Raw genomic sequence first — 71,044 nt, 5'->3', positions numbered from 1 at the left:
AATCAATCAAACTAATCAAACAAGATTAGATCATTACTGATTTTGTTTCAGTAAGTAACAATTTCAAACCAACAAGTACAGCTTTCGAAATTCCAATTGAAACGCAAATCACTACTGATTTTGTTTCAATTCAGTCCACTAACAAACGAGTCGCCTTCTCGATTTTTTTTTTGTTCGGCTTTTCTTTTTTCTGTCGAATCTACTTTTTTTTTCTTTTGCGCACTTTTCTTTTGTGTGCATTTTCTTTCTCTTCTTTTGTTTTTGACAAACTTGTTTTTTTTACGAACTCAGATACAATTTAAGATATTAGAAAAAAAATTAAAACTAACAGCAAACAACTACGTATGGAAGGACAAAAACAATCAGATCCCTAAATTAGCTAGAACCAAAACCCTAGCTCAATAAATCTCAAATTGTTGAATATAAATAGAAAATTAAAGATAAATAGACCTTGTAGAAGCAAGCTTTAATGCCAAATGATGTGAATCGTTGTGGAAAGATAGTTCTACAAAGGCCCGGATGGTGCGAATTGCAAACCTCGACCTCCAATCAAACCTGTGATTGACAATCTTGGTATGAAGGTGACCTGTTGACGAACACGTGTCAACCAATCAACCTTATAGATGCCACGAACGAGAGAATTCGCTATCTCGCTCGATAAGTCAAATCGACCGTCACAAGAGAATCTTGATAAGGTCAAGTCCTCAAAAGAACAGTAGAAGATAACCTCTCAATTCTTTTTCTCAAAAATAAAATATATCTGTCTCCCAAAGAAAGTCGACCAGTCCTTAATATAGGCCATCTAGTTGCTACACAAACCCTAAAACCAATCCCAGAAATCTAATGCGTCATATTCTAGAAAATATCTAAATAAGAAGATAATTTTTTTTTACTTGGTCAAATTTTTGGTGACTAGATAATCAAATTGTGCCAAAATTTCCAACATTCTTCAAGATTTGATTTTCGGTCATCTCCACGCCAAATATTACGCCAAGATTTGCAAGATTCTTCAAGATTTGATCCAAGGTCATCTCCACGCCAAAGATCACAAACCATGACGCCAACAGCTTGCCTAAATTGCTTGGCCCGCGCTCGAGTGATCGAACCAATCAGAATAAACAATGGGTTCCTAGCACCTCCTCCTCAATATGGCTCGATGTCCACATCAGAACCCCCACCACCCCCTTCCAAATTGAAAGGGTGGCCACTGGGGTAAATCCCAGTGGTTCTTTTCATGCTTTGTTTGGTTCTCCTTAATTGTGGAAAATAGTCCATGTGATAATGATGATAATGATAATATCTCCCATCGGAAAATAATAACTATATCTAACGTATGTGTCGCGACCTCCCGAAAACGGGTGCATCACCTATAGATTTGGCTAATAAATTATTAAGCTTAAAGTTAACTCAAGCTCTATCAAACCCATATTAATTTGCGGCTTAGGGTTTAAGTTCTTAACAAGTAAATAATTTATAATTAGAAGTTGCTATTAATCTATTTTCGGTTGATTGATTAGAAACCCAAATAAAGTAACAGGAGAATTACTTTACTTCTATGAACTAGAAATTGTGGGTACGAGTATTTGATTAGCCTAGATTTATGTAATGCCCTTTCAATACATTTTCTCTTTTATTTCAGAAAAATGTATCGTAGGTAGTCTGTATTGATTTTATGATCAAGCTAGTGTGCAACCATTATTTAACACTCAACAATCAAAGCATTTAATAAATTGCAAGGAAATGGAAGAATTACTCACCTCGAAGCTACAAAAGCATATGTAGTTAGATGAACCTCCGCATAAAATTTCTAAAATAAAAAAACTTAACATGCAAAAATTTATGACGGGTGATTTTTTAATTAAATGACCTAAACATATAGATCAATACATGACATGCAAGCAATGATGTGACATATATGATGATATGACATATGATGTGGCGCAATGACACTGCATACAATGATGTAGCAATGACATCGCATACGATGAATGACATGGCAAGATGACACACAGCACGATGCATGTGACACATAGTAATGACATAGTAGTGATGATGTAGGCATGATGCAATTAATCTACATGATATGCACGTGACTTTTTTTTTATTTAAATTTGAAATTATAAAATAATCAAAATAAACATGCAATCGACCCTAAAAAATAATCTACCTTAATTGTATCTAATCTCTTTGGATTTTTTAGATAAAAATAAAAATTAAATCAAATAAAATCAAGCAATGGAAAACATCTATCACCCAAGATATCATCCATACCCATCTAAATTTGGAAATAAATAAAAATCAACCAATTGTATATTGGGCATGAGATTAGATTGGCTAGTTTTTCACGTGATAGCGAGTCGTATTTCGACCATAAATTCAGACTGTTGATCATTGCATATTGTAACATTAAGAAATTATCCTAATTCACGAATACTTGAAAAATCTTTTGTTTATGGCATATCTTCAAGACGTCTAATTAAGATCACAATATATTCAAATTAGGTAATTAATAATTCAAATTTGGATAGGATTTGTCACCTAATTTGAAGATATGGTTTCCAACTTGAACAGCGGCGGGTTTGAACGGTGGTTGCGTGGCTGTTCACAACGATAGACGGTGTGACCAGCGGCGGGTGTCTCGGGTGGCGGCGGGGGTCTCGGGTCACGGCTTTGGACAACCGCGGTGATGCTTACTGGTGGTGATTCGCAATGATGGAGATGCACAAGGCCAGCAATCTGCAAGAAGAATAATAGCACAGCAACCTGGATAACAATGACACTCAGAACTCGCCGAGCATGAGGACATCAAAATCTCCTTTTTTATTATCTTTTTCTCGGGCGTATTCTGTACGTGACCAATGTGAGTGGATCTCTCTCTGTTCCCGATTTCCTCCCCCCAGGTGTCGAATGTTGGTCAAGCGTAAGGAATCACGTGAACAGGTAGTGGCTCAAAGCTTAGAGGACCTCGAACACCGCCTTGAAATTCTTCGGAACGGCTCAAAGCTTTGTCGTGGTAAAGGTCGTGGCTTTTCCGTGCACCACGGATCGGGTCTCCGTGGCTCACTGACAACCACAGCAGGCGGTTGATTGGCAATAAAAGCGTCATCGGGACTCCACGGGACAGCAGCAGATCGGTGGTGAGCTTAAGCAGCAGTAGCTCAGGTGCATGGTGTTCGGGCGATGAGGAGCAGCGGCTCGTTGTTGTCATGGAGCGGAAGGTTTGGCATTGTCATGCTCAGCAAAACAGCGAGCAGCAGCACCGACGACGGTGATGACACAGCGGAGAGTGTGGCCGAGACAACTCTCTATACCTTTCCTCTCCCTCTGTTGTCTATTCCTGGCCTGTGTCGGACTGGAAAAAGAGACCCCTCCAAAGGAAGAAACAAAATTTCTTTCCTCCTTCCAATCACGTCTGGTACGGTCAAGACACAATCTTCTTACTTTTATTTTGTTTTTCTTCCTTCCTGCTCACGCCTACTGAGGATTGAAGACCTCTTTTCTTGCGTTGGTGTTTCTTTTATTAACCAAAATATATGTTGCATAAAGAGTGACACCAAACATATCCCCCCACATGCATCATTCCCTTTTATTTTCCAATATTACTCATCTGAAACCTTCACGAGCATGGACGCGTCAAAACGAGACATATCACTCTATATATGTATATGCCCACGTCGGCTGATTCTGCCTTACCACACTTTCCTCTTATTTTCTATCTTTATTTCCCTTAAATTGCATGAATCTACAGAAGAGATAAAATTAGATTAACCACCACTTCATTCTTTTTTTGTTTCTTTTCGTTGGCCAAATTTTCCTCCTATGCTCTTAAATGGATATTGTAAGAATAATATCAATCTTTTTCAAAATAAACCAATCTTCCAACACTCCTCAAAAGTTAATTTTCAGCCATTAAAGAATGACGGGCTTTGCCACATTCTCTTTCACCACGGACTTAGTCCAACTCGTTAAATTCAAGCAAAGAACCATTAATTCAAACCCATCCATAACCGATCTAATGCAAATATAATAATAAAAAATATAAACTAAATAACAAATGCTCCTAAAGTTTATATGCAATTTAACTTAATATTTTTTTAGGGGTCTAGGTCAATTCCTAATTTACTATGCAATATTACTAAATGGGATGTTAAAATTTAGGTATCAACAATATGTACTAAACTGAATTTAAATCATCAAATTTGATGAGTGCAATGGGAGACCTGCAAACATGGAACCGACCATTTTCAATAATATGGCTCAATTTAGTGTTGATGCCACGCTCATTTGATAGTTTCTCCCCTTACAATTTCTTTATCTGCTTTACATCCTTTATCTCTTTTTTTAATTAAGGAAAAATTATGTAAGCCCTCTAAATTTTGGAAGTGACATGCACTTTGTTATGAACTTTTAAACGTCGATCCTAAACTTTCACTTTGTTATGTCCTCAGAACTTTGTCTGATTTTACGTTAACCACTGACTTGAGAACTCAAGAGACAACATAAACAGATTGATAGTTTGGGGACAAAAACATGCCCCTCTATCCCCTTAGTTCGAACAGATTGCATAAATTCTCCTTAAAGCTATGTATGTTTTTTTCATGACTCATGAGGATTTAAAAACCATGAACTTTACGCCTGAAATTTAAGATAACCATAACGATAGATGATGCAAAGAATTGGTTTTTCTCTCCTATACTTATAATTTTACAATGCACTACAACGGTCTGGTAAGATTTTTTTTTTTTTTTTTGGGTCTATTTTCAGATTTGATCATCGGGTGGCGAAAACTCTAGATTTTCACCCAAGCTCCCATTGTGTGAGGCCTAGAGAATACAAAGTACGAACGTGACATGCCTGAAATATTTTGTCACGTATGTTTAACAAGAAGTCCATGCTTGATTCAACCATCCCGAGAGATTGGACCTAATTACGTACACCAATGATGGTAATTATGATGCAATAGCTGCTTGAATAACACGTGAGGTAGTCAGATGTGTACATATGAAACATTAAAGTGTTTCGCATTAATCTTTTTGGTCCATGTCAAACATTTTGCATCTAAAAGTTATCGCATCTAAAAGTTTATTAAACATTTTGCATCTAAAAGTTAGAGCATCATATGAATAATGCTCTAATCACTTGAGCTTTGTCTAAAGTCTCGTCTAGCGGACGAGCATGGTAGGCATATAAAAGAAAACTAGTAATAAGTTGTCTCATTAATTAAGTCGGTTTAATTTGAGCGCGGTCGATTCTGTCTTCTAAAAAAGGAAGGTTATTACATGCATGGCGGGAGGAAGAGGTAGTTCTTGCTCGATCTATGGTATTAGCCTGGGTTGAGGTTGTAAGAGGCTGTCAATTGGAGGGAGGGAGATGATGGTCGTCATAGTGGTAGCCAGTGGTAGACTTCAATTTTTTAGTAGTTATCCACTTAGATAAATAATATGTAGTAGTTTCCTATTAGTTTATCTATATCCTGTCTTAAACTTGGAATTTCATTAGGCCTTTTTAGACATAAATATAAATTATGTTCTCTCGTAATTTACATCAAAAAATTTATCAATTATTTTACACCAAAAAATTTCATTGAAGCAGATTGAATGTAATGTTAAAATACGAAGGACGAAGATGATTATTAATTTTTTAACATGCATGCAGTTCTGCTGATGAACGTAAGAACCATGATTTGCCAATAAAATGAATAAACATTGTCATCTTCCACCAGAATTTGTTAATGGTTCGGACTTGAACTCTTTTTTTTTATTTTTCTATTTTCCAGATGAAAGTTTCAGAGTTGTATTATGCCGTCCCAACAGTCAAGATTTCTAGAGCTTTCGCAATACTTTCCCAAATTATAGGTTAATCATTTTATCCACTTAGTCATATACGACAAACTCATATCGATTCCAACAATTGACTTCACAAGTGTAAAACTTATAAATCAGATTTCATTGACCGCAAATTTTGGCGTGTTCTCGTGTCTTAATTTTTTAAACATCATAATTTGAGACGACATGAAAATTTATCGTAGGTGGTTATATCCAAGTACATAAAATCCTCAGGGATGAATTTTCCAATTGTGACGAGTCTATATCAATAAATAACATAACACTGTCTAATAGGAAACACTTTTAAAGGTTCCATATAAATATGGGACATGTTCCGTCAATTAAACAAAGTGGTTTTCCTCCATCATATCCTATTGACTTCATTAAGCAGTGATGGACTTGTTTAGTCTATTTATACATCGTCAATTATGTGAGGATTAACAAGTCCATAGAGACAAAAGACTCACCATTCTGTCAAATGAGTAATCAATATATACACTCTCCATATGTCCAGCCGCCACGCTATTCTAATAGCTATTAAATAGTATTTCATAATTCATACTTATGTCCCCAATTTTAGTTTAAAGATAAGTCGTTCACAATCATGAGGTTTTGGACGCCACCTACATATAAGCTTAGCCGGGAATAGTTTGTATAATTGGTGGACCCATGGGATGCTCTTAATTTACATGTGGCTCATGACTAATCAATGCATCGATCCACCGCTAAAGAGGCTAGTGCAGCATTCAGTTTGTGTTTCTTGAATTAGATAGAAATGTTGATTGATCGAGTTTATGGATTTTAGTGTCTTAAGTATTTGTAAATTGTATATCATATTCTTCATGTAAATCAGATCTCATGTGCTAATATGCATTCATCATGTGTGAAATGGAATGGCAAGTATGAACTAAGTAGGAGTAAGCACGGATCAAGAGGGCTAGCTTCAATGCTTTTTGGCTCTAAGCCGGTTTAGGCCTAGCTTGATTTTCCTTTAAAAGATTGGTTATTATTTTGGGCCTAAAAAATTACTTTGTTTTATATATTGACTTTGTTGAAGTGCTTTAAGTACAAATAATGTACTTTCTACTATTTCTTTTTATATTTTTATTTAATATATATTTTAATTTTTAATTTAAAGTAATTGTTCGGGCCAATCCAAGCTAGAGATGTTAAAGCCTAAAATGGTCCTTGAAATCACGGCATGAACCTATTTGAGCTTGAAAATTCAGGCTAGCCTAGTCTAGGCGAACTCAAGCTTTCAGTCTTTGTAGCTCACCTATAAAATTAAGTGCCATGTATAACAAGGTGTTACCTCATGGGAGCCATTTTTTGAACCTTGCAAGGGTAATGTGCTACATGGAAGGAACCACATCTTGAATCTATGAGGGTCAGCTCTAGAATCTTTTATGTTTGACCGCTTGGTTATATCAGTGGAACTAATTCTATAATATGTTTGATGTACTATTATAGCATTTATGATCCAGATGGTAGATTACTTGGTTGGTGATTTGCTTATGTAATAGTGAGGCCAACTCACTAACAAGTTTGCTGGCTGGAACTATAATATCCTAATATTTTGACACCTAGTGATATATCAATGTCCATTCAAAATGTTATTCAATTGTGATAAAAGGAATATATATGTTGGGATTTGGCATAAGAAGGCTTGTTTTTCAGGTTGCACCATGTAGATATAATGTTTAGTGAACATTTGGAAAGTACCTCATATTCACATAAATTATGTAAATGCCGAAGAAATAAAAGTGTATCTATAAATTAAATAATATATGTCGCGATCTAATTTTTGGGTGCACCACCTAAAACTAGGTTAATAGACTACTAAGTCTTTAAACTTAGCTCGGGCTCTCCAAAGCCCATACCAATTTGCGACTTAAGATTCAAATATTTAACATGCAAATGATTATTATCTATGAGTCGTCACTAATCGGTTTATAGCAGGTCGATTAGACACCTAAGTAAAATAATGGGAGAATTATTTTACTCCCACGAACTAGAGACTAAGAGTACGGGGACTTGATTACACTAGATTTCTCTAATGCCCTTTCGGTATCATTTCTTTTTTAATTTTCAATTTTTTTTTTTTTTTTTGCAGGCAGCTAAAAAGTGACCACATGGATGCTCAAACATTCAATAAATAAATTGCATCACACAAAGTAAGCAATGTTTTTGGTTTCTTTTTTAATCAGAATTCTTTTATGAAAATGCATTTTTTAACATAATGACTTAATCTTATTAATATGCAATGTCTAATTAAATGGGCCTATTATGCAAACTAATTAACATGCACCTCATGACCTAATTTCACTAATGAACAAATTCTGATTAAATGATTCTATCATGCAAACTAGTTAACATGCACCTAGTATTTTTGCATTTTTTTTTATTGAAGTTTAGAATTTATGAAGACCCTAATTAATCTATCTAAAAAGGGATAATTTTCTAATTTATTCTAGGGATTAATTTGACTTAAACCCTATCCTATCTTAGAAAACTTTTTTTTTTGAAAAATGAGGTAATTAAATGTGCAAACATTATCTAAAACCCTAAAAAAATCAATTAGGTTCAACTCTAACTTATTTTTAAAAATGCAATCCTAAAAATGTAATCCTAAAAAAAATCTAATTTACTGAACCTACATGTCTGATTCACTAAATGTCACGACCCAATTTTTCAGGGTGAGCCACCTATGGTTTGGCTAATGGATTGCTAAGTCTTTAAGCTTAGCTCGGGCTCTCCCAAGCCCATACCAATTCGCGACTTAGGTTTTAATTCTTAACATGCAAATTTTTTAATTAGGAGTCGCCACTAATCTATTTTTGGTGGGTCGATTAGAAACCCAAGTAAAGTAATGGGAGATTCACCTTACTCCTACAAACCAGAGACTAGGGGTACGGGGACTTGGTTACGTTAGATTTCTCTAACGCCCTTTCGGTACCTTTCTTTTTATTTTGAAAAATGTTTGGCAAGCAGCTTGAATTGATTTTAAACTATCTCCCTAACATGTGAGGTGTTCATGCAGGTGCGCAAACCACCAATTTAACACCCAAGAAAGCAATTAAATAATGCAGGACTTACCTCCAAAGCTACGAAAGCATCTGCAATGTTAAATTAAAATCCATATCAACAACCCTAGATATGGTTTTTAATTAACAAGCAATTACTCAATTTTTGTTTTCACTTATTAAACGAGATTATAATCCATATGCAATGCAATGCTTTTAATCTAATATGAAATGATATGGCATGGCAACATGTCCTAAACCATATGAATAAAAATTTTATGATCTCTTAATGAACATGCAATTGTTAAATATGCAATCTAAATTAACCAAAATGACTTAATTCTAATGACGTGCAATGCAATGCAATGACGTACAAAATTATTTCATCTAAAATGACATGCGACATTGCAATTTAATATGCGAGCTATATGTCACGAGACATTTATTAAATGACCTAATCTAATGACGGACAATTTCTAATTAGAAATGAACCTAACAATAATCACTAAAATGACATGCATTTCATGAACCTAATTCTATATGACATGCAAATGACATTTTTTATTTTAAAAATGCAATCTATCCTAGAAATTGCAACTAATTTATCCTAAGACAAATTTTATGAAATTTGAAATGATCTAGCTAGATTAAGATTCTATCTAATTTAAACTAGGGATTAAGTCATATTAAATCCTAATTTAAACTAAGACATTATCTAAATCTAAAATGCAATTTATCTAAAAAAATGATCTAAATTTAAAATGAAACATGCAATTCTAATCTAATATGCACAATGATTTTTTTGTGTTTTTCTTTAAGAAATTCGAAATTAAAACTAACACATAATTAAACATGCAATTCAAATAAAAAACTAACAACCTAAATGATTGCACTTTCTTTTTTTGGATTTTTTATTTAAAAATTCGAAATAAGATTGCGATTTTAAACCTAAGACTAGGAATATTCTAAAGCAAATCTATTCCTAACTCAAGTATTTTTTGGATTTTTCTTTTACGAAAATAAGATTGACTCAACTAACTTGACGATGACAAATCAAACAAGATAAGATTGATATCCAAAAATTAGCGAACCATATCTCACGCATGAGATCGGATTGGCCAATTTTAAATTAAATCGCGAATCGAATCTCGAGCTTGAGATTGGATTGTCGATTTTTGTAAGGGATTGCGAGTCGGATTTCGGGCGTGAAAATCAGATTGTCAATCCCTAATTCGAGAGCTCCTCGAGTTGCGAATATCACGCTAGGGATTTCAGTCATGTGCATCAACAAATATATCAAATAAGGAAACGGAATTTTTCGGAAATCAAAATAGACAAAAATTTTACCTATTCCGAATATTGGCTCCCAAATTCCGATCCTTGAACAACTACGGCTACTCGCAACGTGATATGGTAATGCTCGGCGAGGCTCACAGCTCGGAGTTGGATGTCGGGACTGGATTTTGGTGGTGTTGCGGCTTGAATGGACAGCAATCTGTTGTTGGGCGTGGCACGGATCGAAGCAGCAATGGCATCACGAAGGACTCAAGTGAGGCAATGGAACTATGTCGGCAAGGGTGGCATCCGACTTGCGGGATTCGTGGGGGTCTTGGACGCGCTGTTGCGGCGGTCACGTGAAGACGATGCAACGAAGATGGAGTCAAGGTTTTACGGGCAGCATCGTGGAGAGAGAATATTTCGTTCTCTCTCTAGTGCGTGTCGTTGATTCTTGCGGATTCTCCTTCAAGGCTTCTTCAATGTATAGACGTCTAACCTGCAGAAGAAGGATTCTCCAGTTTTTATCTCTCACGTGTTTCCCACTCACGTCCCCTCTCTGCACCTCTTCAGAATTTCAAACAATCCCCTTTTGACTTTTTTATGGCTGCTCCTCCGAAGACCCCCGACGAATGAACCCCAAACCAAAAGGAAAAATCTCCTCTTCTTATGTTCAAATTTCTGACCTAAAAAAACAGAGAAGAACCCCTGGGAAAACTTTTCTTTTGATTTTGACCTAAAACTCGAGAAAAGCCCCCGTGTATTCTCTATGTGGCCTCGTACACGGTTGCTTTTATAGGGGGTGAGAGATAAGCTTTCGATTTTCCCTTCAAATCTACATCGCAATACATTTTCACCAACCGATCACTATTGATAAAAATTTAAGATTACGATAAATATTTTCTCGAAATCCAAATCTCGCAAAGATAATATCTCAATATCGCAATATATTTTTTTACCCATTTGCCCTATCTAAAAAGATTCATATCTCGGAAAAATTTTAAAATATTATATTCCAATGAGATAATTTTTAATTATTAAAAAACGCGGGCTTGGGCCAACCTGCTCGCTTCGTGGGCCTGATCCATCTAATTCGAACTCATTCGCCATAGGTCCAAAATATGCAAATAACAAAATAAATGCAATCTAAATCTAGCTATGCAATTAATATTTTTTTTTCAGGGATAAAAATTAACCCCTAATTTTTTATGCAATAAATAACTAAAGAGATCGCCAAAATTTAGGTGTCAACACTAAACCTATATGCTCATGCAGAATTTTGATTTTTTTTTTTAATTTTTTAATATTTTAATTATTAAATAAATATAAAATCTAAACTATCAACAAAAATAAAGGATTAAAATAATCAAAAAAACAACATGTTGTCTCACGGAGTCAAATTAACGATTATCTTAACTCTAATTATCACACAAAGAGATCAAAATAATTAAAAATCTGATCCGAAATCTTATAGATCAAATTAATAACTATAATGATTTAACAATTAAAATTCTACCAAAAACTCAAAAATTAATATAATTAAAAAATAATACGATGTCTCTCGGATTAAATTAATAATTACGATAATTCCAGGCAAAATCCCTGCGGATAATGCCTACAATATTTATTGACATCAAATATTACAACTTAAATAAATAAACTAAAAAAGAACAAAGCAACGAGATAAAATAAATAAAATAAAAAGAAAAAAATTAAACTACCTAAGGGGGGCTCAAGGAAGACTGCAGCGTCGACGGGGAAGCGGATCGCAAGCGGAGGCGGTGCGGTGGCACGGCGTCGGCGAGGTCAAGAGCAGCGGGCTTTGGCCGCCAGGCGAGCAGGGGCAAAGGCGACGTTCAGCGGCGGCGGAGGCGCTCGGGTGCTCGCGGCTGGGGAGACACCGTCGTCGGAATTCAAGAGCGTTCGGTTTCACTGGTGTAGGCGCGGCAGAGGTGGCGCGGCGACGCGGGGCCGGTGTAGGCGCGGGTGAGGAGCGGACGCGCAGTGATGAGCGGCGCGGAGGCAGCGCGGATGGAAGCGGCAGCGTCGGGTTGCAAGCGGCGCGCGGCGAACTGCTCGTGGATTACAGGCGTCAGGGCTCGGGCTTATGCGCAGGTGGAGGCGAGCTGAGACCCGGCGGGGCTGGATGTCGCGGCGAGACCGGTGCGGTAGGGCGAGCTTGCGGGCCGCTTCGGCGTTCGGGGATGAGCTGCGGTGGCGCGAGTGGTGGCTAGCGCAGGTGTTCACGGACAAAGGCCGGCAGCAGGTGGCGCGGGGGGTGCAGGAGCAATGGCGTCCGACGGCTGTAGCTGGCGAAGCGGCAGCGGTGGAGGCGCGGTGGAGGTGCTGGCGGTGGCGCAGCGGCGAGCGGGCTTCGGGGTGAGTGCTATGCGTCGAAGCGGCAGCGGCAGAGACGCGGAGGTGGCTAGCGAGAGGAGCAAGCGGCGGTGCCGCGCGGCGTCCGGCGCCGGGGTGACCGGCGGATTGCTGGTGAAGCGACAGTGGACGGCGAAGAGAGTGCTGCACGAAGGAGAAGAACAGTGCACTGTTTTGTTTTTTTTTCTTTTTTTATTTTTACTCTCTCGCCTCTCACGTCACTTCTCTCTCCCTCTTTTCTCTGTTCTGTAGCTGACTTTTCTCTTTTCTTGTCGGAGAAAGAAAAGAGAAAAGGCTTTGTCTTTGACCAAAACAGACGAGGCCTTCTTGCCAAAAATTCCTTATTTTCCTCGAATTTTCTCTCCCCGAAACTTTTTGCTCTCAGTTTTTCGAAAATCCCCCCCGAACCTTGTGCAGGTTAGCTCCTTTTTATATTGGTTTCAAATGGCCACTTTTTATGGCAAATTTTAAACTTCCTATGTTGCATTAAATCATGGATGTAAATTAGAGCATGATGTCGCAATCAACTCGATTTTATATCGATTCGTTCTATTTTATCAAAATCCTTGCCCTTTGTTCACCTAATTTTTAAATTGCTTTTGCATTTAACAAAATCCGAATATCCATCAAAATTTCAATTTTCCATGCATAATCAATCAAATCAATTTCCCCCATTTTTTATATTTTTTTCCTTTTATGTGTTCCAATGCAATTTTTATTTTCTTTATTTTCCTAGATTTGTAAAAAATTAGGTGTCAACAATATATAACAATTTTATATGGTTTATTTGATTCCTAGAAATTGGCCGACCAAGAGCCATGTATGAAAATATATTAGTCCATCATGTCTTTGATTCCTAGAGAGTGGATACTATGTGTGGATGAAGTTTGGAGGGAAGTCTAATTAATTTCAGGGTGTTTTAAGTGGTTTTTCATGAGATATAGCTGGTGTCCAGATTTTCCAGATTTGAAATTGGACAAATTGTGATTGAGTTTTCTTGAGTTTACTTAGGATTGATCCTCAATACGTTGACGTATAAGTAGTGGGGTTATTCTCATATGTTTTCTCAAGAAAAAACTAGTTTGAATGTCTAAATTAGTATAATAGACATAGAGGTTGTGATATTAAATCTGTTCTTGAAATACTAGATATAAAGCTGGCGTGTTCAGAATAAAATGAAATGGTTGAATCTTAACATGATTTTGATGTTATTGAATCTCAACTTTGGTTTAGACTTTAAAACAGGGGAATGGATGAACCTTAATTGTAAGATTTATTGTTTAGCTCAATATTATGATTGATTAAATACATTGTTTATTTGAATTAGATAGAAATGTTGGTTGATTTGAATTGGGATCAAACTTCAGTGGACGTCCGATTAGCTGAACGGGACGACATAGATTTCAAGTTCCTCAGCGACGTGTCCGGGCAGCTGTACATTCTCCAAACCAATGTATTTGCTGACTAGTTCGACGACCACGAAGAGTGGATTTACGTGCGGGTTAATAAATTCGTGAAAAATCTGATCATCCGTGAAATAATGGATGGAAACCTCTTTGCAGTTTCTTTATGGATTCGATCCCGACTTAGACGTACCGAAACCACGCGGACAAGTAGGTGGCCGTTCCCTAGGTGGCAACCGATGGGCGTCAAAGCCACCCTATGGAACAGCGACAGCTGGGCGACACGGGGCGGGCATGACAAGATCGACTGGTCGAAGAGCCCTTTCGTGGCCTCCTTCGGGGACTACAAGATCGACGCCTACGTCTGGAAGGGCAATGAAGATTTCAAAGCCCCTACTGGTTTTTTTGCAAAGTGTCCAATATATTGATTGTCAAATAAAACAATTAATTTAAATTAAGGAGAAATCGAGAATTAAATAAAAAATGACACATATTTCGGTCGATGAGAAATTACTCAAATCATTTTCCTAATGGACATTTACTCTACTTTACATAGTATTTCACATCCCAAATCTGGACAGTTGAATTTGATAAGATCTAGGTGGGACTTACGTATGATCTAAACATTTTTCACGATTCGGATTCAATTTATTACGTATCTCGAGCTCATTATAATTTCTTTTTTATAAGACTTATTTATGGTGCGATAGACGGATACAAGATGCACGTCTAACCGTTCAATGCTAAGTGGGGATGTGAGGGTGTGCCCTTCGCATCCATGCCAATTGCAGAACCGTAAAAGTAGCTCATAAAATTAAAAACACAAATGATATGGATTTCATGCTTGTATTAACTTAAAAACAAGTGGATGATAACTTAATTGAGACAAAAGAGAAGTACATGTACCTGTTAGATAGCTTAAAATAAGGAAAATGGCAGAGACATTATAGAATGATTCATAAATTTTATCTTTTTTATGGAAGATTGATTTGTTAAGCAATAAATCAAGGGGCAACGGCGACCACCTGCCTGCTGAGGGCGATGGATCCGGATCTTGCTGGAGTGGAGGGGTTGAGTCTCTAGATAAGGAGGATGCACCTCCAGATCTGGACGCTCACCGCAATCTCGACAGGATCAAGGTGTTGAAGGTTGGTTGGAGCTCGTCAATGTCTCGATAGCGGCCATTGTTAGGAGTGGGAGAAGAGACAAGTACATTAAAAGTGCCAAAAGTTATGTACAACGTTCACCTCAATATCAATTTTTTTTTTCTTTAGATCACTTAAATATCACTTAAACAAAAAATAATTATTTAAGTGTCAACTTTGATCTCGAGTGTTGAAAATTTGATAGGGCAAAATTTTGATATTTTTTCCACTATGTGGCTTGCTGGTGGCGGCCTGATTCAGCATAAAAAGCTTAAAACGACGACGTTTAACGAGTTTCACCTGCCTGCATTACCCAAAACGACTTCGTTCAACAAGAAAAATCAATTTCTTGCTAAACGATCGACAGAAAGGGGATGCGGTAGGGAATTTCTCTCTGGTTTCTTGTCTAGGCAATTTATCAAAACCACCTCAAAATCCGCCGTAACAGAGTCGATCCGTTGCAAAGCTGCAAACCGGAGGCTCAGTTGGATCCATTATCGGCGAGTTCGAATCGCGGTTGGTGTTGCCTTCTTCACTGGCCAAGTCCCTCGAGGCGGTTTCTGGAGCCATTTTGTTCTGATCTACCTAGCAATCGCGTCTAGCAACTTTCCTTTCACAAGTTACGACCAAACTTGTTTTCCCCTGTCTTGTTGAATCGACGGAACGAGGCTCACCGGCCCTGGTTTGCATGCGTTTTGGGCCTGCTCCTTCCTTTCTCGGTGTCCTAGTGTTGTTTTCTGGTTATGGTTAGTTCTGGTTATGGAAGGGTAGTGATGTATTGTTATGAGGTGGGGACGCTAGTGACAAATGGTCTGGTTGAAGATGGATGGTGGATCTTAGAACAACGACGATGGATGCGATGACGAGTTGGTGGTGACTTTTGAATGGTTTGGTGGGCGGCATCGGAGGATGGTAAGTGGCGATGGCTGGTATCGTAAATAAATTTGGAGAAATTATCTGCATTCCCTATTGGAGGCTTGGATAAGACTTGTTTGCTCGTTACAACCGGATAAACTTCATTTATGTCCCCTAATAATTTAATCTCACGCACTATTCTCAATGCCTTTAGCATTACTCGACATAAAGTCCAACATCCTTCTTATTATAATGTATCCAATTTGCTGAAATTTCAAACTTCACTTAAATCTTTTACTTTACTTCCATTTGAGGAAAGGAAGAACATGCAAAACTACTTCCTTATGCACCAGTTACTAGTTTATCATTTCAGATCAAACTGGATTTGAACGCAAGGTTGTGCTGTCCAAAGGAGATGTTCCCTAATAAGTTCATTGCACATGGTGAGTTGAAGCCCCGAAAATATTTTTTCTATAAATAGCATAACTGATCACCAAATATATCACCTTGAACCAACATCAACTAATTCCTTGAGCATCATGAATTCTCTAACCATCATCATCTCTCTTGTCTCTATTTCTCTCTTTCAACCTACTCATGCCCAAAACTCACCCCAAGACTATCTCAACTCTCACAATGCCGCTCGGAAGCAAGTTGGCGTGGCGAACATGACATGGGACAACACACTTGCTGCCTACGCCCAAAGCTATGCGAACCAACGGGTCAGCGACTGCGGCCTCGTGCACTCCAATGGACCTTATGGTGAGAACCTTGCCAAGGGCACTGGCACGTTCACTGGCACCTACGCCGTCAGTTTGTGGGTTGCAGAGAAGCAGAACTACAATTACGACACCAACACCTGCGCGAGTGGGTGCAACTGCTTGCACTACACTCAAATGGTTTGGCGTGACTCGGTTCGAGTCGGGTGTGCTAAGGTTCAATGTAACAATGGGTGGTGGTACGTTGTGTGCAACTACGATCCTCCAGGCAACTATGAAGGAGAACTTCCATACTAGGAAAGACTTTTAGAGTGACAAGCTTACCTATGGCCTATTGTTATATGCGTCATGGGTGTGACATAAAGAATAAAGGGAAAATAAAAACGACTAGCTTGATATGATTATGAGCTAGTTTAGAAAAATATGGATGTATAACATGTTGCTCATAAGAGCATCTTAAGTAGATTATTACTAGAAAATTAGCAATATTTTGCGAATGTTTGAAATGGCTTTTTTAGATTTAAGTGTTCTTGATCATCAACTGATTATCTGCTTTTGTAATGAAAGGATGCATGAGAACAAAGTGTTCTTTTGACATTTACGCTTCATGATATAATGGGAAGGGATGGTTTGGAGTTAAACACACCATAATAAATTACTTCCTTGTGTATATTATCCTGGATACAAATATCCCTCCAGTGTAATACATTGTCCAATTGAGCAATACAAAAAGTCAATATTCTTTCACATTGTGACATGATGTTAGCATTAGATTGTTCTTGTTCTGATCTCAATTCATGATGTTTTCAGCGTGCCCCTGATTTTGATCCTAATGCCAAACTTGAGCTGCTTGATGGCATTCTATTGCAGATTGTTACATTATTGATAGTTGACCTGCGGTTTGGTATATATTTCACGGGCACTTGCCCTAATATAGCCTATTCCGTCCATACTGTGAGTCGGTTTTGTTTGCTTAGCATTTTCGTCACTATACCATGGTGTTATGTATTTTGCACCACATCTATGGCATTGGATGCGGATCCATTGTACCATTGGTTTACTTATTTGCTGTCTCCAATGCCAAATCAAGACATGAGTCTCTTGTTAATTGTACACCTTCCCCAATCACTCCTCAAAATCCCAACGCCAATCTTTTCTCTCCATCTAGTCTATCTCCACCCCCTGTCGAGCCCTACAACCACACGCAGCTCATGTCACTAACGTACGTGCCTCCACTGCCAATATAAATCATGACCTTCTTCACTCCACCATTTACTGTTGGTGTTAACAAGGGATCGTGTCATGCTCCGTTCACCCTCTCTCCCATATCGCTTCAATGTTGGTCGATGTCCCTACTTTTGCATAGCTCTTTCTCCCTTTCTCATTTGAGGGCAGCCAAGCTTGCTCGAATGTCAAGTTTATGCCTTTGGTGGGTCTCAAGACCTCGCGTTGAGCTCCTCTCATCATCTACAATCAAGTTGTCGACGATGATGAGATCAAAAGGCAATCTCAAGGTTTGGGGATGCCTCCTACATCTATCCTATCCATTGAGATTTCCATGAGATCTTAAAGGCCATAATGGCTAAATCAGGTCATCAATGGTGGTTTGGAGACCTTAGAAATTTGGCGGTGAGAGAAGAGACAGTGAAGGAGAGAGTGTTTTGGGTCAGCAAATAGAGAAAGCAAAGATGGTCGTAGATGACATGAAGGAGAAAGTAGTGAGATGTGGAGGAGGCGACCGTGATGATGGGTGGCCGCAACGGCCGCAGACGGTGGCTAATGGTGAAGAAAGAGAGAGGGTTGGTTGAGTGGGAAGACTTGAAGAGGATAATTAGACATTGTAATAAGCACACCGACAAGTGCAACAAATATGCATCCATGTTCCCTTTTTGATCATGTTCCATTTATGTCTTTGTTAACTCTCTATCTCTATCGACCAAAACAAAGAAAGAAGAAAAAGTCTATAATTTGATGCCATAGCAAAGAAAAAATATAAAAGAAAAGGAGGTTTGGAGAGGAGGTAAGGGAGTCTCACACGGTGGCTGTTGGTGTGGGCAACATGACCGCAACATAATTTCGTCGGCAACATCGCCTAAATTTGATCAAGCATGGCTTCCAATTGATAGTGAGGTCACTCTCAACAGCAACATCGAGAGTTAGCCTTGACCCCGTGATCTTGTGATAAGGTTGCCTCCCTCTCCTTGCCTTTGGATTTGATCATGCTAGATCTCCAATTGATTGTGGGCTCTCGTTTATGCACGACATTAAGAGTTGGCCTTGAGCTCGTGACCTCACAATGAGGTCACATTCTAATACACAAGCATGCACAGAGAGAGAGGTAAGGGCAATGGCCCAACCATGATAATTAAGCAATGCATCAATCCACATTGGCATCGGAAACGAAGAGAATCGGGCAAATAAGCAAATTCATCAAATTTTACATGATTACTCGGTGGAAATAGGTGGACTTAACTCCATACATCCACTTTATAAAATACAATTATGAAAAAAAACACATAATTGGTATGGGTAGGTAGACTAGTTAGGCAGACATTCATGTAAATTTGCTAGCACTACATTTGCACGATGATTTTCTCTACTAGTGAAAAAGTTCCAAGAGAAAACGAGAAAACTAATTTAGCTACATACCCATCATCCTCTCTTTGGCTTCGTAACTCACCTTGATCAAGTGTAATTTCCTTATTGCCTCGGTCATGCCCATCTGTTCTGGTGGTGATTCCATCGAACATGCGACTCCAACTTCGAATACAGAGATAATGCAATGTCTAATTTTCATCTCTTGTTGTCGATCACCAGCTTCACAACAAACCCTTAAGTCTAAAATGTCCATTGCTCGATCCGGAAGAGCCATTCGAACAAAGTTGTGGAGGTTAAGATGGTGCCCGAAGGCCTCTTCAGTGGGTCTCTTTCCTGTGAACATCTCCAATAATAGAATGCCGTAACTATATGCATCCCCAAGTGTGGAAACCTTGTGTCCCATGCCATACTCTGAAAATTTCATCAAAACATTAATAGGAACGAACATACACTTTTTCTTGAAGTTAATTGTTTAGAAAAAGCTTCTAAGTCACATGGGATCATGGGATTTTGCTTGATGTCCATTTGCAAGAGCTTGCCAAAGAAAATTGTTAGGGATCATGCCTGTCACACCCAACATAGAGAGATGACTTGCAAGCCCTCACTCATTTCACAATCGGGCCCACTATGCATGGAAGAGGCCAAGTGATCCTTTGAGCAAGGCCAAGGGTCCCAAAGCCCCCTACTGGTTTTTTGCTTTCATTTTTCTCTGTTTAATTTTTCGTTTAGTTTACTATATATGGCTGATGTTTGGCGCCTGTTGTATGAACTCTTATAAAGTGCATCAACCATTGAGAAATGCATTAATGGTAGAGAAATAGAATTTTAGAATTCATAAAATGCACCAAAGGTCAGTTAACAATGTATAAACTCTTCTTCTCCAAAACTACTAAGTGCAACAAAAGTTGTCTCATGTTTGCTACACAAATTGCCTAAACTACAAAAGTGGCTTTGTCCTCTAGTAGGATACGGGTGAAAATAGAAAAAGAAGAAAATATGTTGGGTGAAGGCCTTGGCAGAAGTCTAACTAAATTTGAATAGTTGGTATTTTGACTGGAAACATATGGGATCCACGTGAGGCTCGTCATTTTCATGATATAAATTATGTTTAATATCTATACCACACTTTCTTTTATGCAAAGACGAGAAAAAAATGCCTAAAAGAACAGGCAAAAAACGAACACAGTGGGGAGAAAAGAACAGACTTAGGGTGATTTGTTGATGGTGATGGATTTATACTTGTAAATGCGTTAATTTGTCTTAATATGCTCTGACCAATAAGTTTAGGGAAAGTGATAGTTGGGCAGAGCCCATCGTGTTGTCAATTAGTGTATCCTCCAACGGTTTCTGGCATAAATGTCATGTCATCTAATATATTTTTCTAATATTAAATTATTGGACATGAAAGGGTCTGCCATAAATGAAAAATTACTTATTGTGAAGACCTTAAGTCATAACATTCCAAAAGAGATTTGCAATCTCTTTTAATGGCATGAACGTGATATGAGACAAAATATGAATTGTAGAAAGAAAATATAAATATGAGATGATACAATATGCTTAATCTATTTATTCACATGGATTCACAAGTTGTCTAAAAATTTTCCACTCATTGATCAAAATTACAATGGTTTATTATCATCTTAATTTAAAAATACGATTAGGGCAAGCTACTATTAATCTTTTCGTACAAAAATATACGTATTTTCTTTTTCTGTGGAAGCTATTAGTAGTGGAATGAGGAATTGAGTTGTGAGAAAGAGGTGTCAGAGCATACAAATCATAACATAACGTCAAGAATAATTTTTTAGTCAAACTTTTGGCACTCACATATAACTATCGCAATTAAATAAAAACTAATCAAGAAAGTAAGACAGTTTCATACCAGGAGGCACATAGCCGATGGATCCTTTGACTGCGGTTGAAGTTGAACTACCCTGGTCTTGAACTCCTAGGGTTTCGGTAGACACCGTTGAAATGATCTTTGCAAGCCCGAAATCTCCAACTCGAGCCATCATGTCATTGTCTAGAAGCAGATTACTTGGCTTCAGATCTCCATGGACAATGGCTGGATAGCAACCCTTGTGAAGATATTCGATCGCGGTAGCTATGTCAATGGCGATGTTTAGTCTTTGCATTAGTCTCAGATTTCTCGATTCACTACACTCATCTTCTCGTCCTATAGTTCTAGTGTCACGCCCCGAACCCCGAGACACGTGAACAACCCGCCATGGTCATGCAAATGCGACATTCCCAGGTAGTGTCGCCGACCCCAATTTACTTTTTAATGCGCAAGTGGAACGTACTAAGAAACCCCTTACAAGAGCATACGGGATAGGACAGCAGGAACATCAACTCAAAATCAAACAACATACTTACATATATCATCAACAATCCAGGGCTTACATACATCAACCGGATCCAGGGCCTATACACCAAAAATGGGCCAGAGTCTATGCACATCAAAAGAGGGTTAGCCTACACAACAAGGATCAGCCCACCAAAAAGAAGAACGGTCCAGTAACTACTAATTGGACTCGTTCGACGATCCCACATCCTCCACGTCTGACGGCGCAGGGTCCGGAGATGATGGGTTGTCCACCCTACCATCGGGAAGGTCAGCCACACCCTCTCCTAGAAGAGCATCCATCACAACCAGGGGAATGTCAAAACTGTCAAGCGGACCAATCCTAAAACCATTGGCCCCAAAACGGAACCAAGCCCTATACCTATGGGGCACCCTAACATCTTCCGTCTCCTGGATCCACACGGTAGCCCTGATCAGCTCATAGACCCAATGGCTCCCAGGATCAGGGGCGCTGCGTACCTGCTCAATGATCTGCACTGGGAGGCCATTCTTCTCTGGGGGTCCCGCCATCTACGGTCCTGTAATATTTTTCCCCAAACCGGGATGAGACTTTGTCTCAGCAAGTTCACCCCTCCTAAACCCCTATTAGAAAGTAAATACGCCCCGAAGTAGCTTAGCCACAACATCAAGAAGACTTACCTCGGCTTAGCCCTCATCTGCAGGTTAGCACAATTTATATAATTCAACCACGTGAAATTTTAGTAACTCAACAACGAAGGCACAATCACATCATCATAACAATTCAACCACTTGGATCGTCTCAGCAATCAATCGACTCGGCCGATTACATGTCATTCTAGCAAATCAATCATTGCTCTCAATCCCGGCCTTATAGGAAGGTTTAACAATCAGTGGCAATCACGGCCCCACTCGGCACGACCTGTAATCAGGTGGTAATTCACGGCCTCATCAGGCACGACCTCTAATAGGTGGTTAATCACGGCCTCACTGGGCACGACCTCTCGTAGGTGGTTTATCACGGCCTCACTGGGCACGACCTCTCGTAGGTGGTTTATCACGGCCTCACTGGGCACGACCTCTAATAGGTGGTATTTCACGGCCTCATCGGGCACGACCTCTCGTAGGTGGTTTTTTACGGCCTCATCGGGCACAACCTTTCCTAGGTGGTATTTCACGGCCTCATCGGGCACGACCTCTCGTAGGTGGTTTTTTACGGCCTCATCGGGCACAACCTTTCCTAGGTGGTATTTCACGGCCTCACTGGGCACGACCTCTAATAGGTGGTCAATCACAGCCAATCTCCCATCAATTTCTACACTTAGGATTTCATAAAGAATCCCTATAAATCGCAATCACACTCAATTCATCACAACCAATCATCAATTTGAGATTCTACTAGCACAGCAACGATCGGCACGAAATTCTGAGCAACTAGGGTCAAAATAAATTTTCGAGTTTTTTTTTTTTATAAATAATATTTTAATGAATTTCGGAATAAGATATATTATTAAATAATCCAACAATTTCGAAGCATTTATTTAAATCATAAATAAACTCCTTTAAGTCACATCAAGGTTTATTTTAAAAATAAACATACTTAACCATTAAGCTAAACACACTTTACCTTAATTAATCACCTTAATATAATCCACAACTAATTAAGCCAATCTATCCACCTAATCTCAATCAACTTAAGCTAAACATACTTAGGGCATCATTATCTCGCTAATCGCGGATTAGTGAGGTAAACTCACCGGAAGCGCTTTCCGACGGGTCTCCGGCGAAGGTCGAGTCTCCGGCGAAGAGCACGACGACGCCGACGACAAACCTACACGGATCAACACCAAATGAGGACAAATAGGGAGCCAAACCGAGCTTAAAAGGAGCTGGTTCTTGCTGGTTTTTTCCAGCACTAACCGAGCTTCAAAGGGCGGTGGACGGCGGCTGGACGGCGGAGAATGACCGGCGAAGGAAGCTAGGGCTCGGGGCGGTGGCTTACGGCGACGGACGACGGCGACGGAGCTTCGGCGACGACGAGCAGCGGACGGCTTGGAGCTGCGACGGTGCGGGACTCACAGCGGAGACGGAGGCGAGCGGCTCGGCGCGGGAGGGCGTGCGGTCGCGCGCGAGCGAGCGGCGACGGCGACGCGAGCTCCGGCGAACGGCGGGCGAGGCGGCGGCGACGGTCGAGCGGCGAAGGAGCGGACGGAGAGCTTCGGTTCCCGCTGGCTTCTCACACACACTTTCCCTCTCTCTCCTCCAAATTCAAAGGTTGAAGATGATGGGGACAAGAGGGAAGTGACATCCCCACTTTTGGTGAGCCAATTGGCTTGTGACACTTGTCAAGCTCTCCTTGAATTTGGCCTCCACCATGACATCACCTGCTGATGTCATTCTCCACTAATTCAAATCCTCCATAACATCTTCCAATAGGTTCAATTTCCTTTTCCGCCGGGGTCCAAGTTCTTGTACATTCAATTACTTCAATTTCCATCAATTCTCTTCTAATTGAGTCCAAATTAAAGTCCATAAATTAATCCAAGGTTCCTAATAGGGTATGTGACATGACCGGCTTCCAACTTCTAAGTTCAATCCCAATTTTTACGGTTGAATTCAATCCGGTGCGATTTCAGCTCGCCTAATCCATTGAGTAGCTTTTGGGAAATTTTCTTGCATCCAACCCGAGGGTGATCAGTCCCCAAGTCTGACGCGGTAAAATTCCTTAATTACTTCACTCAATAAACTAGTTCCCTCGTGAGTGGCCAACTCTAAGAGACGAACTACATGCACGGATGAATTGCCCGACTCAATTGACTGAAAATAAAATTGAGAAAAATCGGGATGTCACATCTAGGGTGCAACCACTCCTCCAAGCTCTCATTAGCCATGAACTCATATATTAGAGCTTTGAAGTCATTGCCACAAAAGTCCACATTCGAGTAGATACTTAGTATCTTCACGAGGTTTCGGTGTCTAATGGTTCCTAGAGTTCGACATTCGGAGATAAAGCTCCTTGAAGCACCTCTTTGCATTAGATTGAGCACCTTCGTCGCCACCGTGGCACCTCCATCAAGAATCCCCTTATAAACCTTGCCATATCTCCCTTTACCAATCAAATTGGTCTCAGAGAATCTATTAGTCGCTCTCAGGAGTTCTTCATAAGAAATCCTCAAGAATTGGTTCTTGAAAAATAATGAAGAGAAGGCATTGGTTGTCGTCTGCTTCTTTTTGCGATAAAAGATAGACAGACATAGGAGCAACAAAGCTAAACATAACGAACTGCCAGCTACCACATATATTACTCTGGCCTTGGTTGAAGAAGACTTCTTAGAGCTTGGTGATTTACAACGAGGAAGCTTCAGACCGGGAACACCTCCACAGAGTTCCGCATTTCCATAAATCGATACCGAACTTGCATTAAGAAAAACTCCACCCTTTGGAACTTGTCCTTCTAGTTGATTGAAGGACAAATTCAAGTACTACTAGCTCTGCAAGAAAGCTTGGGATTGGACCAGAAAAATTATTATTGGAAAGGTCCAGCACTTGTAGACCCCGTAATGGACGTAAAGCTTCGGGGAGTTGACCTTGAAAAGAATTAGCTTCTAAGTAAAGTCCTTCCAATACCAAGCACTCGCTGATGGATGCTGGAATTAAGCCGGTCAATCTGTTGTAAGATATATCTAATTTGCCAAGATTCTTTAAAGATCCAACTTGCAATGGAAGAGATCCACTTAAATTATTATTTGCTAAATTAAGGAGGACCGATAAGGAAGAAAGACCCATGATTTCGACAGGAACTGAGCCAATAAGGTTATTGTTCGAAAGACCAAGAAAAATTAGTTGCTTGCAGTTGCCGAGACTCTGCGGTATGTAGCCTTATAAAATGTTGGAGGAAAGGTTAAGGACATTTAACAACGTAATGTTACCAATTGAAGACGGTATCTCTCCAGTCAACATGTTCCCGCCTAAACCAAGTTTTTGCAAGTTGGAAAGTGCTCCGATGGAATGAGGAATGCAATCAGTTAAAAAATTATTCCTTAAATCCAAGAAAGACAAGTTGAAAAGATTTCCGAGGGCTAAAGGAATAGATCCTTGGATCCGATTGCTTGACATAGAAATCCACTCAATGCTGGTGGAGAGATTTGAGAAGGATCTCGGCAACGATCCGTGAATCAAGTTCCCTGGCATCCCGAGAGTGTTTAAGTTGGAACAATTAACTAAAGAAGAAATAAAACTCAAGTCATCCTGCAAGTGGTTATGATCCAATTCAATTAGATAAAGGTCCTTTAGCCTTCCTAGATTTTTCGGTATTGGCCCATGAAAACCGTTGTTGATAAGGAAAAGTTGCTCAAGACCTGTGGCATTCGTTAACGTTGATGGAATCATCCCGGTGAACAAGTTATTGCCGGCGCCAAGGAAAGCGAGAGAAGGAGAAGTGGTGCCGACATCATTGAGAAAGCTTCCCCACAACTGGTTATCACCAACACTGAATGTAATAATGTCAGACATGTTTAAAATCCCTGCTGGAATCTCACCGGTTAGTTTGTTGGAAGATAGTTGGAAAAGTATCAATCTCTTGAGTCTGGACAATTCCTCAGGTATTTCTCCGCTTAACGCATTTTCTCCCAGTGAGAGCCGTTGTAGCAGCGAGAGGTTTCCAATCGAACGAGGAATAGGACCTACAAGATTGTTCCTATACAAGCCCAAGCCTTTGAGTCTTGTTAAAGAACCAAGATCGGAATGAATTCCCCCCACAAGTTGGTTGTCTATGAGATTCAGCATCTCAAGGTTCAAGCAGCGAGAAAGATTGGAGGGTATCGGCCCGCCAAATAAGTTGTTACTAAGAACAAGAACACGTAGCCGAAGCAAGTTGCCGATCTGTGGTGGGATTTCGCCATGTAAGCTGTTGTTCTGCAGAAATATGACCCTCAGAAAAGAGAGGTTACCTATGTGAGGAGATAGAAAGCCGTCCAAGCCTTGTGATCTCAGGACCAGAGATGTGACCCTCCCAGGATGTCTTTTGCTGCACAAAACACCTTGCCACTCACAATGATGAGTAGAATCATTCCAAGAGCTCAAGACCCCAAATGGGTCTTTGTGTATTGCGTTTTTTAAGAAGGCTAACTCGAACCGATCCATTTGGTTTTGTGAGTATGCTTTGGAGATTGTGATTGAGCTCCACCACCACAAGAGAATAGAGTTGAGAATAAGAAATAGCTGCTTCCCCATCTCGTCCAGTGATCCACTTTCAGTCTGAGCTGAATTTATAAACCTCCTCCCTCTATGCACAAATCAATTATTGACTAACTCCATCATGGGAAATTTCGTAAACTTTCTCTCTCCTGAAGACCGAAGACTGAAGATTGAATAAATTATTATAAAATAATGTGGAAACTAACCGAATCTTGTAATTAATTAATGTAAAATCGCAGATAAAATAAATGAGAAACAATGAAGAACTCCTGAGATTTCCGTGGTTCAGTCTGGAAATCGATATCTACGCAACTGGAAGAGTAAGCAGCTATAATTCACTAAAAATTGGAGAAAAATAGAATTATAATTACTTGCAAGTTTGAGTGTTTTCCACGCCTTGATTACATCTAAACTCACAGTGTTTATTAATAGAATGACTTATTATGTGACTTGCGTCACGAAATCCACCGATTGTAGAACTCCGTGCGATCAAAGAAAGCGTTACTGGTGCGTCCCCTTTCTTTTCTTCTCTAAAGAGAGAGTCCTCTCGTGCGGGGATATAAAATAGAGACTTCAGCAGTACGTCTTCTTCAGGATATTAGAAAAGGCCTAAAACTGGACGCGTTGAGTGGAGTCCGACTAATGTTTGCTCCTCGGTTAAACTTGGATATTTATCTTCAACAGAACCAAACCTTCAATACATTTAATAGTTAAGTAGCACCGCCCAACAAATCAAAATATGATACTGATTAAAAAGGAACACCATATTTTGAACAAATCAGAATCCTTTAAATGAGTTGGGTCTCGTACCTAGTTCAAACTCAAGCTATACTGTATTAACCGGTGCCTCATATTTCCCATCAATTTAATAGCGATTGGGAAGAGGAATAGGATAGTGTCACGGGCCTAGAAATGGACGACCCGAGAGGTTCCCCAAGGTCGACTCCAACTCGCCCGTGGACTTCCTGCTGTCACTCGGATTCCCACCAAGCCTTCTCCCCGAATTGCAAGGGCGGGCGAATATGTCATTAAGCTAAGATTACGGGAGTCTATTCCCTTTATTTATGTCGGTAGTTGGTAGACGACATTATGTCGTTAGTTGAGGCGGTGCGATCTCGTCCGCCGATAGCATTCTAGATCGATGGTTGTAATCCGAGGCCCTCAACTATAAAAGGGGTGTCCTCCTTCATTTGAAAGCAATCCACTACTTCCGCAATAGAAAGCAAGTCTTCTTTCCAGAGCTCTTCTCTCTAGATACTTTCTCTCTCTACGATCCAGGTAAGGCGAGCGAGTGAGCGTTCGACTGTGTAAGGCTTGGCTTAGGCGCTTTGGCGATCCATTCCGATCCTAGAGTGCCCGAGTCGCCGCGCGGTCACGATCCCAATCGATCGGCCCGTGACAATAGCGCCATGTAACTTATTTCAACAGAAATGGCATGTAATTGACGACAATTACCCCATAGGAAAAATAAAAAAAGAGAAATGGAATAAGCTAACAATGCATATAACCATAGAACAAGAGGTAGACTAATGAAATTTGGGACATGTATGTTATCCTAGCACGCATGCCCTTTTCTCTTTTAGTCCTTAAATGAAACTGCTTGATGGTCTCCAAAATATCATTAGCCTTCATCCAAAGGCTTCATGGCCTTGGAAAAGTTTTCTTAGCCGTAGGATTTGAATAACAAATAGAGAACAGACTTGTTGAACCAACTCATCTTATATGATTAAAATTGCAATTTTATCATTCCAATGTCACTAGACCTAGAAGAGAAAGATTTGTAAGAAATCAAGGAGAACAGAGCGGAGGTTTGGGAATATTTCCCTTCTTCCAACTTTGCTTTTTATTCAAACGTCACCTCGCCTCATATAGCTGATGTTAAGGGTTATACAGGCATTTTCATTGTCAGTATGGCCAAGAAGTACAGCCAAAAAAGCATATTACAGATTGCACGGAATATTAGACGGCTGGCAAAATTTCCTTTAATTTTTTTTCCAGAAAATTTCCTTTAATTGAGCTTGCCCCATTTATCACTTTTCCCCTTTTTACAAACTAACGCCGATTCCACTCTTATTTGACGACATGCTGTACAGCACATAGTGCACCACTTCATTTACCGAGAAACTCTAGTAAAGTCTCAGTACATGTAGTGCTACTCTTATTTTAACGTCTTGCTTGCTTTCAAATTTATGATAAAAATAAGAAAAAGAAATGTCATATACTGAGATTATTTTATGAATTTGATGTGACATATTGTTATTAGTTATCGAATATGACTTATAGTCCACACATAGTATGTTATGCGGTTTAGTGTACTAATATTAATTTATAGCATAGCATCGTCTAATAGGAAACACCATAAAAAAGTTGATAGTAATAACAAAGAAGAAAGGGAGGACAAAGCCAAATAAAGGACAAATTAGTGCTTCATGTTCCCTGTCAACTATGGGAGGATTGAGAAATCCATGGAGACGAAGACTGACAATTCCATCGAATGCATTTTATTATGTTCTTCTTGTTGCTACCCCAGCTCATTATTACATCCATTGTATTCAATTGATCTCATTCAATTGAAAACATGCCCGACTATACTTACAAATCACAAATATTCTCTTCAAGCGACAAGTTCACGAGATTTTATTTATTAGGGGAAAAATTCAAATAGAAAGTGATCCTTACAAGGTGTTATGTACTACCGAAATTCTAGCTACATTCTATCTACAAACATAGTACTATGCCAGAGCCAGAGTTCTAACGAAGGAAGGAAGCCCAAATTTTCAATGTATTCCCACTTCCAATATGCTTAGCATTTAGTGTTATTACATGGAGAAAGATGTCATCCGACAAGGAAAGTATTGTGATTTTTAGTGAGGACATTGGGCATATCTCCCTAGGGTTCTTTTCACCCTTCCCTCATGGTACTAATTCGCAATTGGTCAAAAGTAAATGTGTAAAAGGATGAGATGCCTTTAGGTCTTGAAAGAAGATCTACAAGGATGTTCCCCTCTACTTTAATGAATTTGGTTTCCAAATAGTATTTTGGAAACTATTTTGCCCATTGAACAAATTGAGGATGAGAAACTATTTTGGCTTTAAATTTCACCATCTAGGGAAATGATGAATTTTTGCTTGGACAAAGAAATGATAAACAATAAGATGGAATTCAATTTTCTTGATTTCATTTAACAGCTAAGGTTTCTTTGAGTGAAGAGTGGTAGTGAAGTGATGTAGAACAACATGCAAATGCCTTTATGGTAACATTGGAGCATCAGAAGAGCGGACGGTCCCACAAATCAAAGAAGACTGTGTGATCTTCGAGATTACAAATGGGTTCCGTTGATTTCCGAGATCTCGCAGATTTTAGACACGGTTTGCAAATTTTCTAGTTGTGTTTTGATTAGTTTCCCTTTTATCAATATCTTTTCCTTAATTTTGTTATTTGATTTCAGTTATTTGGTTATTCTCTAGATGACGACCTCCCTATAAATAGCCGCCTAAAATATTGTAATCTGCACTTCATTATTCAAAATAAACACTATCTTTTGGAATTCTTTCCAAGCATTACTTCCTCCGCGTCATGAAGTTTGATAGGTGAAAACCGTCCTCTCTTATGTTCATAGATGTATCTCTTTCCATCAATTTCTTCAAGCAAAATTGATGTCCAATACTTTTCATTATCATCAGTTCGCTAAATTTGCTTGTGGTGAGAATGAACTTGCAATGTGGAAGATGCAGCAATTCCTCCTTTAACACCTCAACTGCATTATTGTGCTCTCCTTTCCATTGGAGTGGATTCTTCTTCAAGAACTTTTGCAAGGGGTGCAAAAATTTAGAGACTTTTGGGATGAAAGTTCTAAGATAATTGACAATCCTAACAAACTGTTGAACTTGTTTATGAGAAATATTCTGATTAGGAAACCTCAAGAGTTCTTGGTCAATGTGTTAATCGAGGTAGTATGTCCATTGGAATCATGTGAGTCCAATTAAGTTTAGATTATGTAAGTACCATGTGGAAATTAACCACCCCATTTGAGAACTAATTGACATGAACCCACTTCATTTCCTGAACATATAAAGTGTCTAGAGAAGTAATGTTTTAGTGGGCATAGTGATACAAGTATTTCAAGAGTAATGTCACAGGTACTTTACTAGAAAGTTCTTACTAACTGACAAGGCGGCTGTGTGGCTTGCGACGTACCATCAAATTGGTGTGAAGTCGGCAACCAAACTGACGATTATATTAAAAGGGAAAATAAACATAAATGGGGTAGGATCAATTAGGAATAAGTTCATTGGATGTTCTAAAATTTTTCACGAAAGTGCAATTAAGTCCTAAAACTTTCAAAATGTGCAATTGAGTCTTAAAACTTATCAACAAAGTGCAATTGAGTTCTAAAACTTTTAAAAAGTGCAAACATGTTCTAAAACTTATGTTTTCCCCTTTTTTTTTACAAATATTATTCCTATTTTGATTCCACACTTAATTGATTACATGGAGATAGCACGCCATTTAATTTAGTAAAGTCTTAGTACCTGTAGTGTTATTCATATTTTAAGGTTTGGTTTGTTTTCACTTTGACCACAGAAACAAGAAAGAGAACGTCCAACACTAAGACTGTTTTATAAATTTGGTATAATAAGTAATGTAGCATGTTATTATTAAATATGGTTTATTGTCCATTTATAATTTGCAATGTAGCACAGTTTAATAATATTTACTTGGTCAATATGAACACAAAGATCAAATCATCACATGACAAATCAACTAACTTTTTATATAATGACTTTCTTTTTTCTCCTTTTCCAAAAGGCCAAGATTTTCCACATAATCTCTTTTTGAATGAAAAAGTGACCCAACAATTTTATTTTATTTTTTCTGGTCGAATGAAATGGATTTTGGGCATCTTTTCAATCTAGAAATGTGAAAGCAAAACTCACTTTTATTACAGCAAAATTTTTTATTTTTAATTTCTTTAATCGTGGTGAGATGCGCGAGTGTCGGGATCTTTATCATTATTGAAACAAAAATCATTTTTATAGTTATTGAGTGCGGTGCATCATGCAATTAGTCCAATACTTTTCCTGCTCAAGTCATCAAAGCCCGTGGGAACTTCCTTTGGCCCCTCAAAAGAAATGTACATGAGTCATGTTGTGAAAAGAGATTGCGTCCCGTGCACTTGGATTCAAGAAAATTTTAAGTGATTTTTGCATTAAAATATTCTAATTGATTCGCTAAAGCTCTGGATCATTCTGTGAAAAGCAATCTAACCTCTTTGTCACTGTTTAATACGACACACTATCCATGGTACCAATGAGGGGAAGAGAGACTAGAGAGCCTATTTTTTGGGAAAATTTTATAGTTTAATATTTTTGTGGATTTTTGTTTCATTTTTTATGAATTAAAAAAGATTAGTTATTATATTTTGGGTGTTCATATTTTAACTTACTTATGAGCTTATTCAAGTGTTGGGAGAATAATTAAAACATCTTCTATATTAATTATTAATCTTTTGATTATATTTTTTAGTTTTAATATATAATTTGACCAGTTCGATCCACATTATTCCTGAGATCCCGAAGATGCTAAAGCTGAAGGTGCGGATTGGCTCGGAAAAGAATAAGGGGGAATCCTAAATTTCAGCCTGGGCCACTTCAAACCTGAAAAAGTCGGCCGTCTGATCTAGGCCAAATTGTTCTTTAGATCTTTTTTTTTTCCACCCCTAGAACAAATTGTTCTGTGGGACAAAGTCCTACACCTCGGGAGCTTATTCTTGAAACTTTTAAAGAGGCAAAGTGCAATATGGTGAAAAGCATGTCGTGAATCCATGGGGCCATCTCTAGATTTGTTGGATTGTCTATATGGAAGGCATCATCGAATTGCTTCAACGATTGTCAGACAAACTTGAATGGCAACTCCTAATGATGCTTGAGAGCACTGTGTAATTTTGAGAAGAAATTATGGTGGAATAGAAAACTTAATTTATTTTAATTGATCTTGCTCAATTGATCTCTTTCCCCCTTTTGACAATCTCCATTCTAATCCTAATTCCACACTTATTTAATGACATGGGTGCATACCACACTGCACACCATTTCACTTAGAAAATTTGAGTAAAGTCTTAGCACATATAGTGGTGTCATTCATATATCAAAGTGTCGGTAGTTTTCATTTTTACAACCAAAGCAATACAGAGAAATATCAAAAACACTAAGAATGTCTCATATATTTGGCGTAATAAGTGACGTGGCATATTGTCATTAATTATCAAATATGGCTAATTATTCACTTTCAATCTGCCAATTGGTTTGGTATATTAATACTAATCTATCAGATAGCATTGTCCAATAGGACACTCCTTCAAAAAGTTGAGGGGAGAGAAAGCAATATTAATATTGGTGCCTTGTATTCTATGAAGTCCATAGCAACAAAGACCGAAGACTGGAGACTGAACAAATTGGTGCCTTATATTTGCCGTCAATCACGAGAGGATCTAGTAGGAATGAAACTTTCACATCCTTGACAAAAAGTGGATCCGTTGATTCTTTATATGACCATGCGACTCATAAAAAGGTAAAGTTATCTAGAAAACTCTTCTCTCTTTACACAAAATTCCTTTTACATCTACCGTGTCTTGGGTTAAAGTTTTCTCCCCTACTTTCGGTTATTTCTTTTGGCTTTTCAAAAGAAATTGGTTTAAAGTCCAAGTCAATTACAAGTCAAGCACCAAAAGCTGAAACATCAAGCTCAAGTAGTCAAGCTTGATGCAATCTCAACTTTTTAAAATTATGTTTGCATGAAAGCGAGTTCCAAAAATATTAAATGCATGAGTAAGATATTTATTTTGGGTTACGATTGGAAATTTGATGATAGCGTCCGAAAATATTATATGGCGCCTTCTTTATTGAGGTTAGAGAATTGCTAAATGTACCATGATTGAGCATTGAATCCTCTTTATTAAATGATTTGTGAAGTTTCCATTGGTCAATTGAATGAAACCCACATGCTTGTTTGAGTCCCCACACTTTTCTTTTCCATTTATCTCCTAGTGTATTACGGCATCTTTTCTTTAAAAAAAAAAATTTTATGCAGTTAATTACTAGCTCAGCTCACCCTTTGCCGTGGAATGGGGGGAATAAGGGCGCCTTGTCCCAATCCCCACGTTAATTAATAGTCAAGAGGTCTCGTCCCATCCATTTCGTATGCTCTAAGAGATAAATAATCAAACGTAGGGGAAAACAAATCGGAATATGGCGAGATCAGGTACACTTACTAGATTGGATCACTGAACATGTTTGATTCGAACTTTTAGGGGCCATGCACAAATCCAAACTGGCAAGTTTTGGCAAGTGTCTAGCTCGCCCACTAGAATTTGTTGGCCCAATAACAGGGACGATGTCTATTTTGTTTTAAGGAAAAAAAAAAGGCTGAGCTAGATATTAGATAAAATGGAAAACATAAATAGAAAATAATTTTATATTTTTGCTGTATTTTAGTTTAAATTTGTCATAAAATACTTTCCTTTTTATGTTTTAAGCGTTGATTTCTCTTCCAATATTAACAAAGTTTGTATTCCAAGGTAGACTAGAATGAGCCTCAAAGCTGTAGATCTAGCTTACTTAGTGATGAGGCCCTAGAATGTATTGTTCGAGCCTACCAATGAATACAAAATTGGTGCCTTTTTACTCACTTATGGTCTGCCATGTGGCTTGGTATATTAATACTAATCTATAAGATAGCATTGTCCAAAAAGATCCTCCTTTAAAAAGTTGAGGGGAGAGAAAGCAATATTAATATTGGTGCCTCGTATTCTACGAAGTCCTTGGATGTGAAAACCAAAGACTAGAGACTAAACAAATTGGTGCCTTACATTCACCGTCAATCATGAGAGGATCGAGCAGCCCATAGAGACAAAGACTAAACATTCATTCCATCAAATGTGGTATGTAAGTTACCGACCATTACTTGAACCCCAATACAAAAGAAGTCATTACCTAATGATTGACAAGTCCATAGAACTTCCAAAAGTCCTTTGCTCCAAACTAATTCGAAACTCACTCGAATTTCTCTTGTTTCTTTTTAAAGTAAGAAAAGATCGTTTATTATATTTTGGGCCTTAAAAATACTCTTTTTTACATGTTAACTTCAACTTATTTATGAATTAATTAAATATTTATTATTATTAATGTATTTTCTATTATATATGCTTTATATTTAATATATATATATATATATATATATATATATTTTAGATATAGTTCAGCCGGTTTGGGCCATTTGGGGCCTCTCTCAAGCCCGAAGGTGCAAATTGCCCTGGAAAAAGTAGGGGTGTGCAACGGGAACCGCCCGAACCGAGAACCGGCCGGACCGGACCGAACCGGCCGGTTTTGGGCGGTTCCCACGGTCGGCGGTCCGGTTCCCGGTTCCTAATCTTGGAACCGGTGGCCGGTTGGTCCGGTTCCCGGTTCTAAGGTGGGAACCGGACCGAACCGGACCGACCGGACCGAAACAAATTTTTTTATATATAATTTATATACATAGAATTAATAAAATATATAAACATGATAACTTATTGCAACTAAAATTGCAATTTGAGGTAGCACATCTTATGTGGCCAAGAGACCATTAAAACTATTTTTATTACTCTTTTATTTATAGAAAAAAATCTCCTTGTTAGTTTTTGTTGGAAATATGATTTGTTTTTTTATTCTAATTATCTAAATACGGTTAATTGATTCTATGAATCCATGAGATTGGATATTATGACAGTAGTATAGAAAACAACATATTTTGTATATTCTTTCCTATCGTACTCTTTTATTGTATTATTAATAGGTGTGTAATACATGTACAAACACAGCAATACACAATACAGAAAATTCCTCCAATTCCTTCTCAGTTTTTATCAATTTTCTTTCTCATTTTCTATCAATTTCATCTTCTACTTGATGTGGGACTAAGGTTCCAAGAGACCCACAAGGCACTTCAAGCCTCCAAGAGTCCCACGTTGACTAAACATTTAAAGAGCAGAGATTATCTATAAAATCTAAGCCATGCATAACTTTTAGCCAAACTATTCACGGCTTTCATGGTTAAAGTTAAGTGCGAAACACACGAAGTGTGAATCACATTTGAATATTTTGCACGTGGAAACATGTGTGATTAGTTTTGTTGAATTGCTCGAGAACCGAATTGGATTGATCGGTTCCGAGCGCGGTCACTCTTTAGTGCAAAAAAGTAGAGCCGATTTTGTTGGACCGGACCGGACCGGACCGGAACCGATGGTCGGTCCGGTTCCCGGTCCTAGGACCAAACGGTCCGGTCCACGGTTTGCAATTTTGGGAACCGGTGCTCCCGGTCCGGTTCCCGGTTCCAAGGTGGAACCGGACCGAACCGGGAACCGATCACCCCTAGAAAAAAGGGGGGAGCCCTAAATCTCGGCTTGGGCCTATTCTAACTTGAGGATTCCCGCTGGTCAAATTAGGTCCACGGTGGGCAAAGTGCCATGTGGGACAAAGTTCTACATTATGAGAGTCATCTCTTCTTGAATCTTGTAAATGCAAAGCACTGCATATTGAAAGTCACAAAAAAAAAAAAAAAAAAACAAAAAACAAAACAAAAACATATCGTCCAAATTTCCATTACCCAACTGATACTAATTTAATTTTTAAATGGATCATAAATGGGTTCTCTAGACACCCATTTATGACCCACTCTAGTTTTTTTTTTTTTTATCAGTCATATTCTATTCCTATTCTACACTCACTCTCAGACTTCTCTTGAAACTTACGCGTCCTCACCCCATCCCCCCCTGAGAATGTGGGAATTTGAACTCCTCACCTCCCCCTTCTATGTTGGAAGGGTGGCCACTGGGGCAAATCCCAGTGGTTGACCCACTCTAGTTAAACTTCAATATTTTAAACTTATTTTCACCCAACCTTCAAGTGTTTAACAACCCATTTACAACCCAGCCCCAAATATATGGTCAAAAAACGGTTTCATGATCATTTTGACACCTTTAAGTCTATGTTCATTTAATAGTTCCTCCTACAACAGTTTATCATTTGCTACAATATACATCTACTAAACAACAATTTATCAAATGTTCTCATATTTGTCCTAAACTTTCACTTTGTTATGTCCTTGGAGCTTTGTCTGCTTATATGTTAACCGGAATGAGAACTCAAAGATAGCATAGATAGATATATAATTTGCGGACAAAAAATACATATGAAGTAGAAGAAATTGTAATAATAGATAATGCAAAGTATTGGTTTGTTTTTTTGTCTCCCAATAATTATAATTCTAGAATGCAATTATAACGGTGTGGGAGATTTTTTTTTTTTTTTTTTTTTTTTTTTTTTTGTGTGTGGCTAAAACTCTAGATTTTCACCCAAGCTCCCATGATGTGAGGCCTAGAGAATACAAATTGCAAACCATCCTATCCTACTAGGCCGGGCTTAAATACGTATATCAATCATGGTAATATAGTTACTAGCATTTAGCCATCCTTCCCACATGAGAAGGGAAAGGTTGGGGTCAAAACCCCACCTTGTTAAGGGGATTGGGGTGGAGATGATTTGACTTCAAGGGTGGATTTTGATTCCCATGTCTTGCAAGGTGATGATGCAATAGTTGGTTGAATGATATGTGAGATAATTAGATCTATACATATGAAACATTCAAATGTCTTGCATTTTTTTTTTCCTTTTCGTCTATATTAAAGCTTTCACATTTAAAAGTAAGAGCACCATATGAACAATGCTCTAATCATGTGAGCTTTTGTCTAATTTCTCATCTAGCGGACGACCATTGTAGGCATATAAAAAGTAACCAGTAATATGTTGTCTCATGAATTGAGAGGGTTTTTATCAGCACGATCCATTCTCTCTTCTAAAAAAGGAAGGTTATTGCATGCATGAGTGTGGAAACCTAATTATTTCTAGATTGTCTAACGTGATTTATATATATGTGTGTGTGATTTACCAGATTCAATTGTTCAGATGAACTCGGGATGCATGCATCCGATTTACCCATTATTTCTTCTTCAAGAAATGAATTTCGGTGCTTCTCTAGCTAATTCGTCAACCGATGCCAAATCCTTGGTTGGTTATTCTCCGAAAAAAAATGAGTTTTCATTTAGAGATAATACTCCTAGGATCTTCATCGACGAAGTCGGAATCACTCATTCTAGCATGTTTTTATAACACATCGAGAAGATGACGTCTCTGGCGTTTTCCCTTCCAGCGGCTGCTGATATTCTATTATCCTTAGCCTCGCACGTGCCTGATGTTGTGCGACGAGAGCTCAGTGATCTTCACCGTCGAGGACTTCTCGTTTTTCACCAACGCGCGATGCTATGCCAGCAGTGTGCGGTTCCATGTCTCGCGATGGCCCCGACCTCACCTGTGACGATGTCTCGAAGACCTCGGTCCACTATTCCACGGCTGCTCTTGGCCAAAGACGGTCTCCGAGGGGTGTACGACATTGCTCTGTTTTATTCAGTTGAATCCGAGATTTTTTATTGAGGTTATGAGTGAAAGTAGAATGATGATTGTGGATCGGTTAGTAGTTTAAATACGTTCTGATGTCATTGAATTTGTATAAATTGGAAATGACTCTTCAATCATGACTCTGTGTTCTATTTTTGAACTGACCACCAAACATTCGTTAAAATGCCTGAACGAATTCGGAATTCAATTTTGAGAAGCGTTCTTATGCTTTAGTGTCTGGAATGATTGTTGGGTAACGTACGTGTTCGACTCACTTACTACTCCTCTGATTCTGATATTATGCCATTGATTTTAGACTATGGCCGAGAACTCCATATGGCATGACTACTTGAATTGTTGTTCAAATCCATCCATATATGTTGTCTCTGATTCTGATACTATGCCAAGTATAGATTCATGTTAATCAAATATTAGCGGAACAAAGCATGTTGACTTACGAATACCCAAGGGTTTTGGCATATGACAGATTGTATTCACGGGATTGAGATTATGCTCGCTGGTTGTGTATTCTCTTGCTCGGCTGATTGGTGTCGTAGTCTTAATTTGGTATTTGCTCTAACAATGCTTAATAATTATGCACTTCCGAATTTGATTACGCTCATGAATTTCCTTTGAGCTGTCGCGTGGGCTAATCGAGGATTTCTCAATTGCACTGATTGTTATTTGTCGTAGTGCCCAGGGAAGCTTTCATATTGATATGATAGGATAGAAAATTTCTCAAGAGGCAGACGTGACTATTGGCTTGCATCATAATGTAATTTTGTCTGGAAGGTAGAACTGTTTGTCATGAAAAATACATGGAATGGTGAATTCTGAGTGAGGTAAATAGGAGAGATGTCTTACTCTCGAATCTATTTAGAGCCTGGAAGGTCTTACCTTGGATGGATTAGTTCTTTGCCGTGAACTAACATAAAAAATTATGAGGAAAGAAGAAAAAAAGAGAGCAGTGAGGTGCTTGGGGAGTGCTTGTGCATGTATATGTAAATGAGTGAAGAGTAAAGAAGTGAGTATGTTTTAGCTAAATCTTCACAGTGCCATGCCAACATCTTCTCTGTTTGCTATTCATTCTTTGAGATTGTAAAGAATTTCGGTCCTCATTTAATCGGTAGTAAATTGATCGTTGTCCATCCTTGCACATGAGTCCTATATGAAACTAAATAAACATTGAAGTGTGTTTGCCAAATTCGAGTGCAACCGTGTTGATTCTGCTGTTCATATGCTTATTGTTGGATCAAACTTGTTATTCTCTTCTTGTTGGATTAGACTTGTCATCCTTTCTGCTAGTGCTTACAATGTTATGTTTACTGGACATGTCTCCCTTGTGAATGAGCAGCGGAGTCTACTGAAATCCGCTGAATATTCTGCCGAGAGCTTGTCTCTCAAAATGGAAGCTCAGGAAGGTCGCTGACTGCACTTGACAAGGTCGCAATCATAATTATGGACTCTCTATCCTTCTCTCTGCATTTAGCTGCCTTCATCACATGTGTTTCTTCTTTTCTGTCCGCCGTTCACATCTTTGTTGTTGCTATGTTTCAAGGCCCTGCGAGGACGAAATCGAAGTTATCCATCACTGGGTGAAACTCCTGCTCTTTCCGTATCCGCATTGCTTTCAACTTGAAAGGTTCGAGTACAGGTATATCCATGTAAATTTGGTGAGGAAAGATCAATTCAGTACAGGTGAATCCTTCTTTTGCCTATTCTCTCTCTCTCTCTCTCTCTCTCTCTCTCTCTCTCTCTCTCTCTCTCTCTCTTCCGTTGCTATCCTGAGTAGGTATTACAATGTGATCGTATATAGAAAGCTTGAGGTGTTGTATCTTTCTAATTCCCCAAAAAAAAGGAAGTAGCCGTGGTTCTTTGGGGAATTATTGATTGCTTTAGGGGAATCAATGTCTTGCGATTTGCGAAACTAAGTTTTTAGTAGGGTTTGCTTAACATTTGCTTTTCTTCAGTCCTACCAAAACCCCTCTGGCGTGTGATGAAGCTACATCAGTACGATCTCTTACCTCAGCATGATGATTTAGGAGATTGTTATGGTGAATTGGTGATGAGTTTTCAACGAATAACCATGTTGCTGTGCCTTGAACTGGCTGTCATCACCATCCCTTTGCTGGTCACCTCTTTTGGGTGTAGATTGAATTGATCTGAAGCCCATCCAAGTGTTGTTCTAATTACCCGTGATGTTGCTGTTCGTATGTTGATGATTTCTTCATCATTGAGCATGTTTATTACCAATTGCTTTGTCTGAGGTAATACTGAAATTCACGGAGTATCTCAGTGAAAATTTGATTCAGAGGAGGGACCGAGAATAAGATAAGAAAACGAAAATAATAAAAGAAAAATTCTGGAAAATAAAAATGGAAATTTGGTTGGAAAAATAGGCATTTATTAGGTTGTTAGATTTTAGTATTAGAATTAGCTGGTTTTGGAAATTATGGATGCATGACACGTTGCGCATAAAAGCAACTTAAGCAGATTATTACTAGCAAATTAGAAGTAATCTGCAACCGCTTGAAATGGCTTTGGCAGATTTCAAGTACTCTTGCTCTTTCGACTTTTATGCTCCATGCCAGTAGAGGAAGGGCACATGTGATGATTGTTAGCTAGTTGTTGGCTAATTGTAAGCTAATTGCAGGAGAGCACTGTTTTCTTTTTTGATTTACCAGGATGTGGTCAATCTTCCATTGCTTTGTTAACAAATATAGCCAAGGCCACTTATATCAATTGTCTCTACTATATTGACCAAAAAAGTAAAGAAAAGAAAAGTTTATAATCTATCAAACAAACTTGCGAGAGCAATTTCAACCTCAAACTTCCATAGAAAAATTCTGGAAGGACGTTGATTGTTATGATGAATTTCAATCGTTAGGTAGTGTTCAAGATCATGTGATGTTATGTGGATTGTAATTGGTTTCAATTGATTCTGGTTTTATCGTTAATTTCTATGTTAGTTAATTTCTTCATTAGATTGCTTCCCTATTTGTGTTTATTTTTCTGGATATAAGTGCCCGTATAATGTAAAACATTATTCAATAAAGCAACACACAATTCAATATTTCCTCACATACTGACTTGGTATTATAGCTAGATTGTTCCTATTTTGATCTCAATCCATGAAGCCTACAGCGCCCCTGATATTGTTGATCTTAATGCCAAACTTGAGCTTGTTGATGGCATGCTATTGTAAGACGTTACACTTCATTGACAATTGGTCAATAATGTAGTATATCTTTTCTGGTAACTTGCTCTAACATAGCCTAGATTGACCATGCTATGAGTCAGTTTATGATTGATTTTCATTTTCCCAATTATGCTATCGTGTTACCTATTTTATACTAGATCCAGGGCATTGTATTTTATTTCCTTCACCATCCCTATTTATGTCTCTTGGATGCAGATCCATTGTACGCATTGATTTACTTATTTGCTGTCTCCAACACAAGATCAAAACACGAGTCTCTCTTCTTGATTTTACAGCTTACCCAATCACTCCTCAAGATCCCAACACCAATCTCTCTTCTTCTCCCCATCTTTCTCCCCCCTTATCGAGCCCCCACAACCACACGTGGCTTGTGTCATTGACATGCCTCTGGTGCCACCATCAATCTTGACCTTCCTCGCTCCGCCATTCAATGCCGGTGCCTATGAAGGGTCATGTAATGCTCCATTCACTCTCTCTCCCCTATCGCTTCAATGTCAGCCGTCATCCCTGCTTTCGTGTAGCTATCTCTCTCCCTCTCTTGGATAAGGACAGATGAGCTCACCTGAACGTCAAGTTTATGCCTTTGGAGGGTCCCAAGACCCAGCGTTGAGCTCCCCTCATCATTTACAATTACTTTGTCGACAATGACGAAATCAGAAGGTCATCTCAAGATTTGGGGATGCCTCATCCATCTACCTATCCATTGAGATTGAGGTGAGATCTCAAAGGCCATGGCCAGATCAGGTCATCAATGGTGGTGCCGAGACCTTATAGAGATTTGGTGGTGAGAGAAGAGACAGAGTGAGGAGAGAGTGTTTTCGGTTTGCAAATAGAGAAAACAAATATGGTCGTGGATGACACAACGGAGATAACAGCAAGATGTGGAGGAGTGACGGTGCTGACAAATGGTCATAACGGTCGGAGACGGTAGCTAATGGTGAAGAATGAGAGGGTTGATTGAGTAGGAAGACTATTATTAGCCAATGTGATGAGCACACTGAGAAGTGCAACAAATATAGGTCCATGTTTCCTTTTTGATCTTGTCTTGTTTATTATTTTGTCAACTTTGTATCTCCATTAAATGACATGGCAATGAAAAAGGAGGTTTGAAGAGTAGGTAGGGATAATTGATAAGTACATTAGAAGTGTCAAAAGTTGTGTACGGCACTCACTTTAATGCCAAAAGTTTTTGCTAACTCACTTAAGTGCTAAATCGGAGAAAAAATGATCACTTAAGAGCCAACGGCAAGAAATTCTGGCCAAATTGATTACGTGTCATTTATAATTAATATTACAAATTTTTAAAAAATCCAGTCCATATGGCATTTTCACATGGCATGCTTAGCACTGAAGTGATCATTTTTAAATAACAACTACCATCGAAATGATCACTTTAAATAAAATTTGGCATTTAAATGATCATTTTAAATAAATTTTTACACTTAAATGATCACTTTTTTCAACTTTCGGACGACATCATTTAGGTGTTATATGCTAAGTAGGTATGCCGGCGAACCATGTAGGACTGAGAAATTAATAAAATATAGCTACATCGGATTTCCAGCTATCAAAACTGGAGTTGGGACTTAAATGATCATGTTTTTAAAAAAGTGGCACTTAAGTGATCCAAAAAAACTTTTGGCACTAAAGTGAGTGCCGTACATGACTTTTGACACTTCTGGTGTACTTATTCTTAGATGACACATATGATGGCCGCAGGTGTCGGCAACATGACCGCAACAGAATTTCATCGACAACATCACCCAAATTCAATCAAGCATTGGCTTCTAGTTGATAGTGAGCCTATGCTCAATTGCTACATCGAGAGTCAGACCTCATTTTTTTCATGATCTTGCGATGAGGTAGCCTCCCTCTTTGTCCTCTTCAGATTTGATCGAATTAGTCACATAACTGTTCGGGTCTTCAATTGACTGCGGCTTGATGGTGAAGCACACAAGCGCATGTGCGCAGACAGAGAGAGGGGGCATATTTCGGTCAATGAGAAATTACTCAAATCATTTTCCTAGTGGACCTTTACTTTATATAGTATTTCACATCTCAAATCTGGACGGTTGAATTTGATAAGATCTAGGTGGGACTTACATATGATCTAAACATTTTTTATGATTTATATTCAATTTATTACATAGCTCAAGCTCATTATAATTTCTTTGTTATAAGACTTATTTATGGTGTGATAGACGGATACAAGATGCACGTCCAACTGTTCAATGCTAAGTGGGGATGTGGGGGCGTGCCCTTCGCATCCATGCCAATTGCAGAACCGTAAAAGTAGCTCATAAAATTAAAAACGCAAATTTTACGGTTTTCATGCTTGTATTAATTTAAAAACAAGTGGATGATAACTTAATTGAGACAAAAGAGAAGTACATGTACCTGTTAGATAGCTTAAAATAAGGAAAATGGCAGACATTAAAGAATGATTCATAAATTTTATCTTTTTTTATGGAAGATTGATTTGTTAAGCAATAAATCAAGGGGCAACGGCGACCACCTGCCTGCTGAGGGCGATGGATCCGGATCTCGCTGCCTCTAGATCTGGAGAGGGGGTTGAGTCTCTAGATAATGAGGATGCACCTCCAGATCTGGACGCTTGCAACCTCGACAGCATCAAGGCCTCAAGGGTTGGTTAGAGCTCGTCGACGTCTGACGGCAGCCATTGCTAGGAGTGGGAGGAGGAAAAAGTATATTAGAAATGTCAAAAATTACCTACAATACTCATTTTAATGTCATTTTTTTTAAATCACTTAAATATTACTTAAACAAAAAACGATCATTAAGTCTCAACTCTGATTTTGAACGTCGAAAATTTAATTCGGCAAAGTTTTGATATTTTTTTCACTGTGTGGCTTGCCGGCGGCGGCCTGATTCAGCATAAAAAGCTCAAAACAACGACGTATAACAAGTTTCACCTGCCTGCATGACCCAAAACGACTTCGTTCAGCAAAAAAAATCAATTTCTTGCCAATCGATCGACAGAAAGGGGATGCAGAGGGGAAAAGGGAAGGACAGCAGAGAATTGCTCTCTGGCTTCTTGTCTAGGCAATTCATCAAAACCACCTCAAAATCCGCCGTTAACAGAGTCGATTCGTCGAAAAGCTGCAAACCGAAGGCTCAGTCGGATCCATTCTCGGCTAGTTCGAATCGCGGTTGGTGTTGCCTTCTTCACCGGCCAAGTCCCTCGAGGCGGTTTCTGGAGCCGTTTTGTTCCAATCTACCTAGCAATCGCATCTGGCAACTTTCCTTTCACAAGTTATGGCCAAGCTTGTTTTCCTGTCTTGTCGAATCAACAGAACGAGGCTCACCGGCCTCGGTTTGCATGTGTTTTGGGCCTGCTCATTCCTTTCTCTGTGTCCTAGTGTTGTTTTCTGGTTATGGTTAGTTCTGGTTATGGGAGGGTAGTGATGTCTTGTTATGAGGTGGGGGACGCTAGAGACAAATGGTCTAGTTGAAGATGGATGGTGGATCTTAGAACAACGACGATGGATGCGATGACGAGTTGGTGGTGACTTTTGAATGGCTTAGTGGGCGGCATCGGAGGATGGTAAGTGGCGATGGCTGGTATCGTAAATAAATCTGGAGAAATTATCTGCATTCTCTATAGGAGGCTTGGATAAGACTTGTTTGCTCATTACAACCGGATAAACTTTATTTATGTCCCCTAATAATTTAATCTCATGCACTATTTTCAATGTCTTTAACATTACTCGACATAAAGTCCAACATTCTTCTTATTATAATGTATCCAATTTGCTGAAATTTCAAACTTCACTTAAGCCTTTTACTTTACTTCCATTTGAGGAAAGGAAGAACATGCAAAACTACTTCCTTATGCACCAGTTACTAGTTTATCATTTTAGATCAAACTGGATTTGAACGCAAGGTTGTGCTGTCCAAAGGAGATGTTCCCTGATAAGTTCATTGCACATGGTAAGTTGAAGCCCCGAAATATTTTTCTATAAATAGTAGAACTGATACCAAAAATATCACCTTGAACCAACATCAGCTAATTCCTTGAGCTTTATGAATTCTCTAACCATCATCATTTCTCATCTCTATTTCTCTCTTTCAACCTACTCATGCCCAAAACTCACCCCAAGACTATCTTGACTCTCACAATGCCGCTCGGAAGCAAGTTGGCGTGGCGAACATGACATGGGACAACATGCTTGCTGCCTACGCCCAAAGCTATGCAAACCAACGGGTTAGCGACTGCGGCCTTGTGCACTCCAATGGACCCTATGGCGAGAACCTTGCCAAGGGCACTGGCACATTCACTGGCACCTACGCCGTCAGCTTATGGGTTGCAGAGAAGCAGAACTACAATTACAACACCAACACCTGCGTGAGCGGGTGTGATTGCTTGCACTACACTCAAATGGTTTGGCGTGACTCAGTTCGAGTCGGGTGTGCTAAGGTTCAGTGTAACAATGGGTGGTGGTACGTTGTGTGCAACTACGATCCTCCAGGCAACTATGAAGGAGAGCTTCCATACTAGGAAAGGCTTTTAGAGTGACAAGCTTACCTATGGCCTATTGTTATATGCGTCATGGGTGTGACATAAAAAATAAAGGGAAAATAAAAACGACTAGCTTGATATGATTCATGAGCTAGTTTAGAAAAATATGGATGTATAACATGTTGCTCATAAGAGCATCTTAAGCAGATTATTACTAGCAAATTAGCAATATTTTGCAAATGTTTGAAATGGCTTTTTAGATTTAAGTGTTCTTGATCATCAACTGATTATCTGCTTTTGTAATGAAAGGATGCATGAGAACAAAGTGTTCTTTTGACTTTTACGCTTCATGATATAACAGGAAGGGATGGTTTGGAGTTAAACACCCCATAATAGATTACTTCCTTGTGTATATTATCCTGGATACAAATATCCCTCCAGTGTAATACATTGTCCAATTGAGCAATACACAAAGTCAATATTCTCTCACATTGTGACTTGATATTAGCATTAGATTGTTCCTGTTCTAATCTCAATTCATGATGTTTTCAGCGTGCCCCTGATTTTGATCCTAATGCCAAACTTGAGCTGCTTGATGGCATTCTATTGCGGATTGTTACACTATTGATAGTTAACCTGCAGTTTGGTATATATTTCACTGGCACTTGCCCTAATATAGCCTATTCCGTCCATACTGTGAGTCGGTTTTGTTTGCTTAGTGTTTTCGTCACTATACCATGGTGTTATGTATTTTGCACCACATCTATGGCATTGGATGCGGATCCATTGTACCATTGGTTTACTTATCCGCTGTCTCCAATGCCAAATCAAGACATGAGTCTTTCTTGTTAATTGTACACCTTCCCCAATCACTCCTCAAAATCCCAATGCCAATCTTTTCTCTCCCTCTAGTCTATCTCCGCCCCCTGCCAAACCCTACAACCACACGTGGCTCGTGTCACTAATGTGCATCCACTGCCAATATAAATTGTGACCTTCTTCGCTCCACCATTTACTGTTGGTGTTGACAAGGGATCGTGTCATGCTCCATTCACCCTCTCTCCCATATCGCTTCAATGTCAGTCGTTGTCCCTGCTTTCGCATAGCTCTCTCCCTTTCTCATTTGAGGGCAGCCAAGCTTGCCCGAATGTCAAGTTTATGCCTTTGGTGAGTCTCAAGACCTCGCGTCGAGCTCCTCTCATCATCTACAATCAAGTTGTAGACGATGATGAGATCAAAAGGCCATCTCAAGGTTTGGGGATGCCTCCTACATCTAGCCTGTCCATTGAGATTTCCATGGGATCTTAGAGGCCATAATGGCTAAATCAGGTCATCAATGGTGGTTTGGAGACCTTAGAAATTTGGCGGTGAGAGAAGAGACAGTGAAGGAGAGAGTGTTTTGGGTCAGCAAATAGAGAAAGCAAAGATGGTCATGGATGACACGAAGGAGAAAGTAGTGAGACGTGGAGGAGGCGACTGTGATGATAGGTGGCCGCAACGGCTGGAGACGGTGGCTAATGGTGAAGAAAGAGAGAGGGTTGGTTGAGTGGGACGACTTAATGAGGATAATTAGACATTGTAATAAGCACACCGACAAGTGCAACAAATATGCGTCCATGTTCCCTTTTTGATCATGTCCCATTTATGTCTTTGTTAACTCTCTATCTTTATCGACCAAAAAAAAGAAAAAAAGAAAAATTATGTAATTCAATGCCATAGCAAAGAAAAAAGATAAAAGAAAATGAGGTTTGGAGAGGAGGTAGGGGGGCGGGGGGTCTCACACGGTGGCTGTTGGTGTTGGCAACATGACCGCAACATAATTTCGTCGGCAACGTTGCCCAAATTCGATCAAGCATGGCTTCCCATTGATAGTGAGGTCACTCTCAACAACAACATCGAGAGTTATCCTTGACCCCATGATCTTGTGATAAGGTTGCCTCCCTCTCCTTGCCTTTGGATTTGATCAAGCTTGATCTCCAATTGACCGTGGGCTCTCGTTTAAGCATGACATTAAGAGTTGGCCTTGAGCTTGTGACCTCACAGTGAGGTCACATTTTAATAAACAAGCGTGTGCAGAGAGAGAGGTAAGGGCAATGGCCCAACCATGATAATTAAGCAATGCATCAATCCACATTGGCATCAGAAATGAAGAGAACCAGGCAAATAAGCAAATTCATCAAATTTTACATGATTACTTGGTGGAAATAGGTGGACTTAACTCCATACATCCACTTTCCACAATTATAAAACGCAATTATAAAAACACACATAATAGGTATGGGTAGGTAGACTAGTTAGGGAGACATTCATGTAAATTTGCTAGCACTACCTTTGCACGATGATTTTCTCTACTAGTGAAAAAGTTCCAAGACGAAACAAGAAAACTAATTTAGCTACATACCTATCATCCTCTCCTTGGCTTCGAAACTCACCTTGATCAAGTGTAATTTCTTTATTGCCTCGGTCATGCCCATCCGATCCGGCGGTGATTCCATCGAACATGCGACTCCAACTTCGAATACAGAGATAATGCAATCTCTGATTTTCATCTCTTGTTGTCGATCACCAGCTTCACTCCAAAGCCTTAAGTCTATAATGTCCATTGCTTGATTCGGAAGAGCCATTCGGACAAAGTTGTGGAGGTTAAGATGGTGCCCAAAGGCCTCTTCAGTGGGTCTCTTTCCCGTGAACATCTCCAATAATAGAATGCCGTAACTATATGCATCCCCAAGTGTGGAAACCTTGTGTCCCATGCCATACTCTGAAAATTTCATCAAGACATTAATAGGAACGAACATACACTTTTTCTTGAAGTCTATTGTTTAGAAAAAGCTTCTAAGTTACATGGGATTTTGCTTGATGTCCATTTGCAACAGCTTGCCAAAGAAAATTGTGAGGGATCATGCCTATCGCACCCAACAGAGAGAGATGGCTTGCAAGCCCTCACTCACTTCACAATCAGGCCCACTATGCATGGTAGAGGCCAAGGGATCCTTTGAGCAAGGTCAAGGGTCCCAAAGCCCCCTACTGGTTTTTTGCTTTCATTTCTCTCTGTTTAATTTTTTGTTTAGTTTACTGTATATGGATGTTTGGTGCCTGTCGTCTGAACTCTTATAAAGTGCATCAACCATTTAGAAATGCATCAACGGTAGAGAAATAGGATTTTAGAATTCAAAAAGTGCACCAGAGGTGAGTTAACAACATATAAACTCTTCTTCTACTAAACCACTAAGTGTAACCAAAGTTGTCACATGTTTGCTACACAAATTGCCTAAACATCAAAAGTGACTTTGTCCTCTAGTAGGACACGGGTAAAAATAGAAAAAGAAGAAAATATGTTGGGTGAAGACCTTGGCAGAAGTCTATGTGCTAACTAAATTTGAATAGTTGGTTTTTTTTTCTAGAAACATATGAGATCCACGTGAGGCTCGTCATTTTTATGATACAAATTATGTTTAATACCTCTACCACACTTTCTTTTATGCAAAGACAAGAAGAAAAAATGCCAAGAAAAACGGGCAAAAAATGAACAGGAGACGGGGAGGGGGAGAAGAGACTTAGAGTGATTTGTTGACGGTGATGGATCTATACTTGTAAATGCGTAAATTTGTCTTAATATGCTCTGACCAATAAGTTTAGGGAAAGTGATAGTTGGGTAGAGCCCATCGTGTTGTCAATTAGTGTATCCTCCAACGGTTTCTGGCATAAATGTCATGTCATCTAATATATTTTTCTAATATTAAATTATTGGTCATGAAAGGGTCTGCTGTAAAGGAAAAATTACTTATTGTTAAGACCTTAAGTCATAACATTCCAAAAGAGATTCGCAATCTGTTTTAATGGCATGAACTTGACATGAGACAAAATACAAATTATAGAAAGAAAATATAAATATGAGATGATACAATATGCTTAATCTATTTATTCACATGGATTCACAAGTTTTGTTTTAAAATTTACAATGGTTTATTCTCATCTTAATTTAAAATACGATTAAGGCAAGCTACTATTAATCTTTTCGTACAAAAAAATACGTATTTTCTTTTTTTGCAGAAGCTATTAATAGCGGAAAGAGGAATTGAGTTGTGAGAAGGAGGTGTTAGTGCATAACAATCATAACATAATGTCAAGAATAATTGTTTAGTCAAAATTTTGGCAATCACATATTACTATCGCAATCAAATAAAAACTAATCAAGAAAATATTACAGTTTCATACCAGGAGGCACATAGCCAATGGATCCTCTTACTGCAGTTGAAGTTGAACTACCCTGGTCTTGAACTCCTTTGGCTTCAGAAGACACTGTTGAAATGATCTTTGCAAGCCCAAAATCTCCAACTCGAGCCATCATGTTGCTGTCCATAAGCACATTACTCGGCTTCAGATCTCCATGGACAATGGCTGGATAGCAACCCTTGTGGAGATATTCGATCGCGGTAGCTATGTCAATGGCGATGTTTAATCTTTGCACTAGTCTTAGATTTCTCGATTCGCTACACTCATCATCTCGTCCTATAGTTCCAGGGTGCAGCCACTCCTCCAAGCTCTCATTAGCCATGAACTCATATATTAGAGCTTTGAAGTCATTGCCACAAAAGTCCACGCCGAACAGACACTTAGTATCTTCACGAGGTTTCGGTGTCTAATGGTTCCTAGAGTTCGACATTCGGAGATAAAGCTCCTCGAAGCACCTCTTTGCATTAGATTGAGCACCTTCGTCGCCACCATGGCACCTCCATCAAGAATCCCCTTATAAACTGTGCCATATCTCCCTTTACCAATCAAATTGGTCTTGGAGAATCTGTTAGTCGCTCTCAGGAGTTGTTCATAAGAAATCCTCAAGAATTGGTTCTCGAAAGATAATGAAGTGGAGGCATTGGTTGTCGTCTGCTTCTTTTTACGATAAAAGATAGACAAACATAGGAGCAACAGAGCTAAACATGACAAACTGCCAGCTACCACATATATTACTCTGGCCTTGGTTGAAGAAGACTTCTTAGAGCTTGGCGATTTGCAAAGAGGAAGCTTCAGATCGGGAACACCTCCACAGAGTTCCGTATTTCCATAAAGCGATACAGAACTTGCATTAAGAAAAACTCCACCCTCTGGAACTTGTCCTTCTAGTTGATTGAAGGACAAATTCAAGTACTTGAGTAGTAAGAGCCTTGCGAGAAAGCTCGGGATTGGACCAGAAAAATTATTATTGGAAAGGTCCAGCTCTTGTAGACCCTGTAATGGACGTAAAGCTTCGGGGATTTGACCATGAAAAGAATTAGCTTCTAAGTAAAGTCGTTCCAATACCAAGCACTCGCTGATGGACGTTGGAATTAAGCCGGTCAATCTGTTGTAAGACAGATCTAATATGCCAAGATTCTTTAAAGATCCAACTTGCAATGGAAGAGATCCACCTAAATTATTATTTGCTAAACTAAGGATGATCGACAAGGAAGAAAGACCCATGATTTCGATAGGAATTGAGCCAATTAGGTTATTGTCTGAAAGATCAAGCATAATTAGTTGCTTGCAGTTGCCGAGACTTTGTGGTATGTGGCCTTGGAAAATGTTGGAGGAAAGGTCAAGGGCATTTAATGATGTAATGTTACCAATCGAAGACGGTATCTCTCCAGTTAACCTGTTCCCGCCTAAACCAAGTTTCTGCAAGTTGGAAAGTGCTCCGATGGAATGAGGAATGCAATCAGTTAGAAAATTATTACTTAAATCCCAGAAAGACAAGTTGAAAAGATTTCTGAGGGCTAAAGGTATAGATCCTTGGATCTGATTGTCTGACATAAAAATCCACTCAATGCTGTTGGAGAGATTGGAGAAGGATCTCGGCAACGATCCGTGAAACAAGTTCCCTTGCATGTCAATAGCATTTAAGTTGGAACAATTAACTAAAGAAGAGATAAAACTCAAGTCATCCTGCAATTGGTTATAGCTCAATGTAATCTTATAAAGGCCCTTTAGCCTTCCTAGATTTTTGGGTATTGGCCCGTGGAAGTTGTTCTGGTCAAGGCTAAGCATTCCAAGGCCTGTGAAATTCGTTAACGCTGACGGAATCATCCCGGTGAACAAGTTAACATAGGCGTGAAGGCGATAGAGAGAAGGAGAAGCGATGCTGACATCATTGAGAAAGTTTCCCCGCAACTGGTTATCACCAACATCAAATGAAACAATGTCAGAGATGTTTAAAAGCCCCGCTGGAACCTCACCGATTAGTTTGTTGGAAGATAGCGCGAAAAATGTCAATCTCTTGAGTTTGGACAATTCTTCGGGTATTTCTCCGCTTAACACATTTGCTCTCAGGGAGAGCTTTTGTAGTAGCGAGAGGTTTCCAATTGAACGAGGAATAGGACCTACGAGACTGTTCTTAGCCAAGCCCAAGCCTTTGAGTCTTGTTAAAGAACTAAGATCAGAATGAATTCCCCCCACAAGTTGATTATCTATGAGATTCAGGGTCTCGAGATTCGAGCAGCGAGAAAGATTAGAGGGTATCGGCCCACCAAATGAGTTGTTACTAAGAACAAGAACACGAAGCCGAAGCAAGTTGCCAATCTGTGGTGGGATTTCACTATGAAAGCTGTTGTTCTGCAAAAATAGGATCCTCAGAAAAGAGAGGTTACCTACATGAGAAGATAGTAAGCCTTCCAAGCCTTGTGATCTCAAGTCCAGGGATGTGACCCTCCCAGGATGTCTTCTGCTGCACAAAACACCTTGCCACTCACAATGATAAGTAGAATCATTCCAAGAGCTCAAGACTCTAAATGGGTCTTTGTGTATTGCGTTTTTGAAGGAGGCTAATGTAAGTAGATCTGTTTGGTTTTGCAAGTATGCTTCAAAGATTGTGATTGAGCTCCACCACCACAAGAGGGCAGAGTGAAGAATAAGAAACAGCTGTTTTTCCATCTCCTCTTGTGATCTCCACTTTCAGTCTTAGCTGCATTTAACTCTCTGGTCCTGCACAAAATTCAATTATTGATTGATTCCACTATGGGAAGTACTGTAGACTTCTTTCAAAGAACGTACACTCTACGTTTTGAAGTCCATGAAATAGTAGAAATTGTAGGGTGCAAAGTGTGGCAGTATAAACGAATATTGTAATTAATATATTAAACACACTAAGACTATTTTATAAATTTCGTAAGATAAATGATGTGGCATATTGTTATCAATTATTGCGCATGGCTTATCGTCCACTTATTTTCTGCCATGTGATTTAGCATGTTAAGATAAATAAAATACAAAAGTGAAAGGTCCATATGAAGGACAAAGGGCCTGTTTGGTTCGACTTTGGGGAAATGCCCTTGGGAAAATGCAAATACCTTTGAGGTAAAAGGGTTTTCCGAAATGCTAGATTGTTTGGTAAATTATAATTGAAAAGTGCTTTAGGAAAATGTAAGACTGTTTGGTAAACATATATTTAAAAAACCCTTTAGTGTAACCAAATTAAGTCTTTTTTAATTTTAGTATTTTTAAAATTGCAAAAAAGAAACAATGACTATATAATCTTTTACATTTTCATGTTGAGAGTAACGTAAAAGATATATATTAGTAAATTTATTTAAAAATTATATTAAAAGAATTTGATTATAGATTAGATGCAAAGCTCAACTTTTGGCCTAGGATTCTTTTAGGTTTGTTTTCAACTTTGAATAATTTTTTTTATTATTGTAGTATTAATCATCTTCGTTAATTAATTATCATTCTAGTGTATTGATAAAAAGTTCGGCTATTAATTGTCAAAAGATAAAAATGACAAAAAAAAAAAGGCGAATCCAACATTTACAAAGAGTTTTTATTTCTTTTTAAATATAAAAATAAAAATCCGATGAAACTCCGTCGCCGATCAACAGCGGTTGGGGTGTGGGGAAGATGATCATTTTTTTTTTATAAAAAAAAAAAAAAAGAAGTCAACAGATGAATAGTAGAGGTAGACTTGCATTTCCGAAATGCTGAAAGTCCAAAGCAAGTCCCCACCTACTTTGGGCTTTTAGCATTTCAAAGCCCATCATTTGGCCAAGAACACCTCCAAATGCTGAACCAAATACCTAAATTTTTGGGAACTTGCTTTGGGCTTTCGGCATTTCAAATGCCATCATTTGGCCAAGGACACCTCCAAATGCTGAACCAAATACCTAAATTTATTCCCAAGGGGCTTTCAGGGCTGAAAGCCCCTTGGAAATGCTGAACCAAACAAGGCCAAAGTGGTGCCTCGTATTCCATGGAGTCCATGTAGACAAAGACTGAAGACTAAACAAATTAGTGCCTCATATTCACTATCAATTACGTGAGGATTGGGAAGACCATGGAGACGAAGACTCGACATTCCATCAAGTGCGTCGTGAAAGCAGACAACCATAACCCAACCAAAAATAGAAAAAGAAGGAGAGAGGAGTCTTTTAGTACCCCGTCAATTACGCGAGCATTAACAACTTCATGGAATTTGCAGACTCGGTAGAGGTCGAAATAAAGGGCTGGTTGGGCCCTAGCCCGATTTTTTTATTAGTGTTAAAATTAGAATATCGTTACTAGATTTTTCTCCTCAAAGATCACTTCTTTATATGTTTATTTTTAACTTATTAATGACTTTATCAAATTACTTTGAGTATAAATAAGCAAGAGCTCGAAATCTTGACCCAGGTCAGACCTGAAAATTCGAGCCATCCGATGGCTTATCTGAGCTTTTAATCCTTTTTGCTTACCCCTAAAACTAAGCTTCACATGGGACAAAGTGTTATATCGTAAGAGCCATCTCTTGAACCTTATAAAGGGAAAGTGTTACGTAGTAAGAACCACCTCTCGAAACAATGAGAACTACCTTTAATATCCTTTAAGTGCAACCAACCAAGTATATCGGTGGGATTTGATGCATCAGTGAATATTGTATGTGTGGTTTACTATTATTAGCAATTATAATCGCAAGAAGAGGTGGCCAATTACTTATTCAATCAATAATTTGCTTACTCAATATTGAGGTTACTTCACTAATAGTGTTCGCAAGCTAAAATTTTGATACCTAGCAACACATTTGTCATTACCTCTTCAAAGCCTCCTGCAGGCACATGAGGCTAATCGTTTTCTAAGCCTAGACTTAGTCTGGACTCTCCCAAGCCCACTAGTTTGTCACTTACGGTTTTTTTTTTTAACTTGCAAGCCGCCACTAATTCAATTTATAATGGATTAATTAAAAATCTAAGTAAAATATTATGATTAGATAAATTAGGATCGAAAACTTGATTACACTAATTAATAAACTAGTGAGAGAATGAATGAATGGATATCTTGGATGCAAGCCAAATGGCCCGAGAAGAAGATCACCATATTCACTAAAGATAAGATTTGTTTATTTTAAAGGACTTTTCAAGCAACTTTTTTTTTTTGGAGAAAACTACTCAAAAACTATTTTTCAGCCTTGTCCTAATTGCAGAATTTTTTTGAATTTTTTTAAATTTGTATTTTTAAAATAATAATAATAAATAAGTGCCAACCGGCGAATCCGGGTCCAGTCTCAAGATCCGATCCGACGCGGGTCCGGATTGGCGAAAGGCAAAAAAAGAAGAAAGCGCGCGGATCCGGGTCGAGTCTCCCGACCCAACCCGCATCTCAGATTAATGAGAGGAGACCGGGTCGGTCAAACCCGTGGACCAGGCTTCCCGACCCGGTTCCATCCTTCTTTCCCTCAGATCGCTTGAGGCGCGACTGAGGAGAGGGGAGGACCGTGACCGACAACCGTCCTCCGGGCCGGTCCAGGCCAGCGACCTCCCCCTTGCTGGCGACGCTATGGCCGGTCCGGGCTGGGGGTTAGGCGGCCGTTTAGGCTGCTGTTTCAACTTTCCCATCGGTGCCGGTGTCGCCGGCGCCCACGGCGGCGCGTGGGCCAAACCGTCAGCGGGGGAACCGAAAGACGAGGTGGGTTGAACGCAGCGGCACTTTTCGGGCAGCGGCCGGACGCCACTGGGCTCGCTGGACAGAAAGCAGTGGGCAAAGAGGACGCGGCGACGATGGGCAGCGAACCGGAAGGCGGCACCGTCGCCGAGCGAGAAGCAGCAGCAGTTCGTGGGACGGTCCGTCGTTGAAGGCTCGTATCAAGCACCGTCGCCGGAAGCTCACGGCTCGTCGTCAGTATAGCTCGGCTTGGTGGGTTCTCGCCTGGAGTGAGCAGCGGCGTCGGGATGATGACCCAAGGAAGAGGACGATGTTTTTCTCCCTTTCTTCACTTTCTTCACTCTTTTTCTCTCTCTTTCTAGCCTTCTCTCTTTCTTATTCTCTGCGTGTGGTCAGACTAGAGAAGAGAGCCACACTTTCGTACACTATTGACCAAGAGACAAAAGGTAAGACTTTTTTATGTTATAATATTGTCACCCCTCCCTCTTCTATTTTATTTCTTTTCGACCCCCAACGCGACCGTCTTCTTTTCCTGTTCTCCTTATTACTCTTCTCTATTCCTTTTTCTCTCACCCTCATCGTTGTTTCCTTTGAGCACGCCCAGGACACCCGAAGGTTTGCTTGCCGATTCAAGAACATCAAGACTCAGGCCAGGCACACAACACTCCAAATCCTTTTTTGTTAGGGCCGAATTGATCCCTAATTTTCTATATAATTTAATTTTAAATATTTAATCAAAATTTAAGTGTCGATTTGAGACATTGCTAGGTTTTAATAATAAGGAAATTTATGTGATTTGTGATAAGACAGATTGATTTCACGATTGCACCATATGGATATAATGTTTAGCGAACATTTGGAAAGTACCTCGTATTTACATAAAGTATGTAAATGCCCAAGAAATAATTGTGAATTCATAAAATTGAATAATGAATAACAATTTTTTATGGTTTCTTTGATTTCTAGAAAGTGGCGGACCAAGAGCAAGAAAATGTGTTAGTCCATTATATCATGATTTTAAAGTCCATGGTGGACACTTTGGATAGTTAAGTGGATTTCGTGACCCATTAAGGTGACTAATCTATCTGGGTCTCTTTGCTGTGGTGGAGACAAGCAAGACAATGGAGAGAGAAGAAAAAGAGAAAAGAAATAGAAAGAAGCAAGAAGGGGACAGTGGAAAGAGGGACAAACGGAGAAGAAGATTTTGGAGTCTACATGGTAATAAAGCTAAATTTGTCATGTTTATGCAGCAAGTTAATGCTTCTGCTATGAGGAAATTGAAGAATAAAGTGGTATGAAGAGTTAGTTTATCAATTGAGGGAAGAGTCAGCGGTTCTAGCTTTGATTCAAGCTCGTTTTCATTGAGAATTGCTTGTCAATGTTGCTCTTGATATAGGCGGGGGTTGCTGAGTTGTATCTTGAAGAACTAGACTCAAATTCCTCCTTTGGAAGCTAGTTTTAAGTGGTGGTAAGTGCTTTTTAAGTATTGTGCATTGATATAGGTCCAACACATTTATGAAAATAACATAAGTGCCAACGTTTTCGAAATCTTAAGTGATGAAGTTTATATGTTAACCCAGATAAGAATAACATGTAAAAATATCAATATATGCAGATACAAATTTCCTTTTAGAAATAGGAAGTAAATATTTGGAATTTATTTCTACCTCAATAAATAACGTCAGTCAAATAATCACAATTGTCTACAGATGAATGTGGCTCGCCAATGACAAGAGCTAGGTCATGACAGGGGTGATCGATTTTGGATCTGATTTAGTCCTACCAAGGAACCAAGAACCGAACTAAAAAGACTAGTTCCCAGTTCCCAGGCGGTCAAATGGAACTAGGGGAAATGAAAGACATTGTTGAGGATATGTTGCCTAGGACCAAAATCATGTGGAAAAAGTTTGAGAGTGAGTTGCACACCTTGTCGTAGAGAACACAGGAACAAGACTCGTCGTTGGAGATGACATGATGGATGCGGACTCATATTCCATGAAGTCCATGGAGACTAAGGTTGAACAAATTGGTGCCTCATATTCCCTATCGATAACGCGAGGATTGGGAAGTCCAAGGAGACAAAGACTGAACATTCCAAAAAGAAAAAAAGAAGAAGAGACAGATCTTTTAGTACCCCCATCAATTATGTGAGCATTGACAAATCCATGAAATCTTTAGGCTCAGTAGAGGCCAAAAAAGAGGTCCAGGCTGGTTGTCCAATATATTTATTTTATTTTTTTATGTTAAAATAAATCAGTTATTAGAATTTTCGCATCAAAATATCACAAATTTATATGTTTATTTTTAAACTTATATATGGCTTTATCAAAGTACTTTTAGTATAAATAAGAGGGAGCTCGAAATCTTGGCCCGGGCCTATACAGACCTAAAATTAAGTGTCGCGTGAGACAAAGTGCTATATCATGAGAGCCATCTCTTAAACCTTATAAAGACAAAGTGCTACATGGGATCACCTCTTAAACCGATGGGAGCCACCTTTAATATTCTTCAAGTGCGACCACTAGGTGTATTGGTGGGACTGGCTCTATGATTTGCATCGTCGAATATCATCTGTGTGATTTACTATTTACTAGCATCTACAATTCCAAGAAAAGGTGGGCAATTATTTGTTCAGTCAATAATTTGCTTACTCAATATTGAGGTTAACTCACTAATAGTGTTTGCAAACTAAAATTTTGACACCTAGTGACATGTCGACATCCATACGAGATATTATGAGGTTATGATAATAAGGAATATATATGTGATTTGGGATAAGACAATTAAGTTCATGGTTGCACCACGTAGATATAATGTTCAATGAACATTTGCAAAGTACCTCATACATTGCGCGAATTATGTAAATGCCTACGAAATAAAAGTAAATCCATAAATTAAATAATGAAATAACAATTTTATATGGTTTGTTTGATTCCTAGAAAGTGGCCAACCAAGAGCCATGCACGAAAATGTATTAGTCCATTATATCTTGGTTTTAAAGTCTATAGTGGACACTGGGACTGTTAATTGGATATAATGACTCATTAAGGTGGCTAATCTATTTTGGATCTCCTTGTTGAGGCTGAGATAAGCAAGACAGGGGAGAGGGAGGGAGAGGGAGAGGGAGAGAATGGGGGGGAGGGGGGGGAATAGAAGGAATGGGACAGAGGAAAGATAGACAAACTGAGAAGAAGATAGTGGGGTTTCCATGATTATGACGCTAAATTTTGTCATGTTCATGGAGCAAGTTAGATGCATTTGGTATGAGGAAATTGAAGAATAAAGCGTTATGAAGAGTTACTACATCAATTGAGGTAAGAATCAACAAGTTCTAGCTTGATTCAAGCTTGTCTCCATAGAAAATTGCTTGTCAATTTTGTGCTGGATATAGATTTGAGGGTGTTTGACACAAGAAATCCCACGTTAGGGATATGGCGTACGGTGAACCGTATTAACATATCCTAATTGCTATTTATTAATGGACTCGAACTTGAACTCTTTTTTGGTGATCTTCTAAATGAAGGTATTATGCTTGTACTGCTTCGTCCTATCAAACAAGATACCTAGATCTTTTTCGAACCTTGGGTTCAAAATTTCATCCTCCTAGTCATATACAATAACATCGTATTGATTCCCATGGTTGGCTCCACGAGCATGAAACTCTTAAATCGGAATTAATTAAATGCAGATTGTGGCGTACTCATGTTACCTGATTTGAGAAGAAATGATGGTGTAATAGAAAAATAAGGTCCCTGTAATTGATCTCGCCCCATTTATCTCCTCTTTTTGGCAAACTTTATTTGTATACTGATTTCACACTTCTTTGATGATATGGTGCATCCCACGTGGCACGCTATTTCATCTAATAAGAAATTTTATAGCACAAGAACACTAGATGTGTCATAAATTGTGTACGGTACTCACTTTAAGGCTAAAAGTTTTCATCATATTACTTAACTACCAATGATGAGAAATTCAGGCAAAAAATTATACGTGACTTTTACAATTAAAATTTTGGATTAATACCCTAGAAAACCCCAAACTGGTACACTTGTGACAAATTTACCCCAAACTATTTTTTTGACCATGAAAAACCCCAAACTGGTAAACCTGTGACAAATTTACCCCGACTAACTATAAAAAAAAAACCCCAAACTGGTACACTTATGACAATTTTACCCCAAACTAATTTATTTGACTGCAAAAAACCTTAAACTGGTAAATTTGTGACAAATATACCCTCTGCTAAATTGGATTAATACCACAAAAAAATCACAAAAATTGTAAACTGTGACAAACGAAGCGTAAAATCCTAAATTGGTATACCGGTTAACTGTCACGTGCCATTAACTTAATACTTTGAGAATAAAATTTAACGAAAACTAACATAGGGTAAATTTGTCACAAGTGTACCAGTTTGGGGTAAATTTGTCAAAGGTATACCAGTTTGGGGTTTTTGGTGGTCAAAAAAATAGTTCGAGGTAAATTTGTCACAAGTGTACCAGTTTGGGGTTTTTCAGGGTATTTGCCCTAAAATTTTTATATGACTTGGCATATTATTTGAAAAATTCAATCCACCAAGCACTTCCATGTGGCATGCTTAGTACCGAAATGATTGCATTTTAACAACGATCGGCATTGAAATGATCGCTTTAAACAAAATTTGACACTCAAACGATCACTATTTATAACTTTCAAACGACATCGTCTAGGGATTATATGTTGATTGGATATGTCAACGAGTCACGTAAGACTGAGAAATTAATAAAATATGGTCACGTTAGATTTTCAATGATCCAGATTAGAGTTGGCATTTAAGTGATTTTTTTTTTAAATTGACACTTAAATGATCCAAAAAAAAATTTTAGCACTAAAGTGAGTGCTGTACATTATTTTTCGCACTTCTAGTGTTCTTTTCTTTGTGTGTGAAGGTAGTGTTATTCATATTTCAAATAGACTAAAACTATTTTATAGATGATCTTACATATTGTTATTAGTCATCATGTGGTTTAGAACATTAATATTGTCATGTAATATGGCATTGTCCAACAGGAAACATCTTAAAAAGTTGAGGAGAGAAAGCAATATGGAAGGTAATAACAAAGAAGAAAGGGGGGAGGATACCGAATAAATAACAGAATAAGAATATTGCTTATTACCTTAAATGTTGCTTTCTCTCTCCTGAAGAATGAAGACTGAACAGATTGGAGACAAAGACTGGACATTCCATCAAATCTGTCATGTAAGCCGACGACGATTCCCCAATAAAATGAAAGAAAGAGAAGTCAAGTAATAACCCATCAATTACGTCAGGAGTGACAAGTCCGTGGAATTTCCGGTCCCGATCCACGAGCTGGCTCGGTCCGAAGTTAAATAAAATGGCTTGGACCGAATAAACTAGGCCGGTCCAGACGTTGCCCTCATTTTTTTTATTTTTTATTTATAATTAAGATAGATCAGTTATTATATTGTTGCCTCAAATAATTTTTGTATGTATTTATAATTTATGCATATTTCTAAAAACACAGTTTGAGCCATTCCAAGCGTTTTTGGGCCTAACAGGAAAAAAAAGGGCAGTCGGAAATCTTGGCTATTCGATCATGTCTAATTTGAGCCAGTCCGTCCTTTCGAGCTTTGAGTCTTTTTTGTTCACCCCTTAGACTAAGTCCCAAGTGGAATGAAGTGTATCTTTGTTGTAGTTTATGGATACATCATTGTCGATTAAATTCCAACATTGCATCTTTATGTCCTCACGCTCTATTGTCAATAATATTTTGGCAAAGTTTGTGTACTTTTAGTTCCGTTTGAAGTAAAGTTATTAGTTTTCATGTGTGCCTATAATATTTTCTATCCAAAATCACCAAAAAACTTGTCTCCTCTAATAAATAAAAACTAAAGAAAGACTTTTGGTAAAAGGTATTTCGTCGGAGAGTCAAATTCTAGTGAGCAGAACTTCTTAAGGATGATCAAACGAATTTTAATTTTCAAGACGATCTACATACAACTCCTAAACGATTTGAGGGGTTCACTTTTATCTACATATGGTCACTCCTACAACCGACAGATGGAACCCAACAATCTATTGAGCATACAAAAGTTAGATGGAATCAATCTCTCGAGGTTACATGAGAAATCTCCATATTCATGAGTTTTAATTCAATGTGGAAATTAACTCCAATGAAATCCAAATTAATGAAAATTAAATAACTATAGGTAAAATAATTAAAACCAACGTAGGAAAAATATAATAACAATACGTTTTGGTATATCAATTTAAAAACAATTTGAATAAGCTTCAACAATTGTCAGACAAACGTCAATAATGCTTGGAAGGGACTTTTATGTAATTTGAGAAGAAATGATGCAGTAGAAAACTGAATTTCCATTCCCCATTATCATTTTCCCACTGACAAATTTTATTCAAACGCTAATTCCAACACTTAATTGATGACTCGGCCCCTGCCAGATAGTGCGCCATTAAGGAATTATTGTAATGCTTGTGGTGTTACTCCTATTTCCACGTCTTCTCCGCTTTCACTTTTTCGAGAAAAAACTAGAAAGAGAAATATCAAACACACTAATTATTTTTATTAATTGTTGCATATGACTTATTGTCCAATCAAAGTCTGCCATGTGGTTCGGTATATAAATATTAGATATACAATATAGCATTGTCCAGTTCTTAATTATTAATGAAGTAACTTATTCCATCAATTAAACAAAGTAGTTTTACTCCATCATATCTAACTTGCTTAGTCTATTAATGCCCCGTCAATTACGTCAAGATTAAGAAGTCCACGGAGACGAAGACTCGTCATTCCGTCAAATGCATAATCAATGAATCCACTCTCAAATTATACCCAGTCGCCACGCTATTTTAGTGGCTATGTAATAGTATTTCATAGTTCATGCTCATGTCCCCAGTTTCAGTTTAAAGATAAATCGTTCGCAATCATGAGATTTTGGACACCACTTACATAATAGCTTAGTCAGGAATAGTTTTTGTAATTAGTGGATACATGACTCATGACTGATCAATGCATCAATCCACCGATAAAGAGATATATCAGATTATATACAAATCAATTTGATCGAAAGAGAGATTTTGATGTATAGAATGAGACTAGTGGGGTATTCAATCTGTGTTTTTTGAGTTAGAGAAAAGAGACCTAGGAGATATTGATCTGATTAAAGTGAAAAAAAAAAAATTTGATGTCTTACAAGTAAAATGTTGATTAATCGAGTTTATGGATTTTAATGTCTTTAGTATTTGTAAATCGTATATTCTATATGTAAATCAGATCGCTTGTGTTAATATGCATTTGTCACCTTTGATGTCAAATATCAAGTATATGCACTGACTATGGATAGATATTTGTGAACTATAAGAACTCAATAAGGGTGAGCATGGATCAAGAGGGCTAGTTTTCAATGTTTTTTGGCAAGCCGATTCAGGCCTAGCCTAATTTTTCTTTTTAATGGATTGGTTATTATATTTTGAGACTAAAAAATTACTCTATTTTTTTTATATCGACTTTATTGAAGCACTTTATTTTTACTTAATGTACTTTCTACTATTTATTTTTATATTTTTATTTATTATATATTTTTATATTTTTTAAGTAATTGTTTGACTCAGTCTATGACGAAGAAGCTAAGGCCCAAAATGGTCCAGACTGGTCCAATAAAAATATTGGTGACCTTGAAATCACGGCTCAGACCTATTTGGGCTTGAAAATTGACATTGGCCAATCTAGGCAAAATCAAGATTAATCTTTGTAACTCACCCATAAAACTAGGTGCCATGCGCAACAAAGTGTTATGCATGAGAGCCGCCTTTTGAACCTCGTAAAGGTAAAGTGCTATATGGTGGGAATCACATCTTGAACTTATGAGAGCCATCTCCGGAATCTTTCATGTGCGACCACTTGGGTATATCAGCGGGATCAACCGTGCAGTATGCATCATAGAATTTCATCCATGTGGTGTACTATCATAGCATTTTCTATCCCTAGAAGAGATGGTCAATCACTTAATTGGTGATTTGCGTCTGTAACATTGAGATGATTGCTTGCTGGAATTAAAATATTGTGAAATTTTGACATCTAGTGATATGTCAACATCAATCAAGATATTGTGCAATTGTGATAAAAGGAATTTATCTATGTGATTTGGCATAAGAATGATTGATTTCGTGGTTGCACCATGTAAATATAATGTTTAGCGAACATTTGAAAAATACTACATAAATTACGTAAATGCCAAAAAAAAAAAAATTGTATTCATAAACTGAATAATGAGTAATTATTTTATATGGTTTATTTGACTCTTAGGAAGTGGCGGAACAAGAGCCATGCGTGAAAATGTATCAGTCCATCATATGTTTGATTCCTATAGAATGGCCAACCAAGACTCTACTATGTGTGGATGAAGTCTGGAGGGAAGTCTAATTTATTTCACGGTGTTTAGGTGGTCATCAATGAGATAGAGGTGCCGTCCGGATTTGAAATTGGACCACTAGTAAGTGAATTTTCTTAATTCTACTTAGGATTGATCCCCAATACATGTACATATGTGTAATACGGTTGTTTTCACAGGTTTGCTCAAGAAAACACTAAGTTTGAATTTTAAAATTAGTATAACAGACATAAAGGTTGGGGAGAATTACCAAAAAAGTCTTAAATCTACTGCAATTGTGTTAATTTAGTTCTAAACTTTTTTTTTTTTTGCCAATTCAGTCATTTATGTTAGTTTAGTCAATCTAGTCAACTTTGACCCATCGATACTGATGTATTTTTTAAATAATATTTTTATAATTTCTTGAATCTATTTTATTTTTTTGTTTTCTTTTCTTTAATTTTTTCCCTTCCCTCAAGGCCAGCGAGGGTGTCCAACCCTTGCCAACGAGGGGGTGGGAGCATGGCCCTTCACCTAGATCTAGCGTGGGCCGTGACGCCTTTGCTTGATCTGGGTGAGTGAAGTAACAAGAGCCGCGATACCCTTGCCCAACGCTGGCAAGGGCATCCCGCCCCTAAGGGAAGGGGAAGAAATAAAAGAAAATATATACAAATTAAAAAACATCAAAATATTATTTAAAAAATGTCACATCAATATCGGCTGGTCAAAATTGATTAGATGGATTGAACTTGCACAAATTACATAAGGTTTATGATACTCTTTGGTATAGCAATTTAAAAACAATTTGAAATAAGCTTCAACAATTGTCAGACAAACGTCAATAATGCTTAAAGGGACTTTTACGTAATTTGAGAATAAAGGATGTTGCAGTAGAAAACTGAATTTCCATTCCCCATCATCATTTTCCCACTGACAAATTTTATTCAAACGCTAATTCCAACACTTAATTGATGACTACGCCCCTGCCAGATAGTGCGCCATTTCGTCCATTAAGGAATTATAGTAATGCTTGTAGTGTTATTCCTATTTCCACGTCTTCGAGAAAAAAACTAGAAAGAGAAATATCAAACACACTAATTATTTTTATTAATTGTTGCATATGACTAATTGTCCAATCAAAGTCTGTCGTGTAGTTCGGTATATAAATATTAAATATATAATAGAATATTGTCCAGTTCATAATTATTAATGATGGAGCTTATTCTGTCAATCAAACAAAGTGGCTGTACTCCACTATGTCCTATTGACTTCAATACGCGTTGGTGGACTTGCTTAGTCTATTAATGCCCCGTCAATTAAGTGAGGATTAAGAAGTCCACGGAGACGAGACTCGTCATTCCGTCAAATGCGTAATCAATGAATCCACTCATAAATTATGCCCAGTCGCCACGCTATTTCAGTGGCTATGTAATAGTATTTCATAGTTCATGCTCTTGTCCCCAGTTTTAGTTTAAAGATAAGTCGCTCACAATCATGAGATTTTGGACGCCACTTACATATTAGCTTAGTCAGCAATAGTTTTTGTAATTAGTTGATACATGACTCATGACTAATCAATGCATCAATCCACTGCTAAAGAGATATCAGATTATATACAAGTCCATTTGGTCGAAAGAGAGATTTTGATATATAAAATGAGACTAGTGGGGTATTCAGTTTGTGTTTCTTGAGTTAGAGAAAAGATAACTAGAAGATATTGATCCGATTAAAGTGAAAAAAATTGATGTCTGACAAGTGAAATGTTGATTGATCGAGTTTATGGATTTTAATGTCTTTAGTAATTGTAAATCATATATCATATTCTATATGTAAATCGGATCGCTTGTGTTAATATGCATTTGTCAAGTGTGATATCGAATGTCAAGTATATGCACCGACTATGGATTGATATTTATGAATTGTAAGAACTCAATAAGGGTGAGCATGGGTTGAAAGGGCTAGTTTCAATGTCTTTGGCCCCAAGCCAACTCAGGCGGAGCCTTATTTTTCTTTTTAGTAGATTAGTTGTTATATTTCGGGCCTAAAAAATTACTCTGTTTTTTATATGGACTTTATTGAAGCGCTTTAAGTATAAATAATGTTCTTTCTACTATTTATTTTTATATTTTATATTATATATTTTTTTTAGTAATTGTTCGAGTCAGTCTAGGCCGAAGAAGTTAAGGTCTGAAATGGGCCAGACTAGCCCAATAAAAATATTGGGGACCTCGAAATCACGGCTCACACCTATTTGGGCCTAAAAATTGAGTTGTCCAATCCAGGCGGAATCAAGCTCAGTCTTTGTAGCTCATCCGTAAAACCAAGTGCCATGCGCAACAAAGTGTTATGCATGAGAACCACCTTTTGAACCTCGTAAGGATAAAGTGGTACATGGTGATGAATACTTCACAAGATGTGGCGTTGAATATGCATGCCTTCAGCCCTTTGGCTGATAGTTATTACCTCCAGGAAAGGTTAGCGGCAATAGAGTACGTCATAGTGCAGCATGCCTTTAGAAAGTAGAGCTAAGTAGCTAAAGACACGGATCTGTACATGTTCTCATTTATTCTACTATCATATCCTGTAAAACAATCAGTTTTCACTGTCCTCCAGAAACTCTGTTTTCATATTCTAGTTCATCCCTTGTCACTTTTGACACTACTCACATCCATTAATTCATTTGTCCTGTGGGATCATCTTAAATTCATCATTCCACACATTTAACGCTTTCTCATGATGCTGAATCTTTTGATGGTGTTCCAGTTCATGGGGAATTAATTATGCAAGTTTTCTCAACATGGTCAAGTTAGATGTCCATAGCTATTCAAGTTCAAGTTTTTTTCTCCTTCAAATTTCCCATCATTTTCAGTAATTCATCTAATCCAGTTCCTTCGATTACAGGATGACTAGCTTTTCGTAGAGAACACTCTGCAAGATAGTGAAAGAGTCCAGGCATAGGAAAGTAAAACATATATCCATTCTGTAGAACCAACACTTAGGCATTACGATCCTCACGTATTTGAGGAATTGCAGATGGAAGATATTGTTCTGTGTGAAGGCGTTCAAAAAGGCCTCAAATCTCCAGCCTGTTGCAGGGGAATCTATGTGCCGACGGTCGGAAATGCCATGTACCATTTCCCTGGTCTGCTCTATCGCAAGCTAAAAGGGTGTGTCACAGATATCTTGTACAGCGAGGGAGAAAAACCTAGTCCTTGCTTTTTTAACTTTTCATTTCCAGAATATGTGATATTAACCTCCTCCGAGCTTATTGAATCTATCATGTTTGGCTAACAAAACCCTCCAGGCTTTAGCAGAAGTAACTCTCAAAAGCATGGCCTAACTATTTTCCTTTATGTTGCAATAAATGTAATTATAATGTGTCTATAAATCGGTTTAGCTTTGCTTAGGGGATAAAAAGATGCTTTAGCCAGCGGTCTCATCTGGTCCCAAAATGGAAGAAACCCAAAGGTGGGGGCCTCAGAGATGAAAACAGTGAAATGCCTTTTGAAATTAAAGAACCTTAAAGTTGTCGTGTAAAGTTCATGAGAAAGCCAAATGCGACTATGGCTTGGCTGAAATCAGACTTATTTGATATTATTTGAGAACAACCCGTCTTCTCCTATGAAAATCACGATAAGTCGAGTCTTTTAGTCAAAAGGCCTTTGTCAAACTGCAAGCACGTAACGACCTTCATTTCACCACAGTCAACTTCACTGGAACAGAGGAGACACAAATCCTGCATGAAAAAGTCCCCCCTAAGTCACGTCCGATTCTGACAAATTGCGAACGGAAACTTTCACCGGAAGCCATGCAAATGCATCGGAAAAATCTCAAAAGGGTAGTGAGCCATCGTGTCAGAACTACGTGATAAACCATCTACATCAGGAGTGTGCTGTATCATGTCGTCCTGTAAACTAGACACACACTGTCCCAGCTTATTCAAGATTCACTCAGTAGCCCTGCAGGAGGAAAAGGAAAATTAGCGGCAAGGCAACTGAAAATCTTGAAAACTTGGCGCGCAGAGAAAAGCAGCAAAGAACTCTTACTTCGGCGACTTGGGCGTCTTTGTGGTCTTCGTCGTTGACAGAATATTCTTGCAAACGGAGTTCTGGGGACGGGTATTAGCTTTCCAACAAGAGCCAGAGGCCAACTGTTTTCAAACCGTGAAGGAAAGACCGTTAGTGAAGAGCTGACGCCCAATTTAATAAAAAGCAAGTGGTTACTGGTGTTAATGCTCTTTTCATAATGTTTCATCATCCAATGTATCAACAGAATTTCAAATAAAATAAAACGGAAATAAGAATTAGAACGTTGTAAGAAACTCTCTAGAAGTCACCACGAATATCACGAGAGATATACAAGCTACATACCTGATAAAAGCAATAATAATGGATATGATCCGCTACTTCCAATTAAGTATCACTTTTGAAGTAAACTTCCTGAGAAATTCTATGATAATGACCTGAAGAGAAGGAAAAAATAGAGGATCATGATAAATTTTTACGTTATAACCTAACTCAATCAAGAAAAAAGTTGGACAGTTCTCACCTGAAGTATTAGAGTCAGACCTATCATCCCCATGAAGAGATGCTTCTTCGCGATTCCCTCGAACACATTAAACTCATTTGGTTCTAAGGCATTAAGTTCATTGAAAATCTGAAGATTGAACACCCACAAGCTTGTCAAATCATGGGTTAAAAGAAGAAAATGAAAGAAATCTGACTCTACTTAGCAACAGCAAGATGAAAAGGGCAAGCCTAGATTACGATAAAAATGCATTTTCAATGTGCTCCTCAAGCTGATGCCTAGACTATATGAATCAAAATTAGTGTAAACACTTACATTAACCATTTTAAATAAGGGCACTGTAGATGCAGTCAAGGTATCAACTATATAAATTGTCGTGACCTCTCTTTCAGCGTCTCTTACGCACAGACGCATGCAGAGGCTAATAGCTTACTAAGTATTAGGCTTAGCGGGGGCTCCCCTAAACTTATCAATTCACGACTTATGATTTGAGTTTTTAACTTGCAAATCAATTTCGAATAGGAATCACCACTAATCAATTTGTGATTAATCGATTATAAATCAAAGTAAAATATTATAAGAAATATTTTACTTCTACACAACCAAAGAAATTAAGATTTGAGACTTGATTATATCAATTAATCAATTAATGCTCTTTCAATACTTAACCTTATTTAAACCCTAATGTTTTTGGATTTTCATGATTTTCCATGCATTATATTACATTACGTAAAACGGATCCGTATCGGACCCCCGCGTCCGACCGCTCAAGGCCAGCCTGAGCGCGCAGCCCAGGTCTTCGGCTGAACTGGGCTTCGGCGAAGAGGCCCAACATGCCCACCTGCAAAGAAACGCAATTAATAAAATGTAGCCCAGCCCGGGACCAAACAAGCCCTAGCCCAGAACCCGGGCCAACCGGGTCAACCGGGTCCGCGTTCCGACCCGACTGGGCTCTCCATGGCCGCGTCCGCTTCGCCGCGACAAACACGACGGCGTCGAGCGTCGCCGCTCGTCTCGGCTCAGCCGAGGGCGTGCCGGGGCTCCGAAGTCTGGCCGGCCGGCCAAGATACGTCCCGGCACATCGAGACGGCGGCTGAGGGTGCGGCCGTGGCAGGATCTCGTGGGATAACCGGAAACGGCCCCCTCCTCCTTTGCTCTGTTCGACGATGGCGGAGGGGACGGAGCGCACGCATCGAACCAACCAGACGGGCCGACGCCCAGAAGCCTGCGTCGCCGGGACGCCTCGACCGGACGAGACGACGCCCGGACAAATCAACGCCGGCCCGAAACAAAGACGCGAAAGCTAGATCTCTAGTTCAGGCGTTTCGTCGAGCGGGTGGAATGCACCATGGAACAGAGAGATCCGCCGCTCAACCGAGGCTCAAACCCGAGCCGGAACCCTCGACAAACAATCCAGGACGCGCCCGGCAAACAAAGGAAGGTCGGGGCCGGAGCTCGCGTGTGCCGGACGACCGCGAAGCTCTGGCCCGGCGCGGTCAAAACAAGGCACAAGAACAGGGCCGGGGCCTACTGGAGCTTCGGCGGTTGAAAGCAGGCGCGGCCGTGGGTCGACGGACGAGTGTGCTAGATGGCACACTGCCTAAAGGAGGCGTTCTCTTTGGAGGACAAGTGTCAATTTGTTTCCTTGCCCTGGAAAAAGATTCAACGTTGATGTACGGTTCGCGTTTCATTCCGTCTTCTCAGCCGGTGAAACAATTCAATTGCCAAATGTTCTTTACTTGAGATCCGACCCATTCAATTCCATAAGCAAACGCATAAGTAATCTCAACAATAGCAGCCCAGAACTGTAAGGAACCAAACTTACTCGGCAAAAGACAAAGATGAGGGTATTCTTCACTTTGTGATCATGATCAGTGCTACCATAATCCAATTTCAGCAAAAGCTTATACCACGGAAATTAAGAACGAGCAGGACACTCATTTGATAGGCAGGCTAAAGACCCAAAACTCCACTGTGAGGAGCAAGAAGCCAGCAAAAACCCTTTCGTATAAAGTGTTGGTGGCTATACCTGTATCAATAAATTCCTCCACATGATATTTGTGATGAGACATTCTTTGCAATCGAGAAAATCACCCAGCCAGTGCGTACATGAAGAGTAAGGATAAACAACAGGTTTCAGCAAGTGAAGAAATCCCAATACACATCTAAAAGAAATTGAGATTTAAGTTGACAAGAAAAAAACATGATATCCAAGCTTTTGACCAAAATTCTTCACATATGTTGCACCAATAATAACATCCAGGAACTCTCACCTCCTACCAACTGGAGGCCTATGCATAAGGT

The 71,044-nt window shown here is 38.8% G+C and overlaps 6 protein-coding genes and 2 long non-coding RNA genes across 8 annotated transcripts in view; 3 read left to right on the top strand and 5 right to left on the bottom strand.

Moving 5' to 3' along the window:
- The first annotated feature begins 16,438 nt into the window (after positions 1-16,438).
- LOC104441552 (basic form of pathogenesis-related protein 1) lies at positions 16,439-16,946 on the top strand. Its single transcript, XM_010054700.3, has one exon. It carries the CDS (start codon positions 16,442-16,444, stop codon positions 16,916-16,918), a length of 477 nt encoding a protein of 158 aa, XP_010053002.2. The 5' UTR covers positions 16,439-16,441; the 3' UTR covers positions 16,919-16,946.
- A 986-nt stretch (positions 16,947-17,932) lies between these two features.
- On the bottom strand, positions 17,933-21,357 carry LOC108959218 (putative receptor-like protein kinase At3g47110). Its single transcript, XM_018872660.2, has 3 exons — positions 21,105-21,357; positions 19,302-19,630; positions 17,933-18,088 (listed from the first exon to the last, which is right to left on the bottom strand). The coding sequence occupies exons 1-3, from the start codon at positions 21,355-21,357 to the stop codon at positions 17,933-17,935; spliced, it is 738 nt and encodes a 245-aa protein (XP_018728205.2).
- Positions 21,358-25,424: 4,067 nt separating this feature from the next.
- Positions 25,425-26,777, bottom strand: LOC104443044 (putative receptor-like protein kinase At3g47110). The gene has a single exon (XM_010056407.2). It carries the CDS (start codon positions 26,775-26,777, stop codon positions 25,425-25,427), a length of 1,353 nt encoding a protein of 450 aa, XP_010054709.2.
- Positions 26,778-38,873: 12,096 nt separating this feature from the next.
- LOC108954155 lies at positions 38,874-42,531 on the top strand. The gene is made up of 3 exons (XR_001979864.2): positions 38,874-39,674; positions 39,790-39,929; positions 41,647-42,531. It is a non-coding gene; the product is annotated as an uncharacterized LOC108954155 (long non-coding RNA).
- Positions 42,532-44,037: 1,506 nt separating this feature from the next.
- On the top strand, positions 44,038-45,986 carry LOC120296199 (pathogenesis-related leaf protein 6-like). The gene is made up of 3 exons (XM_039317896.1): positions 44,038-44,156; positions 44,346-44,389; positions 45,519-45,986. Exons 1-3 carry the CDS (start codon positions 44,038-44,040, stop codon positions 45,968-45,970), a joined length of 615 nt encoding a protein of 204 aa, XP_039173830.1. The 3' UTR covers positions 45,971-45,986.
- Positions 45,987-47,050: 1,064 nt separating this feature from the next.
- On the bottom strand, positions 47,051-50,489 carry LOC104443047 (putative receptor-like protein kinase At3g47110). The gene is made up of 3 exons (XM_039317895.1): positions 50,150-50,489; positions 48,364-48,692; positions 47,051-47,209 (listed from the first exon to the last, which is right to left on the bottom strand). Exons 1-3 carry the CDS (start codon positions 50,487-50,489, stop codon positions 47,051-47,053), a joined length of 828 nt encoding a protein of 275 aa, XP_039173829.1.
- Positions 50,490-50,500: 11 nt separating this feature from the next.
- Positions 50,501-52,837, bottom strand: LOC120296198 (putative receptor-like protein kinase At3g47110). Its single transcript, XM_039317894.1, has one exon. The coding sequence runs from the start codon at positions 52,835-52,837 to the stop codon at positions 50,501-50,503; it is 2,337 nt and encodes a 778-aa protein (XP_039173828.1).
- Positions 52,838-70,838: 18,001 nt separating this feature from the next.
- Positions 70,839-71,044, bottom strand: part of LOC104443033 — a 6,153-nt gene continuing 5,947 nt past the window's right edge. Inside the window, exon 10 of the long non-coding RNA XR_005552741.1 lies at positions 70,839-71,044. This exon is cut by the window's right edge and continues 65 nt beyond it. This is a non-coding gene — a long non-coding RNA (uncharacterized LOC104443033).

The sequence above is a fragment of the Eucalyptus grandis genome, chromosome 7 (assembly GCF_016545825.1).
Source record: "Eucalyptus grandis isolate ANBG69807.140 chromosome 7, ASM1654582v1, whole genome shotgun sequence".
NCBI classification, from domain to species: domain Eukaryota; kingdom Viridiplantae; phylum Streptophyta; class Magnoliopsida; order Myrtales; family Myrtaceae; genus Eucalyptus; species Eucalyptus grandis.
This window is presented reverse-complemented; position numbering and strand designations above follow the sequence as displayed.

Bases quoted from the DNA above. Each gene is read 5' to 3' on its own strand.
- LOC104441552 (XM_010054700.3), top strand. From the start codon at position 16,442: ATGAATTCTCTAACCATCATCATCTCTCTTGTCTCTATTTCTCTCTTT.
- LOC108959218 (XM_018872660.2), bottom strand. From the start codon at position 21,357: ATGCAAAGACTAAACATCGCCATTGACATAGCTACCGCGATCGAATAT. The intron at 19,631-21,104 runs GTATGAAACTGT...TGAAATTTTCAG, and splicing joins CATCGGCTATGTGCCTCCTG to AGTATGGCATGGGACACAAG. The intron at 18,089-19,301 runs GTGAGTTACGAA...ACTTGATTGTAG, and splicing joins GGAAATTACACTTGATCAAG to ATGATGAGAGGAGCTCAACG.
- LOC104443044 (XM_010056407.2), bottom strand. From the start codon at position 26,777: ATGGGGAAGCAGCTATTTCTTATTCTCAACTCTATTCTCTTGTGGTGG.
- LOC120296199 (XM_039317896.1), top strand. From the start codon at position 44,038: ATGAGGATGCACCTCCAGATCTGGACGCTTGCAACCTCGACAGCATCA. The intron at 44,157-44,345 runs GTATATTAGAAA...GGCCTGATTCAG, and splicing joins AGGAGTGGGAGGAGGAAAAA to CATAAAAAGCTCAAAACAAC. The intron at 44,390-45,518 runs TGCATGACCCAA...AACCATCATCAT, and splicing joins TATAACAAGTTTCACCTGCC to TTCTCATCTCTATTTCTCTC.
- LOC104443047 (XM_039317895.1), bottom strand. From the start codon at position 50,489: ATGGCTAATGAGAGCTTGGAGGAGTGGCTGCACCCTGGAACTATAGGA. The intron at 48,693-50,149 runs GTATGAAACTGT...TGAAATTTTCAG, and splicing joins CATTGGCTATGTGCCTCCTG to AGTATGGCATGGGACACAAG. The intron at 47,210-48,363 runs GTGAGTTTCGAA...CTCAATGGACAG, and splicing joins AGAAATTACACTTGATCAAG to GCTAGATGTAGGAGGCATCC.
- LOC120296198 (XM_039317894.1), bottom strand. From the start codon at position 52,837: ATGGAAAAACAGCTGTTTCTTATTCTTCACTCTGCCCTCTTGTGGTGG.